Here is a 72,089-nt window from a genome sequence, read left to right as displayed (position 1 = left end):
TCTGTTTCATCAGCTGTCCGGGTGGCTGGTCTCAGACGATCCCGCAGGTGAAAAAGCCGGAGGTGGAGGTCCTGGTCTGGCGTGGTTACATGTGGTCTGTGGTTGTGAGGCCGGTCGGACGTACTGCCAAATTCTCTAAAACGACGTTGGAGGCGGTTTATGGTAGAGAGATTCACATTAAATTATCTGGCAACAGCTCTGGTGGACAGTCCTGCAGTCAGCATGCCAATTGCATGCTCCTTCAAAACTTGAGACATCTGTGGCATTGTGTTGTGTGACAAAACTGCACATTTTAGAGTGGCCTTTTATTGTCCCCAGCACAAGATGCACTTGTGTAATGATCATGCTGTTTAATCAGCTTCTTGATATGCCACACCTGTCAGATAGATGGATTATCTTGGCAAAGGATAAATGCTCAGTAACAGGGATGTAAACAAATTTGTGCACAAAAACTGAGCTAAATAAGCTTTTTGTGCGTATGGAAAATTTCTGGGATCTTTTATTTCAGCTCATGAAACATGGGACAAACACTTTACACTACCGTTCAAAAGTTAGAAATGTCCTTGTTTTCCATGAAAACATACATGACATGAGATTGAATAGGAAATATAGCAAAATGAATAAGAAATGTAGTCATTGACAAGGTTAGAAATAATGATTTTTTATTGAAATAATAACTGTGTCCTTCAAACTTTGCTTCCGTCAACGAATGTGCAGCAATTACAGCCTTGCAGACCTTTGGCATTCTAGTTGTCAATTTGTTGAGGTAATCTGAAGAGATTTCACCCCATGCTTCCTGAAGCACCTCCCACAAATTGGATTGGCTTGATGGGCACTTCTTACGTAACTTACGGTCAAGCTGCTCCCACAACAGCTCAATAGGGTTGAGATCCGGTGACTGTGCTGGCCACTCCATTATAGACAGAATACCAGCTGACTGCTTCTTCCCTAAATAGTTCTTGCATAGTTTGGAGCTGTGCTTTGGGACATTGTCCTGTTGTAGAAGGAAATTGGCTCCAATCAAGCGCCGTCCACAGGGTATGGCATGGCGTTGCAAAATCGAGTGATAGTCCATTAAAATAACATCAAATTGATCAGAAATACAGTGTAGACATTGTTAATGTTGTAAATGGCTATTGTAGCTGGAAACGGCTGATTTTTTATGGAATATCTACATACAGTGGCTTGCAAAAATATTCAACCCCGTTGGCATTTTTCCTATTTTGTTGCCTTACAACCTGGAATTAAAATGGATTTTTTTTTGGGGGGGGGGTTGTATCATTTGATTTACACAACATGCCTACCACTTTGAAGATGCAAAATAAAAAACAGAAAACTTGAGCGTGCATAACTATTCACCCCCCCCCCCAAAGTCAATACTTTGTAGAGCCACCTTTAAGCAATCTTTAAGTCATACCACAGATTCTCAATTGGATTGAGGTCTGGGCTTTGACTAGGCCATTCCAAGACATTTAAATGTTTCCCTTAAACCACTCGAGTGCTGCTTTAGCAGTATGCTTAGGGTCATTGTCCTTAGGGTCATTGTCCTGTTGCAACTCTGCCTAGAAGGTTAGTATCCCGGAGTCGCCTCTTTACTGTTGACATTGAGACTGGTGTTTTGCGGGTACTATTTAATGAAGCTGCCAGTTGAGGACCTGTGAGGCGTCTGTTTCTCAAACTAGACACTAATGTATTTGTCCTCTTGCTCAGTTGTGCATCGGGGCCTCCCACTCCTCTTTCTATTCTGGTTAGAGACAGTTTGCGCTGTTCTGTGAAGGGAGTAGTACACAGCGTTGTACGAGATCTTCAGTTTCTTGGCAATTTCTCACATGGAATAGCCTTCATTTCTCAGAACAAGAATAGACTGACGAGTTTCAGATGAAAGTTATTTGTTTCAGGCCATTTTGATTCTGTAATCGAACCCACAATTGCTGATGCTCCAGATACTCAACTACTCTCAAGAAGGCCAGTTTTATTGCTTCTTTAATCAGCACAACAGTTTTCAGCTGTGCTAACATAATTGCAAAAGGGTTTTCTAATGATAAATTAGCCTTTTAAAATGATACACTTGGATTAGCAAACACAACCACAGGACTGATGGTTGCTGATAATGGGCCTCTGTACACCTACAGTGCCTTGCAAAAATATTCATCCCCCTTGGCGTTTTTCCTATTTTGTTGCACAACAACCTGTCATTAAAATTGATTTTTATTTGGATTTCATGTAATGGACATACACAAAATAGTCCAAATTGGTGTAGTGAAATTAAGATAATCTAAAAAATAAATAACGGAAAAGTGACTTGTGCATATGTATTCACCCCCTTTGCTATGAAGCCCCTGAATAAGATCTGGTGCAAGCAATTACCTTCAGAAGTCACATTATTAGTTAAAATAAAGTCCACCTGTGTGCAATCTAAGTGTCAAATTATCTGTCACATGATCTCAGTATTTATACACCTGTTCTGAAAGGCCCCAGAGTCTGCAACACCACTAAGCAAGGGGCAACACCAAGCAAGCAGCACCAGGAAGACCAAGGAGCTCTCCAAACAGGTCAGGGACAAAGTTGTGGAGAAGTACAGATCATGGTTGGGTTATAAAAAAATATCAGAAACTTTGAACATCCCACGGAGCACCATTAAATCCATTATTAAAAAATGGAAAGAATATGGCACCACAACAAACCTGCCAAGAGAGGGCCGCCCACCAAAACTCACGGACCAGGCAAGGAGGGCATTAATCAGAGAGGCAACAAAGAGACCAAAGATAACCCTGAAGGAGCTGCAAAGCTCCACAGCGGAGATTGGAGTATCTGTCCATAGGACCACTTTAAGCCGTACACTCTACAGAGCTGGGCTTTACGGAAGAGTGGCCAGAAAAAAGCCATTGCTTAAAGAAAAAAATAAGCAAACACGTTTGGTGTTCGCCAAAAGGCATGTGGGAGACTCCCCAAACATATGGACGAAGGTACTCTGGTCAGATGAAACTAAAATTGAGCTTTTTGGCCATCAAGGAAAACACAATGTCTGGCGCAAACCCAACATCTCTCATCACCCCGAGAACACCATCCCCACAGTGAAGCATGGTGGTGGCAGCATCATGCTGTGTGGATGTTTTTCATCGGCAGGGACTGGGAAATTGGTCAGAATTGAAGAAATGCTGGATGGCGCTAAATACAGGGAAATTCTTGAGGGAAACCTGTTTCTGTCTTCCAGAGATTTGAGACTGGGACGGCGGTTCACCTTCCAGCAGGACAATGACCCTAAGCATACTGCTAAAGCAGCACTCGAGTGGTTTAAGGGAAACACTTAAATGTCTTGGAATGGCCTAGTCAAAGCCCAGACCTCAATCCAATTGAGAATCTGTGGTATGACTTAAAGATTGCTTAAAGGTGGCTCTACAAAGTATTGACTTTGGGGGGGGGTGAATAGTTATGCACGCTCAAGTTTTCTGTTTTTTATTTTGCATCTTCAAAGTGGTAGGCATGTTGTGTAAATCAAATGATACAACCCCCCCCCCCAAAAAAAATCCATTTTAATTCCAGGTTGTAAGGCAACAAAATAGGAAAAATGCCAACGGGGTTGAATATTTTTGCAAGCCACTGTATGTAGATATTCCATAAAAAATCAGCCGTTTCCAGCTACAATAGCCATTTACAACATTAACAATGTCTACACTGTATTTCTGATCAATTTGATGTTATTTAAATGGCCAAGAAAATTGCTTTTCTTTTGAAAACAAGGACATTTCTAAGTGACCCCAAACTTTTGAACGGTAGTGTACATGTTGCGTTTATATTTTTGTTCAGTATATATTTTAATACCGTAAGCATCTCAGCTGCGGGAGGATCTCCTCCTGAAATTTTGCACCATTCTGCTACATTCACTTTCAAATCAAATGTATTTATAAAAGCTATTTTTATATCAGCAGATGTCACAAAGTGCTTGTACAGAAACCCAGCCTAAAACCCGAAACAGCAACCAATGCAGATGTAGAAGCACGGTGGCTAGGAAAAACTCCCTAGAAAGGCAGGAACCTAGGAAGAAACTTAGAGAGGAACCAGGCCCTGAGGGGTGGCCAGTCCTCTTCTGGCTGTGCCGGGTGGAGATTATAAGAGTACATGGCCAACAAGATCATTCTTCAAGATGTTCAAATGTTCATAGATGACCAACAGGGTCAAATAATAATCACAGTGGTTGTAGAGGGTGCAACAGGTCAGCACCTCAGGAGTAAGTGTCAGTTGGCTTTTCAGAGCCGAGCATGTCCTCCTTCTCCAGTGGTTGGCCTGCTAGCTAGAAGTGTAATTTGATTAGGGTTTGCGTCCCAGCCCGGTCAGCCATACAGGGCTGGAATTCATACATTACATGGCTATTTTGCAGCCCATGGAAAAGTGACCACTGTGGTCAGTCTCCAGGGTATTTTTCTCTTGCCTCCACTACCCATGCTCTACCCTTTTGGTTACAATGGATGTGAGATTATTTATAGCATGCATGCCCAATGCAGACATTGTCACGATCGTTGAGAGACGGGTCAGACCAAGGTGCAGCGTGAAAAGCGTACATGTTTATCAACTAAATAAACATACAACAAAACAAGAAACAACGTAACGTGAAGTCCTCCGGCTATACACATACACGCCTAACAGGAACAAGATCCCACAACTAAGGTAGGCAACCAGGCTACTTAAGTATGATCCCCAATCAGAGACAACGAGCGACAGCTGCCTCTGATTGGGAATCACACCCGGCCAAACATAGAAAGATCAACCTAGATCTGCAATATAGAACTAGACTAACATAGATCTCAAATAGACATTCACACGCTGACTCAACAAACAAGCGTTCCATAGGTCAGGGCATGACAGTACCCCCCCCCCCAAAGGTGCGGACTCCGGCCGCACAAACCTGACCTAACAGGGGAGGGTCCGGGAGGGCTTTCAGCCTCGGAGGCGTGGTGTGGGAGACCCCGAACCTGGAGAGGGACTGACGTCTGGGCCTGGATCGGCAATCCCCCCACGATGTACCAAGCCCTGTCTGGACCCTGGTGTGGGAGGCCCCGACCCTGGAGAGGGGCTGAGTCCAGCACCGGGGTCCAGTCCAGCTCCGGTCAGCTGCTCCACTCCGGCGCCAGAGCAGTCCGCTCCACCGGTGCCTAGTCCAGCTCCGGTCAGCGGCTCCACTCCGGAGCCAGAGCAGTCCGCTCCACCGGTGCCCAGTCCAGCTCCGGTCAGCGGCTCCACTCCGGAGCCAGAGCATTCCGCTCCACCGGGGTCCAGTCCAGCTCCGGTCAGCGAATCCATTCCGGAGCCAGAGCAGTCCGTTCCACCGGTTTCCAGTCCAGCTCCGGTCAGCGGATCCATTCCAGAGCCAGAGCTGTCCGCTCCACCGGTGCCCAGCCCAGCTCCGGTCAGCGGTTCTCCAGGGTCGGGGCCTCCCACACCAGGGTCCAGACAGGGCTTGGTGCATCGTGGGGGGATTGCCGATCCAGGCCCAGACGTCAGCCCCTCTCCAGGTTCGGGGTCTCCCACACCAGGGTCCAGACAGGGCTTGGTGCATCGTGGGAGGAAGGAGAGGGGAAGCATCGCGCCGAGGTCCAGACCAGACCAGGGGCGCCCGGAGCCGGATCCGCCTCCGAGGCTGAATGCCCACCCGGACCCTCCCTTAATGAGTCAGGTTGATGCGGCCGGAGTACGCACCTTTGGGGGGTACTGTCACGCCCTGGCCTTGAGAGGCCGGTTGTCTTTAGTTGGTTTGGTCAGGGCGTGAGTATCTATGTTGTATATTCTATGTTTATGTTCTAGTTATTCTATTTCTATGTCTGGCCGGGTATGATTCCCAATCAGAGGCAGCTGTCGCTCAATGTCTTTGATTGGGGATCATACTTAGGTAGCCTATTGCCTACTGTGTATTGTGGGATCTTGTTCCGTTTAGGCTTGTATGTGTATAGCCTGAGGACTTTACGTTACGTTGTTTCTTGTTTTGTTGCATGTTTATTTAGTTAATAAACGTACGCTTTTCACGCTGCACCTTGGTCTGACCCGTCTCTCAACGATCGTGACAATCTGGTAACAACAAGTCAATGTGTGTATATACAGTTGAAGTTGGAAGTTTACATACACTTAGGTTGGAATCACTAAAACTCGTTTTTCAACCACTCCACAAATGTTTTGTTAACAAACTATAGTTTTGGCAAGTCGGTTAGGACATCTACTTTGTGCATGACACAAGTCATTTTCCCAACAATTGTTTACAGACAGATTATTTCACTTATAATTCACTGTATCACAATTCCAGTGGGTCAGAAGTTTACATACACTAAGTTGACTGTGCCTTTAAATAGCTTGGCAAATTCCAGAAAATGATGTCATGGCTTTAGAAGCTTCAGATAGGCTAATTGACATCATTTGAGTCAATTGGAGGTGTACCTGTGGATGTATTTCAAGGCCTACCTTCAAACTCAGTGCCTCTTTGCTTGACATCATGGGAAAATCAAAAGAAATCAGCCAAGACCTCAGAAAAATAATTGTAGACCACCACAAGTCTGGTTCATCCTTGGGAGCAATTTCCAAATGCCTAAAGGCACCACATTCATCTGTACAAACAATAGTATGCAAGTATAAACACCATGGGACCATGCAGCCGTCATACCGCTCAGGAAGGAGACGCGTTCTGTCTCCTAGAGATTAACGTACTTTGGTGCGAAAAGTGCAAATCAATCCCTGAACAACAGCAAAGGACCTTGTCAAGATGCTGGAGGAAACAAGTGCTGGAAGTACAAAATTATCTATATCCACAGTAAAACGAGTCCTATATTGACATAACCTGAAAGGCCGCTCAGCAAGGAAGAAGCCACTGCTCCAAAACCGCCATAAAAAAGCCAGACTACGGTTTGCAACTGCACATGGGGACAAAGATCGTACTTTTTGGAGAAATGTCCTCTGGTCTGATGAAACAAAAATAGAACTGTTTGCCCATAATGACCATCGTTATGTTTGAGGAAAAAGGGGGACGCTTGCAAGCCGAAGAACACCATCCCAACCGTGAAGCACAGGGGTGGCAGCATCATGCTGTGGGGGTGCTTTGCTGCAGGAGGGGCTGGTGCACTTCACAAAATAGATGGCATCCTGAGGAAGGAAAATTTAAGCAACATCTCAAGACATCAGTCAGGAAGTTAAAGCTTGGTCGCAAATGGGCCTTCCAAATGGACAACGACCCAAAGCATACTTCCAAAGTTGTAGCAAAATGGCTTAAGGACAACAAAGTCAAGGTATTGGAGTGGCCATCACAAAGCCCTGACCTCAATCCCATAGAAAATGTGTGAGCAAAACTGAAAAAGAGTGTGCGAGCAAGGAGGCCTACAAACCTGACTCAGTTATACCAGCTCTGTCAGGAGGAACGGGCCAAAATTCACCCAACTTATTGTGGGAAGCTTGTGGAAGGCTACCCGAAATGTTTCACCCAAGTTAAACAATTTAAAGGCAATGCTACCAAATGCTAATTGAGTGTATGTAAACTTCTGACCCACTGGGAATGTGATGAAAGAAATAAAAGCTTAAATAAATCATTCTCTCTACTATTATTCTGACATTTCACATTCTTAAAATAAAGAGGTGATCCTAACTGACCTAAGAAAATGAATTTTTACAAGGATTAAATGTCAGGAATTGTGAAAAACTGAGTTTAAATGTTTTTGGCTAAGGTGTATGTAAACTTCCGACTTCAGCTGTAACTTGTTGGATCAAGAAATTCAAACTTGTCATTTTGTGCTAGCTAACCAACTAACTAAGTAGCTAGCCAGCAATTATGGCATCCTGCAGCGCCAGATGTTTACTGGGGAACCTCTTGGTTGCGCATGCATGTAGAACGTTTATGGTTTTGACAATTGAAAAGGTCTATAATGGGAAAATGACCAAAAACCAGGTTCCTTTTGTAATGGTAGGACTTGTATGGAAAGCCAAGTTGAAGCCAGCATTAGATATTGTTGTCCTTATACTAACCTTATGTGGTTTAACTGTTGCTCAACAACCTTCAATTGAAGTGGCGGGAAACAAACAAAAGTGGCCACATCTCTCACAAAAACGAACCAAAAATGAAATCACAGATAATTACAAGGGAGCTTATAAATTGGCTACAATAATTACAAGGACTTTTCAAGCTCCAAATTGAGGATTTTGAAGGTAGGCCTATTCCAGTACCTATTCCAGTTCTGAGCTCCAAATTCAAGTTAAAGTCCCTTGTATTGTTTAACATTGCAGGTGTAACATGGAAACCTAAATGTATTTGTCATGTTATTTCATTACCAGATCATCCACTAGGCTATGTAATTGTCATTATATCCAGAATAATTGCAATAGTCTATCCTACGCAATTGCGCACAGTCGACTCGGTGTCCAATCCGAGGCACAAAAACGCATGAAAACATGAACTCATTACCTTGATGCTTTCTCTGTTAAATGTAACTAGACCCTGCTGTAAATCAAGCAGACTACAATAGATGATAGGGCCCTCCTGTAGCTCAGTTGGTAGAGCATGGCGCTTGCAACGCCAGGGTTGTGGGTTTGTTTCCCATGGGGGGCCAGTGTGAAAAATGTATGCACTCACTAACTGTAAGTCACTCTGGATAAGAGCGTCTGCTAAATGACTAAAATGTAAAATGTAATGATCAACATAAATTCGCTAGATCCAGGCACAACTGTCTTCACCGGCGTAACGAATGAGACAACAAAATATTCTGGACATTCCTCATGAACACCTTTTTTCCAGCACTTGTGCTATCTCAACAGCTGTTCATCACATCACAGAAAATTCCTTCCTGGATCAGATGATGTGGTAAAATATCACGGTGTAATTAAACAGCTCAACACCAAATGCTCATCCAAGACGTATTATGCATAATTATTTAAGAACCACGTTAATGACAGTATTGATTTAGGTTTTAAGTATCAGGGTAAGGTGACTTTCAGTTAGAAATATTCGATTTTGCAATCGCATACATTTAGGGGATTTGTTTGCCCATGAAAACTGTTTTCACCCCGTAACAGGAGACAGGAAATGTTACGTAGTTACACGTCATTTCTGAGATCTCTACACAAAAAACCTTTTGACAGCTAGATCTAGGATTCTTACAGGGTTCAAGTTCAATGTCAAATGTAACTGTTTAATGCCTAATATATGATATAACGACAACTTACACTGCCATAAATGCAAGGACAGAAAAGGAATGTGTTCTTGACATTTTAGTCATTTAGCAGACACTCCAGAGCGACGTACAGTAGTGAGTGCATACATTTACATATTTGTTCGTACTGGTCCCCCTGTGGGAATCAAACCCACAACCCTGGCATTGCAAGTGCCATGCTCTACCAACTGAGCTACACAGGACCTTATGTCACACAATTTTGTACATCCGTCAAGACACCAACCATGAGAAAGGGTTAAACAGGTTTTAAATCAACTCGTGAATTTTATTGAATATAGCTATGTTCCCCCTTATATCTTAATGTAATGACATTTAAAAAATCGTAGATTATAATGAATGACTTATCAACAGCTGTAACAAGTTGTCCAGTGTAGGAAATCCTCACTGGTACCCTAGTTTATAGAAAGACCCACTTGAATAACCGGTGCCAGGTACCCTAATCCATATTCTACTCTAAACAAAAACACTTATCATGTCTCTGTATTACATTGTAGAATGATTAACCCATGTTTATAAGAATAAAATCTACCCAATCTTGAATCTATCCCTTTGACGTTGTCCAATAGCCAACACAGCTAATAACATTTTGTAAGACACCTTTCTCTGGAGCTAGCAACTCGCTGGCTGGCTAACAAGCTAGCTAACGTTAGCTTGTGCAGTCGGATAGTTCGCAACACGAGGTAAAGAAGGCTGTTCAAGCACTGCAGGCTTTTCAGAAGACGAAGTCTACCCCAGACTCTCTGCTCCTGGACGAGAGTCAACACATATCCCTCCTCTTTACGCTATGGAAGATTCCAAAGCAGGCCCAGACCATCCGCATGTGAGTCCCTCTGCCAACACTGTTACATAATACATGCATAGCTATGGAAAAGTAAGTTGAATGTGTGGACCAAGCAACCCCCTGTCCTGGAGTATAGGTGGTAAAACTGTCTGATAATAACCACAAGTCTTCTGTTTCTCCCTCAGCCCCTTGCCTCAAACAAAGTCAACACAGTAGCCATTGCTAGCTAGCCAACACGACCAGCTAACTGTACTGCAGTAGCTAAATACAATATATTTGTGCTAGCTAGCCAACGTTAAATTTTTGCTGCGTTATGAAAGGAACTAGACACGGACACGAATTATCTGTTTAGTGTGTTAACACACTATTGGTGGTTTGTTGTAACCAAGTATTGGTGCTAAACTGTGTGTTATTGGATGCTAGCATGCTAGTTAGCTATGGCGTCATAGTTAGGCATCGTGGGCTGTTGTGGGTAGTTATTGTAGGTTAGCATTGTTTTCGGCGGTGCCGGGTGTAGCACGAGCTAGCTAGCTAGCCGTTTTTCAAACAAAGTCAACACAGTAGCCATTGCTAGCTAGCCAACACGACCAGCTAACTGTACTGTAGTAGCTAAATACAATATACTTGTGCTAGCTAGCCAACGTTTAATTATTGCTGCGTTATGAAAGGAACTAGACACGGACACGAATTATCTGTTTAGTGTGTTAACACACTATTGGTAGTTTGTTGTAACCAAGTATTGGTGCTAAACTGTGTGTTATTGGATGCTAGCATGCTAGTTAGCTATGGTGTCATAGTTAGGCATCGTGGGCTGTTGTGGGTAGTTATTGTAGGTTAGCATTGTTTTCGGGCGGTGCCGGTGTAGCACGAAGCTAGCTAGCTAGCCGTTTTCGAACAGAGTCAACACAGTAGCCATTGTGTGCTGTACTGTGGCAGCTAAATACAATTTATTTGTGCTAGCTAGCCAACGTTTAATTATTGCTGCGTTATGAAAGGAACTAGACACGGACACGAATTATCTGTTTAGTGTGTTAACACACTATTGGTGGTTTGTTGTGACCAAGTGTTGGTGCTAAACTGTGTGTTATTGGATGCTAGCATGCTAGTTAGCTATGGTGTCATAGTTAGCTAGCTGAATAAAGTGGGTTGAGTCTATTCCTTGAAACATTGAACCGCTGTGGTTCACAACAATTCTGATTTCTAAAGGTGGAAGTTGGGAGAGTTTTTGTTCGGGTGGTTCAGTGAAACAATTATAGTTTCTGAGGTGGAAGTTTTGGTGAGGGAGGCCCTGCTCTCTCCTCTCCCAGATGTTTAGTTCATTTCATTCCGATCTCCTCTGCATTATTGTAGCCATTTGCTACAGCCTGTCAACTATGCCTCTGCCTATCCCTGTTCTCTCCTCTCTGCACAGGCTACACAAACGCCTCACACCGCGTGGCTGCTGCCTCTCTAACCTGGTGGTCCCTGCACGCACCCCACACCTGGAGTTCCAGGTCTCAGGCAGCCTCTGGAACTGCCGTTCTGCTGCCAACAAAGCTGACTTCATCCCAGCCTATGCTAACCTCCAGTCCCTCGACTTCCTGGCGCTGACGGAAACATGGATTACCACTGAAAACACTGCTACTCCTACTGCTCTCTCCTCATCTGACCATGTGTTCTCGCATACCCCGAGAGCATCTGGTCAGAGGGGTGGTGGCACAGGAATCCTCATCTCTCCCAAGTGGACATTCTCAATTTTTCCCCTAACCCATCTGTCTATCTCCTCATTTGAATTCCATGCTGTCACAGTCACTAGCCCATTTAAGCTTAATATCCTTGTCATCTATCGCCCTCCAGGTTCCCTTGGAGAGTTCATCAATGAGCTTGACGCCTTGATAAGTTCCTTTCCTGAGGATGGCTCACCCCTCACAGTTTTGGGGGATTTCAACCTCCCTACGTCCACATTTGACTCATTTCTCTCTGCCTCCTTCTTTCCACTCCTCTCCTCTTTTGACCTCACCCTCTCACCGTCCCCCTACTCACAAGGCAGGCAATACGCTTGACCTCATCTTTACTAGATGCTGCTCTTCTACTAATCTCACTGCAACTCCCCTCCATGTCTCCGACCACTACTTTGTTTCCTTTTCTCTCTCGCTCTCCTCCAACACTACTCACTCTGCCCCTACACAGATGGTAATGCGCCGCCGCAACCTTCGCTCTCTCTCTCCACTACTCTCTCCTCTTCCATCCTATCATCTCTTCCCTCTGCTCAATCCTTCTCCCTCCAATCTCCTGATTCTGCCTCCTCAACCCTCCTCTCCTCCCTTTCTGCATCCTTTGACTCTCTGTGTCCCCTATCCTCCCGGCCGGCTCGGTCCTCCCCTCCAGCTCCGTGGCTTGATGACTCATTGCGAGCTCACAGAACAGAGCTCCGGGCAGCGGAGCGGAAATGGAAGAAAACTAAACTCCCTGCCGACCTGGCATCTTTTCCTCCCTCCTCTCTACATTTTCTTCATCTGTTTCTGCTGCTAAGGCCACTTTCTACCACTCTAAATTCCAAGCATCTGCCTCTAACCCTAGGAAGCTCTTTGCCACATTCTCCTCCCTGCTGAATCCCCCCCCCCCTCCTCTCTCTCTGTGGATGACTTCGTCAACCACTTTGAAAAGAAGGTTGACGACATCCGATCCTCGTTTGTTAAGTCTAATGACACTGCTGGTCCTACTCACACTGCCCTACCCTATGCTTTGACTTCTTTCTCCCTTCTCTCTCCAGATAAAATCCTGCGACTTGTGACTGCAGGCCGCCCAACAACCTGCCCGCTTGACCCCATCCCTCCTCTCTTCTCCAGACCATCTCCGGTGACCTTCTCCCCTACCTCACCTCGCTGATCAACTCATCCTTGACCGCTGGCCATGTCCCTTCCGTCTTCAAGAGAGCGAGAGTTGCACCCCTTCTCAAAAAACCAACACTCGATCCCACTGATGTCAACAACTACAGACCAGTATCCCTTCTTTCTTTTCTTTCCAAAACTATTGAGCGTGCCGTCTTTAGCCAACTCTCTTGCTATCTCTCTCAGAATGACCTTCTTGATCCAAACCAGTCAGGTTTCAGGACTGGTCATTCAACTGAGACTGCTCTTCTCTGTGTCACGGAGGCTCTCCGCACTGCTAAAGCTAACTCTCTCTCCTCTGCTCTTGTCCTTCTAGACCTGTCTGCTGCCTTTGATACTGTGAACCATCAGATCCTCCTCTCCACCCTCTCCGAGCTGGGCATCTCCGGCGCGGCTCACTCCTGGATTGCGTCCTACCTGACCGGTCGCTCCTACCAAGTGGCGTGGCGAGAAGCTGTCTCCGCACCACGTGCTCTCACCACTGGTGTCCCCCAGGGCTCAGTTCTAGGCCCTCTCCTATTCTCCCTATACACCAAGTCACTTGGCTCTGTCATATCCTCACATGGCCTCTCCTATCATTGCTACGCTGACGATACACAACTAATCTTCTCCTTTCCCCCTTCTGATAACCAGGTGGCGAATCGCATCTCTGCATGTCTGGCAGACATATCAGTATGGATGACGGATCACCACCTCAAGCTGAACCCTGGCAAGACGGAGCTGCTCTTCCTCCCGGGGAAGGACTGCCCGTTCCATGATCTCGCCATCACGGTTGACAACTCCGTTGTGTCCTCCTCCCAGAGTGCGAAGAGCCTTGGCGTGACCCTGGACAACACCCTGTCGTTCTCCGCTAACATCAAGGCGGTGACCCGATCCTGCAGGTTCATGCTCTACAACATTCGGAGAGTACGACCCTGCCTTACACAGGAAGCGGCACAGGTCCTAATCCAGGCACTTGTCATCTCCCCGTCTGGATTACTGCAACTCGCTGTTGGCTGGCCTCCCTGCCTGTGCCATTAAACCCCTACAACTCATCCAGAATGCCGCAGCCCGTCTGGTGTTCAACCTTCCCAAGTTCTCTCACGTCACCCCCCTCCTCCGCACACTCCACTGGCTTCCAGTTGAAGCTCGCATCCGTTACAAGACCATGGTGCTTGCCTATGGAGCAGTGAGGGGAACGGCACCTCCGTACCTTTGGGCTCTGATCAGTCCCTACACCCAAACGAGGGCATTGCGTTCATCCACCTCTGGCCTGCTGGCTCCCTTCCTCTGCGGAAGCATAGTTCCCGCTCAGCCCAGTCAAAACTGTTCGCTGCTCTGGCACCCCAATGGTGGAACAAGCTCCCTCACGACGTCAGGACAGCGGAGTCACTCACCACCTTCCGGAGACATTTGAAACCCCACCTCTTTAAGGAATACCTGGGATAGGATAAAGTAATCCTTCTACCCCCCCAGAAAAAAAAAAAAAAAAGTGTAAATTGGTTTTCCCACTGGCTATAGGGTGAATGCACCAATTTGTAAGTCGCTCTGGATAAGAGCGTCTGCTAAATGACTAAAATGTAAAATGTTAAATGTAAATACAGTGCATTCGGAAAGTATTCAGATCGCTTGACTTTTTCCACATTTTGTTATGTTACAGCCTTATTCTAAAATGGATTAAATACATGTTTTTCCTCATCAATCTATACACAATACCCGATAATGACAAAGTGAAAACAGGTTTTTAGAAATTTGAGCAAATCTATGAAAAGTAAAAAACAGAAATACCCTATTTACATAAGTATTCAGACCCTTTGCTATGAGACTCGAAATTAAGTTCAGGTGCATCCTGTTTCCATTCACCATCCTTGAGATGTTTCTACAACTTGATTGGAGTCCACCTGTGGTAAATTCAATTGATTGGACATGATTTGGAAAGGCACAAACCTGTCAATATAAGGTCCCGCAGTTGACAGTGCATGTCAGAACAAAAACCAAGCCATGAGGTCGAAGGAATTGTCCGTAGAGCTCCGAGACAGGATTGTGTCGAGGCACAATTGAAGGTCCCCAAGAACAGAGTGGCCTCCATCATTCTTAAATGGAAGAAGTTTGGAACCACCAAGGCTCTTCCTAGAGCTGGCAGCCCGGCCAAACTGAGCAATCGGGAGAGAAGGGCCTTGGTCAGGGAGGTGACGAAGAACCCGATGGCCACTTTGACAGAGCTCCAGCGTTCCTCTGTGGAGATGGGAGAACCTTCCAGAATGACAACCATCTCTGCAGCACTCCAATCAAGCCTTTATGGTAGAGTGGCCAGACGGAAGCCACTCCTCAGTAAAAGGCACACGACAGCCCACTTGAACCCAATCGAACATCTCTGGAGAGACCTGAAAATAGCTGTGCAGTGACGCTCCCCATCCAACCTGACAGAGCTTGAGAGGATCTGCAGAGAAGGGTATTGTGTGCAGATTGATGAGGGGGAAAAAACTATTTAATCCATTGTAGAATAAAGCTGTAACATAACAAAATGTGGAAAACTTCAAGGGGTCTGAATACTTTCCGAATGCACTGTAGGTCTAATGCTAGACAAAGTACTGTGTACACAAAGCAGCGAGCGAGCGGCAGGTAGCTTAGTGGTTAAGAGCGTTGTGCCAGTAACCGAAAGGTCGCTGGTTCTAATCCCCGATCCGACTATGTGAAAAATCTGTCAATGTGCCCTTGAGCAAGGTACTTAACCCTAATTGCTCCTGTAAGTCGCTCTGGATAAGAGCGTCTGCTAAATGATAAAACATTGAAATGTCTCAGCGAGGTAGTATGTACTGTATTTCTGTATTTCATTCACACACAGGCTATGTTCCGATTTCCGCACCAACCGAGTCCTGCTCAATATCAGTATCTACTCTCAATTCAACCTCATGGATTGTGACAGACAGGGTTCACTGTGTTGAACAAAAATGAGTTCAGAGATGTTGCTACAGTATATGAGGTTGGGATGTTATAGCCCAGGGTTCTTCAATTCCGGTCCTGGAGGGCCGAAACACTTCTGTTTTTTATTTCTACCTGGTAGTTAATTGCACTCACCTGGTGTCCCAGGTCTGAATTAGCCCGATTAGAAGGAGAGGATGAAAAACAGAGGTGTTTCGGCCCTCCAGGACCGGAATTGAAGAACCCTGTATACAGCCTCTTGGTGCAGCAGAAGCACAGTACTCCTCCTCCTGGCAGTGGAAAAGTCAATATTTCGCTCTCTCTCTCACTTCTCCTCTCTCTCTCTCTCCCCTCCCCACTCCCTCTCACTCCTATCTCGCTCCCCCCCCAGGGACATTCGCTAGTGCAGCTCGTTGGCAGAGTGTTTTTCAATGGCACCGAACGCTTAGCCCAGTGCTAGGTTTTCTACCCAGGGACCACATGCCAAGTCTCAACACAGATAATATTTTAAACATCATATTTCAACAAGACTACACTCTAATCCTGCTGCAGTGGCTTCACTGGTGTGTAATTGGTTAATCTGTTCAGTTCTCTTTCTCTCTGTGTGTGTGTATGTGTGTGCGTGCGTGTGTGCATTTGCTCATTTATGCGTGCGCGTGTGTCTTTGGCACAAGGCTCCAAGCCTGATGATCATTGTGTGTTGGTGGCGGCAGCATTTCACACAAGAGGCCATCCACAGATATAAGCTCAGCATGCTCTATATTAGCTGTAATGGGCCCAGGCTGGTAGAACATGGGGGAACAGTGGGATGGTAAAAGGGATTAACCAGTCGCATACCACCACTGATTGGATATACTTATGTTCTTATAGACCTAGCATATTTGACAAATTCATAGCTCTGAGTAGCTCCGAGTTGTCAGCGTTCTCTCTTCTTCAAGTCCGTTTCGATTTACCAGGTATGTTTTTCTATGTATATACAGACAGTGTCATTTTCCATTTGTATTCAACATCTTTCTTTTGCGTTTAATCTTCCCGTTTACATTTTGACTTTATTAGAGGTAATGAAAGCGTGTCTTTTGTAAAGTCGCAGTTTAAAGAGCCATACATTGAAGGCTCTTTTCAAAGGTTCCTGACAAATGGGGATGTAGCTCAGTTGGTAGAGCATGGTGTTTGCAACGCCAGGGTTGTGGGTTCGATTCCCACGGGGGGCCAGTATGAAAAATAAAAATGTATACACTCACTAACTGTAAGTCGCTCTGGATAAGAGCGTCTGCTAAATGACGTAAATGTAAATGTAAAACAAACCTGCAGACCTATTCAAACATAAGATGTACTAAGCCTATACATTTGGAATCTCCCCAGCAAATCTTCTTCTCAAATCAACTTCAGAAAGGCTATCACACATAAAGGTAACAGTGTGTACAGTATATTGGATGGGTATTGTTCAAAACAGACGTAATCATCCACTTACTGCAAGACAGTAACATGCTTTTTTTTCCAATGAGGGCCAAGGCTAGGGCAAATGCCTAGAGTCTCCACACTTTAGCTCAAACTCAAACCATTCCCTTCCTTTTTTCTCTCCTTCCCTCCATTGTTTCTTTCTCTCCTTTATATTCAAGGATGGGATTAATCCCTTAGCTCAGCTGTAGAGTTGCACAGCTCTGAAATCCCGGAGGGAGGGAGGGAGGGAGAATGTAACAGTGAATGCTTTGATCTTCCACGACAACAGCTAAATAGACCCTGTGAAGAGTGGCTTATGGCCCCTTTGCTTTTCTCCTTTTCTATACCCGCTATCTCCATCCCTCTCTCGCACGCTGGATTCAATGTGTCTTTGCGTGTGTCATGTTGGTGTGTGTCTATCTATCTTTGTGTGTACGAGAGAGCATTTCTAAGGCGCCTGACAAAACAGCCCATTGATATAAAGAGCCTGACACAGCCTGCCCGGGTAAAGCCTGAACGCCCCTCATCTCACTCCCTGTCTCAGGCTTCTCCTCTCCATGAAACCTGAGTTTATTCTGCAGTCATCCTCGATCCCCCTCTTTTAGTGAAAGGAGGAAAGGAGAACCCGCCACGGTGCCTGCAAACTGCCGCCCCCCACCCCCCACCTCTGAGAGAGAGATCTGAGGGCTGAGTGACAGTCCAGTGCCGCAGCTGCCATCTGCTGCTACACACTGTGGATGTTTGCTTACACATATGTGACTCGTTTCAGGAAACTAGGAGTATGTCGCGCATCACTACTTCACAGGAGCGCCTTTCAAGGACAACTTTTTTTTTAATCAAATGTTGTTTTTTTGGCAGAAATGCCTTCTGGAACATGTGAACTTTCATGTGCCTAAATAACAAACTTGTATGCCATCTGTAAATACTAATAAAATTGTTAAAATATGAGCCTAGTTGGTTTAGCCATGGAAAAAGACAGCAACCTTCCCGCTAGCCATGATTGGCTGAGATAATGAGTGGGCTGGACATGCCGAGAGATGAGTTCAGATTGGTCTGCCATGTATCACGCTTCTGTCTATAATATGAGCTTGTCAGTATGTGCAGGTAATCCTTTCTAACATGTCTTTTTTGAAAGATATCACGTAGTATAACTGCATAAGAGTTGCTCTCCACTTTCTGGAGGACCGAGTTTTGAAATCAGTGGAGTATGATATCTAAGGAGATGGAGAAAATTCTGGCATTTGATTGCAAACACACAGAAGGCTGTTGAATAAAACACCTGTCTCTGGATTACATCTTCAAACTAAGGGCAACCTTGGCATCCGTGACAGAGAGGGAGAAGCGTCCATCCATGTATAAGGGTAAGAGAGTCTAGCTAGCTAAATTTTCAGCTAGCTAACGTTAGCTGGCTGGCTAGCTAGCTAGCTAACGTTACATGTATGATCTGTGTAGTAATATTATTCGTGTCTCAGATCATTTGCATAGCTAGTTATAGCCTAATGTTAGCTAGCTAACATTGAACCTGGTTGGTTAGCTACCTGCAGATTCATGCAGGGTAGTAATGTTATGAGTTGGGATTATGGTTAATTGTTTAGCTAGCTAGCTACATGCCTAAATAAACGACTCCACTATGCAAGTAACTATTTCAATAGAATGTTTATGATGTCACTGCAACAACAGTCGATAGACATAGCTGGTAAATTCGCTCTGGCTATCTACTCCGATTTCAGAGCACTCTCGTTTGAGTGTGACAGAGCGCAGAATAACTGAAGAATTTACGAACGCTCAACACCCATTGAATATGGCCGGTGTCAGTAAACGTTGGCAAAAAAGCGTAATTAAATTGTTGCCAGCAGCACAGTTGCAGTCCCCAACGCTCTGGATAACATTAAAACAGCCTAAACAGCTCTGCTAGGGCGAGTAAAATGGTCAGAGTGAGCTGTTCTCTCATTTGTGTCTGGAAGTAGCTATCCAGCATTAGCCAGTTAGCTTGGGTGCTTGACTGCTGTTGTTAGGTCAGAACGCTCGGATCAACCCTATTTTTTGGCCAGAGCGTCCAGTGTGCACTCTGAACGCTCCGAGAGCGAAACGCTCTGAATTTACGAACGGCCAATCTGACAATGCTCTGAGTTTACAAACGCCCAGAGCACACTCTGGAACTCCAGATAAAATTTACGAACACACCCGTAGTATAAACCAGCCTTTAGTCTTGAAATCTTTGGTTGTTTAGTACATAGCCTCACATGTGAATCCTTAAAGAGATGGGTGGGGCTAAAGCTTAAAAAGGTGTGAACGATGCTGAATGGGTGTAGACAAATACTTTCCCATTGTTCCTCAACTGTAGTGTATGATATACCATTTTCTAGCTCTGAGTCTCTACTTTTATCCCATGTAAAAAACACAATTTCAAATTTTGCTACATAAGACCGAATCGAGCCGGTCAGTCACATATTACAACCTCTGTTAGCTTTAGTGGAGGCTAGCCCGCTCTGTTAGGCCTATGTATTAAACATCTGTGGAGGCGGAATGTCTTTGAAGAACGACTGCCCCTAAAAAGCAACTTCTCGTTTTGAAAATGGCCTGTGTGGCATCGATATGAGTCAGAAACATGTATTCTAGTGTCAAAACTGACTACAATAGGACAATGTAAATAGGCCAATTTTATTCATAAAGTCAGTCTCGTCCAAAACAGAGATTTGCGAGATAGGAAAAAATTGTATTTCACTGAATTAAGGGTACCGTAACAGTTTTCCGTGGGTTGGGTTTATTTTAATGCCCACAGCTGGCAGCACCCAAGGAATCATCAATTCAGAGTGCAGCTGTATGTGACCCGATCGTAATGCTCATGGTCAATTTGGTTTGACATTCGATACCCCTATGGGGCTAGTTATGAACCATCAGTAAATAAAAAAATTGGACAATATTTCAAAAGGTCATTAGCAAAAAAAAATTAAAAAGAGCTATAAATTGTAGAAATTCATATATAAATATTGAAATAATGTACATATTGTACCATTTACATTACAATTTATTGACGGTCCCTAACTATCACCCAAGATAGGCTATCCAAAGTCAAACCAACTTTGCCATGGTCGCACACCAGCCTGCTGAAGTTAATTGGCAAAATAATTTGGCTAACTCTTCCCACCTGCGAACACACACAATAAACACCCACATCAAACCACTCCCCAAACCAACTCACGTTTGAATTCAGTCATGGCCGCTAGCATTTCTTAATCCAAGCTTATGGTCATGTTGCAGCAGAGGGAGATTCCTAGATGTGAGAAGTGTGCAGGAGGGCATGAGATTAAGGAATGTGTAGTATCGGTGGAGAAGGTTGTGTGTGTTAGCTGTGGGGGTGCCCATGGGGCTGGAGATCGGAGGTGTCCGGTGAGAGAAAGGCAGGCTGAGGTTGCCAGGGTCAAAGTAGTACAGAAGGTGTTGTATGCTGAAGCAGTGAAGAGAGTGGTAGAGGAAGATGGGTACAGGCTAAGGGATCCTGAGAGGATTCCTGTGAATAGGCAGAGACCAATAGAGAGGATGGGAATAATATGTGCTTTAGTAAGGTGTGTTTCTTAGCATTCATAGCCATCGTTGTCAACTCTACTGCAGAAATGGAACATAACTCTAATCATCCTTCTGGAAATCAGACTTTTAAAATCTAGACAAGGGCAAGTCTGAGACTATTTTAAACCATGTCTGAGAAGCATAATTTCAGTTAGTCCAGTTTAAAAGTGCAATTTAGTCTAGGATTAGGCTTAATCTGTGTCCGCGAAACCGCCCCTTTAAATTCATCAATAACAGTGAACATGGCAGCACTCCAAAAAAAGCATACTGGTTGAGCTGGTTTCCTCGGACTCAGATTAAGCCTTGTCCTAGACTACTCAATGTCGGTGAATATGAGTCCTAGTCAATTTGTAAAATCTCCATTGAAATTGCTTTTGAATCCAGGTCAAGGCTTGATCTGTGTCAGAGAAACTGCCCCCCTAACGTTTAACACTCCCTTTAACTCAGCAGTGTGGTAGTGTGACTTTATCCACTTTATCCAAGCCTTACTGTTGTTCTATAGTCTAATTGTGATAACCATAACTCCAATTACAACAGCAAGGTGAGCTGGAGAGACAGGTTATCCATCACAGTCAGAGCTGAGGGGGCCTGAGTTGGCAGCTGTCTCTCCCAGGGTAGAGCAGACTGAAGAGGTTCATTGGGTTTTCACTCTGGTGCAAGACAGAGCTTGTTGACAATTAAACCCACAATCAGAGGGAGCTGGCAGTGTAGTCCGATGATTAGAACACTTGGACTGTTAAAAAGCAATGTGGACCTCCCCAAACATCGAAATCAAATATTGAGGAAGAATACAGCATATGTGGGCTTGCAAGAGCCTTTCTCCAAGGTTGTGTTCAGTAGGGAGGAAACGTTTAGAAACGGTGTAAAACGGGGAGGTACTACCTGAACCTCTCCAATGAGAACACTGTTTTTTGTTGGTTGCTAAACGTTTTGTTACGTTATGTTCTACTGAACATGGCCCTGGATGAAATCATAGGAGAGAAGTGAATCACTGGTGTTCAAATACAGCAAAGAGCCATGTCACAACATGGTGCCAAGCAGTCTCTATATCCTTCAGAATAACCTAAAGTATTCGTCTGTGAGATGCAAGGACAAGTGATTTAGCATCATAAGGTTATGTCAATAAGACACTGGTGGGAACACACTCAGTAATCCTACAGTCATAAAAAAAAACTCCAATCCACACGCACGCGTACACACACAGTTGCCTCATGTGACCCGTGATTCTTTGGCTGTACCATCTGCAGTTGCTGCATGAACGTGCTAATAGTGAACTAGCATGGTTCAGTCACCTCTTCCACCTTATTTCCAACCTAATGACTTCACTGTCATCCCAACACGGAAAAACAGAGAATTCAGGGCCCATCAAAGCCTTTCTTTTTGCTTCCAATCAGCAGAGCAGAGTGGTCAAGTTCTGTCTTTCATCACCGATTTTTGGCAAACAACGTTTCTGTTTGCTTTGTGCCCAGGGTTGTGTAGGTTACTTTCTAAATGTAATCCGTCACAGTTACCAGTTACCTGTCCAAAATTGTAATCAATAACGTAACTTCTGGAGTACCCAAACTCGACTTTTAGAATACCTTATTTTTTTGAAACATTAGAAGAAGACAAAAATGAATATTACCAATTGAACAACATCTATTGGAGGATAAATCAATGCTAGAGTTTACATAGCTGGCCAAAAATGGAAGTTGCATTTTACTTTATGGGTTATGTAGGCTTCTTCTAACCCATTGCATTCTACTTCAATACAGATAATAATATCATTAGACTATATCTTTACATTAAAACCAAAGTCTGTCAGATTTCCAGTCATTCCAATTAATTTAATAGCCCTTGATCTTCAAGAATATGTCTTGGAAATATAGATTAGCCAAATTGTTTTACCTGAGTATAACCCAAAAACAGAGGACTTATTAGCCGCTGTAGTTTATGATTTTGTTGTCATGGAAGCATGAGCAGAACCATGTAAACACAAGTATGCCTGCCTCTCATGCATTTATTTTGATCTTGTGCACATGCTTCAGGTAATAGAAATCTGAACGCACTACCAGCGCTTTGAAAAGTTTATGCAATTATACTTTCTTGTGGATAAATTGTCTCACATTCCTACCCCCAAAAGGACAAACCGCACGGACAACCGGTAAAGTACGTTAAAATATAATATGATTCAACATTCTGGCCGTGAGAGGAAACTTTGCTGATTCAAACACTAATTTCTGCCTGACGTATAATTCAATGCAAGTCAATGTTGGGTTTCCAGGCAAGGATATGCACTATGCAGCTGTTGCAAGAGCACATTTTTCAATGGCTGTCAAATGGTCGCAAAAACTATGATTGATAGGCAGCTTAAATTTCCTCAATTCAACCATTATTGGGTTAAAATACAAATATCCATTTGTGAACAGCCATCCACAATCCATAAGGTGCACACAGTTAAATGAGAGAGCAGCAGTGTGATTAACATCATTGCGCTATGTAGATAGGCTATCAATAATAAGTGATATCTGTATCGCCCGTAGGCTAGCCCACTGCGGTTGTCCTTACCTCCAAGCGTTTATTCAAATTGGATGTATAATCTTTGGATGCCGACAGCAGTCGCACCATTGGAAGACATAGCTTGGACTATACATTTACATTTGACATTTAAGTCATTTAGCAGACACTCTTATCCAGAGTGACTTACAGGTAGTGCATTCATCTTAAAATAGCTAGGTGGGACAACCACATTTCACAGTCATAGTAAGTACATTTGTCCTCAATAAAGTAGCTATCAGCAAAGTCAGAGCTAGTAAGAGGGGGAGGGAGGGAGGGGGGGAGTAACGTGTGAGTGTTAGTTCACAAACGGCTTTTTGTGGTGAGTGAAGAGGTGAGAAGGGGGGTGCTGTGGGATCATTTAAGGTTTCAGATGTTTTCATAAGAAAATAGAAAAGACAGAGAAAACCTTGGACTGGGCTGAGCGGGAGCTGCCCTCCCGTAGGGGTGGGAGGGCCAAGAGACCAGAGGTGGCATAACGTAGTGCTCAGGTTGGGGTGTAGGGTTTTAGCATAGCCTCATGGTAGGGAGGGGCAGTTCCTCTTGCTGCTCCTTAGGCAAGTACCATGGTCTTGTACTGGATGCGAGCTTCAACTGGAAGCCAGTGGAGTGTGCGGAGGAGAGGGGTGACATGGGAAAAGTTGCACACCAAGCGGGCTGCAGCATTCTGGATAAGTTGCAGGGGTTTGATAGCACAAGCGTGGAACCCATCCAACAGCCAGTTGCAGTAGTCCAGACGGGAGATGACAAGTGCCTGGATTAGGACCTGCGCCTCTTCCTGTGTGATGTAGGTTCGTACTCTACGGATGTTGTAGAGCATGAACCTGCAGGAACTAGTCACTTCTTTGATGTTTACATACACATATATATATACAATATACATTAACATTCAATAATCAATTCATTTTCAAAAGTATCTGTAATCTGATTACAATATTTTAGCTGATAACGTAATGGATTACAGATAACATGTTTTATCAGTTACATGTTTCTGGAAGTACAGGCTTTGTTTGAACTACTCTTTATTGACTCGAGAGTCATGATTTGTTTTGCTGAGTGACTCGCTTATTTTAGTATTTCGTTTCACCTGCTGGCCGCAATGAAATCTACAGCAGGACTCCGGCCAACAACTGCATGTCATATATGTGTGCAAGCAAAATATATCATGCAGCAGGCAGAATAGAGAAGAAAAAGACAAGTTTAGAACTGATAATTGATCGCATGGTGCAAGAAGGAATTAAATGAATTGATTATTGAATGTTATGATGGACACAGCTTTGTAGAAACAAAACATACACAGCCTCTGCTCAACAAACTCGAAAACGATTGTTTTGGGTGCTGCAGTTTGCAAACGATATTGTGCTTATCACCCTCACGGCAGTCAAGCAATGCATTCCGCCAAGAGTCGTTCACAATCTAGTCCAGTTGCGGCCACAACTAGACCTCACTTCAAATAGAGTACCCCTGTATGAGTCATAATACCCATAAAACCTAGCGGTCAAACAGGGAAATGGTTCCAAAAGTTTTTCCACCAGTCATTTTTCCCATAATAAGGGCTGTGTTTTGTGTAGGCTTACCCTGGATTGACGTTTTGATAACCATGTAAATCTCTCTCGGACAAGGTGAATTTTATCAATATATTCGCCTGTATTTACCTCCCAAAAATGTAATGCTAATTAGCTGCTAATTATGACACCTCCACTGTGGGGCTCCATGTACCAATAAATAATTGTATTTGTATGCCTAGCAATCAACAATTGTCAACAAAGTCTCAGTCACTAATGACAGCTCCAATAAGCCCCCTATGGTGAATGACATGAACGAGAGGCTTGTAGAATCATGATTCGTTCGAGTTTTCAGTTCATCGTTCGCCGGTAGGGGGTCCTGCGTGCTCTGGGCATTACTGACTCAAATGAACTAAATGAGTCTAAATATTTTTTATTTTGACTGAACGAGTCGAAAAGATCAGAGTCAGTAAAAAGAGCCGAACTTCCCATCACTGCTTTGGAGATGGCCTACTTTCTTTTTGTTTTTTCTACTGCCTTTTTTGGAGAGGCCAGACGGGGAGCTGATTCTCTGAAAAACATTAGAGAATCCTCAGGGACAAACTCCGCCTTCCCCACTTGGGCTTCACCAAATCACAACATATCGAGAACTATATCGGAACGCTAAAGTGAGGGGCACATTGTGAAAATGTAAAATAGCGTTAATTCACTTACATATATAGGCCTACTTAACATTGGATTCAGTTCTGTCCTACATTTCCTATGCATACTCCCATGACTCCCGCAATGCATGGCACAGTTAAGTCTGGAAGTTCTTGCAAACCGGATGGACATCATGAAAATGATCGGAGAGGTTGAGAGTAGAAGAAGTTCAGGAGAAAAAACAAACAAAATATAATTATTGTAAAATTGACTGTGTCCATAAAATGTAGATAGTAAGTATAAGCTGGAAGTAGAGGCCTAAGCATTGTTGTTCACTAGTTTACTCCAAGTAGGGAAAGGGTGAAAAGGTGGCGGGGTTGGAAAGTAATAAAGGGGAATATAGATATATTTTTAAAGGATATGTATGTGTATGTATGTGGGTATGTATGTGTGTGTGTATATGTGTATGTATATGTGTGTATATATATATATATATATACAGTGGGGAGAACAAGTATTGGATACACTGCCGATTTTGCAGGTTTTCCTACTTACAAAGCATGTAGAGGACTGTAATTTTTATCATAGGTACACTTCAACTGTGAGAGACGGAATCTAAAACAAAAATCCAGAAAATCACATTGTATGATTTTTAAGTAATTCATTTTCATTTTATTGCATGACATAAGTATTTGATCACCTACCAACCAGTAAGAATTCCGGCTCTCACAGACCTGTTAGTTTTTCTTTAAGAAGCCCTCCTGTTCTCCACTCATTACCTGTATTAACTGCACCTGTTTGAACTCGTTACCTGTATAAAAGACACCTGTCCACACACTCAATCAAACAGACTCCAACCTCTCCACAATGGCCAAGACCAGAGAGCTGTGTAAGGACATCAGGGATAAAATTGTAGACCTGCACAAGGCTGGGATGGGCTACAGGACAATAGGCAAGCAGCTTGGTGAGAAGGCAACAACTGTTGGCGCAATTATTAGAAAATGGAAGAAGTTCAAGATGACGGTCAATCTCCCTCGATCTGGGGCTCCATGCAAGATCTCACCTCGTGGGGCATCAATGATCATGAGGAAGGTGAGGGATCAGCCCTGAACTACACGGCAGGACCTGGTCAATGACCTGAAGAGAGCTGGGACCACAGTCTCAAAGGAAACCATTAGTAACACACTACGCCGTCATGGATTAAAATCCTGCAGCGCACGCAAGGTCCCCCTGCTCAAGCCAGCGCATGTCCAGGCCCGTCTGAAGTTTGCCAATGACCATCTGGATGATCCAGAGGAGGAATGAGAGAAGGTCATGTGGTCTGATGAGACAAAAATTGAGCTTTTTGGTCTAAACTCCACTCGCCGTGTTTGGAAGAAGAAGAAGGATGAGTACAACCCCAAGAACACCATCCCAACCGTGAAGCATGGAGGTGGAAACATCATTCTTTGGGGATGCTTTTCTGCAAAGGGGACAGGACGACTGCACCGTATTGAGGGGAGGATGGATGGGGCCATGTGTCGCGAGATCTTGGCCAACAACCTCCTTCCCTCAGTAAGAGCATTGAAGATGGGTCGTGGCTGGGTCTTTCAGCATGACAACAACCCGAAACACACAGCCAGGGCAACTAAGGAGTGGCTCTGTAAGAAGCATCTCAAGGTCCTGGAGTGGCCTAGCCAGTCTCCAGACCTGAACCCAATAGAAAATCTTTGGAGGGAGCTGAAAGTCCGTATTGCCCAGTGACACCCCCGAAACCTGAAGGATCTGGAGAAGGTATGGAGGATTGGGCCAAAATCCCTGCTGCAGTGTGTGCAAACCTGGTCAAGACCTACAGGAAACGTATGATCTCTGTAATTGCAAACAAAGGTTTCTGTACCAAATATTAAGTTCTGCTTTTCTGATGTATCAAATACTTATGTCATGCAATAAAATGCAAATGAATTACATAAAAATCATACAATGTGATTTTCTGGATTTTTGTTTTAGATTCCGTCTCTCACAGTTGAAGTGTACCAATGATAAAAATGACAGACCTCTACATGCTTTGTAAGTAGGAAAACCTGCAAAATTGGCAGTGTATCAAATACTTGTTCTCCCCACTGTGTATATATATATATATTTTACATTGTAGTCATTTAGCAGATGCTCTTATCCAGAGCGACTTACAGGAGCAATTAGGGTTAAGTGCCTTGCTCAAGGGCACATCGACAGACTTTTCACCTAGTCGGCTCGGGGATTAGAACCAGCGACCTTTCGGCTACTGGCACAACGCTCTTAACCACTAAGCTACCTGCCGCCCCATATATATGTATGTATGTATGTATGTATGTATGTATGTATGTATGTATGTATGTATGTATGTATGTATGTATGTATGTATGTATGTATGTATGTATGTATGTATGTATGTATGTATGTATGTATGTATGTATGTATGTATGTATGTATGTATGTATGTATGTATGTATGTATGTATGTATGTATGTATAAACACATGGGGGATTGGAAGTGATGCAGACAATTACATTGATGGAAGTTACAATCTATCTGCAATATTAAGCTTAAATTCCAACCCAACTTACTTTTTGATTATGAAACAACATACTGGAGCAATCACCCTGTCTTCACTAGTAGTTGGCCTGGCTTCTGACAGATGTGCTTTAAAGTGCTAATGTTCAGAGTGGACCGAGTCAGTGCATAAGGGATATCAGCTAGAGTCAGCACATCCTCTCTCTGATAACAAGCTTAGCTCAAGGTCAGTTATCAGTCAATCAACATTATTTAGGGAACTTTCTTAACTCTGATGTTGAGGACACCATTATAGTAAAAAGAACACCATATCGCTATGAAAATATTGGTATCCTTCACAGACACCTCATGGTATAGGCACCGAGAGGCCGAGCACTCTGCTAAATGATGAGGTACATTTATGAAATCTTCATAAAAAACAGTAAATAACTGTCTCCGAGTGTTGACAGGGAGTCTCAAGTGAGGCTGGAGAAAGGCAAAATCCTGCAAATTTTCAAAGGAGTACAAAAGGAAAAGGGGAAGTCTTTGGAGGCCTCCGAACATAAAAGAAGGCTCCCGCTCAAAGCGCCAACCTTTTCCAGACACCCTTGAGAGCCCGCCTCACACACCTCTCCAAGCATTTACATCACCCACCAGTATTTACACAAAACTTCCCCCCCCTCCCTCTTTTTCGCTCTCTCCATCACAGAAGTCTATCCAAGCCAATCACAGGCTAAGCCACCAAACGAGGCTATTTAGAGGGCATTCAGTTTAGCACTGCAACCCTGTGACCAAAACTATATTGATTTATAGCCCAGGAAAACTCATCCTCCTAAGTAAATGATTGCTAAAAGTAAAAGAAGTGAGTGGGAATCAGGTATCTGGCTACAGTTGTGTGTGTCCCAGTGGATCTATACGCTGATGACCTCCAAATGACCCGTTTACCCCTGAGTGCATGCTTATCCTGGGAACTACTTCCTCTAATTTGGATCCATCTCCATACAGAGGCGGCAGTGCGGCGGCCCACAAAAACACTCTCCTTGATATCTCAATCTGTCACAGAGGCCGCCACCATGTATCAGCAGAAAGGCATCATGGTTAATTAAGTCTGGTGACAGGAGAGCACCTTTTGGGGTGGAGCTAACAGACTGTGGCACACTGTATTACCCTGATCAATCACATGGTCACATGGCTTCTTGTGTACAGTAAGTGGTCAATGTAATAATATAGAGACAAAGTGATCTATGTGTGTATGAGTATGTGTGTGTGTGGGGAGGGGTGAGGGGGGTGTAAATAGGTGTACTTTAGTTTTGTCAAATGCAGTTTTTCCAGAATATATGTTTGTGTACGCATGTGTATATCTCTTGTATATTGTGGAATGTTTGTCGGTAGCACAGCTGAGCATGTGAATGTAAAATTGTGTGTGTGTGTGTGTGATATTGATTGTGTGAGAAGCTGTGGTAACTCAATGACCCAGATCTTTGCTTTGGTGCTACAGGTGACAGAACTGGATTGGTTCTCCAAGAGGTCAGGGGGAAACAGTAACAATGTAACAACACCATAACCAACAGAGACACCAAGGCCACATTCTGTAGGCAAACGTTGAAGAATGTTGCAGATAGAAATTACTTAAATGACATGCTTCCTTATGTTTGAGAGGCATGTTTGTTCTACATAATACACTGATATATTGAAGTGCCTTTGAACGGGGTATGTTAGTAGGTGCCAGGCGCACCAGTTTAAGTGTGTCAAGAACTGCAACGCTGCTGGGTTTTTCACGCTCAACAGTTTCCCATGTGTATCAAGAATGGTCCACCACCCAAAGGACATCCAGTCAACTTGACACAACTGTGGGAAGCATTGGAGTCAAAATGGGCCAGCATCCCTGTGGAATGCTTTCAACATCGTGTAGAGTCCATGCCCCGACGAATTGAGGCTGTTCTGAGGGTATAGGAAGGTGTTTCTAATGTTTTATACACTCAGTCTATGTTATCATTATAATATAATATATGCCATGTAGCAGATGATTTTATCCAAAGTGACTTATTTTAAGTATGGGTGGTCACGGAAATCGAACCCATCATCCTGGCGTTGCAAGCACCATTCTCTACCAACTGAGCTATTATTATAATAGTATTATGTAATTATACTATTAAATATTTATATCTGAACGTTCCACAACATTGTGCCCTGCTGTATGTAATCCCACTGACACGTACCACTAATCTTGATACTAATATGACTGTCCATACTATACATAATAACAAAAATGCTAATTGTAACACTTACTGTATACCTATTGCATTACACATGTGAGCCCTAATGGCAAAGATATGTGAGCCCTAATGGCAACAACAGGGATTCTATGTGACAGCCTCTGAGCAATGACTGTCATTCTCTGTCCCTTGTGATGGTTGCATTGATAAAGGTGCAGTGTGTAGAAATCACTCCGCCATTACCTGGTTTCTAAACCTTTTGCCTAATTTTTGTTTGTGACAAAACAAGCAATGTATAGCGTAGAGAATCATTGTACTATCTAAATCGCTGTGAAATGTATTTTCAATAACCCAAAATATAGTATTTTTTAGCTGTTTGAAGCTGGTGAACAAAACTGAAAGTAAAAAGAGGCAGAAACAAGAATATATTTTAGGATTTTTTTTATTTTAATCACCATCTAAGTTTGAAATGACTGTAGAGAAATTCTTGTCGAGAAATCAATGACAGGATGAGTCAATTCTGACTCTTTTCAAAATAAGAATATACTGATAGCCTATGTGTAGGAAAGTAAAAATATTTTATTTAAAGCTGCGATATGTAACTTTTTGGGCGACCCGACCAAATTAACAGAAAGATGAGTTATAGATCTGTCATTCTCATTGAAAGCAAGTCTAAGTAGCGGTAGATCTGTTTTATGTGCGCTATTTCTATGCTCCGCGTTCTTAAGTTTGGTTTTTGTGTCATTTACTTTCGTTTTTGGACACCAGCTTCAAACAGCTGAAAATACAATATTTTTGGTTATGGACCAAATATTTCACAGCGGTTTCGATGGTACAGTGATTCTCTACAGTATACTTTCTTATTTTGTCACAAACTGAAATTAGGCGAACTATTAGAATTTTTGCAAACAGGAAATGGCGGAGCCATTTCTGCATAGTGCACCTTTAAGACTTAGATAGACAAAAGTAAAAGATAGTCATGGGACTGGGTGATAGGCTATGAATTGAGTTTTTGCTCACTTCTCGCAAGAAAGTGTGGTAGGGCTCATTTGGTCGGATGGGGTCAGTGATTGTCAGTTTCTGGAGTAGAGGCAGGATAAAGGTGGCACACTTCTCCGCATGAGACAACATGTCCTTGTGCTCTACATGAAGCAGGCCTTCAGAAACATAATTCTGTAGAAGCTTCCTCAAAGGTGTCTCAGGACAATGTCTTGCAGTTGTGACTGGTAAAGTCACTATAAAGCAGCAGGTAGCTTAGTGGTTAAGAGCGTTGTGCCAGTAACCGAAAGGTCGCTGGTTTTAATCCCTGAGCCGACTAGGTGAAAAATCTGTCAATGTGCCCTTGAGCAAGGCTGGCTCTAATCCCCGAGCCGACTAGGTGAAAAATCTGTCAATGTGCCCTTGAGCAAGGCGCTTAACCCTAATTGCTCCTGTAAGTCGCTCTGGATAAGAGTGTCTGCTAAATGACTAAAATGTAAAGTAAATGTCAAGAAATAAGATGAGTGAAAAACTAAATGTACATTTGATACTTTCAGATATCCAAGTAAAGGCAGGACAACAATTCTCACTGTCACCCAAACAATAAATGACCGGTCAGCAGTATCATACACGAATGGGGACCTAGTACATTTGGGAATTAGTTAGCACGCTAACATAAATGTTTTATGTTGTTTTAGAGATCGATGTCCACAACGGCGCAGAAAGTCCATATATGTGCCGCACGTTTTTATAAATTAAAGTCTGTGTAATTTAGCTAGAGACGCGCCGTTTAGCATTGGGTGCGTCTCAATCGACTGAGTCCGCCAATGTTGGCCATTAGCCTGTGTGATGGCTGGGAGCTGCGGTAGAGTGGTTTTTGTGAGACAAATGAGGATCTTCCAAGCGCTTTCTCTCACGAAAAACATCTGTAAAGCTTGAACGGTTTGTGCTACAAACTATTCATGGGTTACAACTCCGTCACTTGTTCGCATCATGCTGTTGTTATGAGCGTTCCTAAAACGCCTCCCCCATATTGGTGACCTAAAGGCGACTGGTGCCCAGTCATTCTGGCCCACCCGACTAGAATCACTACTCTCGACGGGTCTGACCTAGAGTATGTGGACAACTACAAATACCTAGGTGTCTGGTTAGACTGTAAACTCTCCTTCCAGACTCACATTAAGCATCTCCAATCCAAAGTTAAATCTAGAATCGGCTTCCTATTTTGCAACAAAGCCTCCTTCACTCATGCTGCCAAACATGCCCTCGTAAAACTGACTATCCTACCGATCCTTGACTTCGGCGATGTCATTTACAAAATAGCCTCCAACACTCTACTCAGCTAATTGGATGTAGTCTATCACAGTGCCATCCGTTTTGTCACCAAAGCCCCATATACTACCCACCACTGTGACCTGTACGCTCTTGTTGGCTGGACCTCACTACATATTCGTCGCCAAACCCACTGGCTCCAGGCCATCTATAAATCACTGCTAGGCAAATCTCCGCCTTATCTTAGCTCATTGGTCACCATAGCAACACCCACCCGTAGTATGCGCTCCAGCAGGTATATCTCACTGGTCATCCCCAAAGCCAACACCTCCTTTGGCCGCCATTCCTTCCAGTTCTCTGCTGCCAATGACTGGAACGAGCTGCAAAAATCTCTGAAGCTGGAGACTCTTATCTCCCTCTCTAACTTTAAGCATCAGTTGTCAGAGCACCTTACCGATCACTGCACCTGTACACAGCCCTTCTGAAATTAGCCCACTCAACTACCTCATCCCCATATTGTTATTTTTTTTGCTCATTTGCACCCCAGTATCTCTATTTGCACATCATATCTTGCACATCTATCATTCCAGTGTTAATACTAATTGTAATTATTTTGCACTATGGCCTACTTATTGCCTTACCCCCATAACTTGCTACATTTGCACACACTGTATATATATTTTCTGTGGTATTTTTGACTTTATGTTTTGTTTTACCCCATATGTAACTCTGTGTTGTTGTTTTTATCGCACTGCTTTGCTTTATCTTGGCCAGGTCGCAGTTGTAAATGAGAACTTGTTCTCAACTGGCTTATCTGGTTAAATAAAGGTGAAAAAAAAAAAAAAAAAAACACATCTTTTAACCCAGTCCCAACATTTTCCCAACACCCCCTTCCCCACCACGTCGTCTTGAACTGAGAATACGATTGATGGGTTGGTCCATGAAACATTTCAGAAAGAGTAATATGTATCCCGCTTGGTGCTACTGGTCTTCCAGTGGTAGTATTATACCACAACCCCTCAATGTCTACTTGGCACCCATGTTCTAACCACTCCCACATTTCTTTCTTGTTAGTTTGCTGCTGTAAATCTTTTAGACTTAGAATCCCAGCCTTGGTATTCACAATATTTACATGCGGTTAACACCTTCTCTTACTAAGGCTGCTCAGAGATTCCCTATGGCTATTTCATCTGTACAACTAGTATGAGCTTCACATTTCACCATTGCTAATTTACTGGGTAACTGACATGCTTCAAATAATGTCTCTACCTTGTGTCAATTTTTTATTGGTGTTCCTGTCACCATTAACATGCCCGTTGTGACCACAATGTACCGAAATCATGAACTACCCGAAATGCATATCGAGAATCAGTGTATATTGTAACATTCTCCACTTCCGACAACCTACAGGCCTCGGCTAATGCATATAACTCCGCCCCCTGGGCTGACACAGAGGCTGGCAGTGGGTCAGCCTTTACTACACCGTCATCACACACAGCGTACCCCGTTACTCTCTTCCCTTCTATGGCCATGTAGCTAGAGCCGTCTGTATACAATACTTGTCCCGATTCCAATGCAAATCGGGCCGAGGCTTTGGAGTAATTTGATCTGGGTCACATACAGTTGAAGTCGGAAGTTTACATACACTTAGGTTGGAGTCATTAAAACTTGTTTTTCAACCACTCCACACATTTCTTGTTAACAAACTATAGTTTTGGCAAGTCGGTTAGGACATCTACTTTGTGCATGATACAAGTAATTTTTCCAACAATTGTTTACAGACAGATTATTTCACTTATAATTCACTGTATCACAATTCCAGTGGGTCAGAAATTTACATACACTAAGTTGACTGTGCCTTTAAACAGCTTGGAAAATTCCAGAAAATGATGTCATGGCTTTAGAAGCTTCTGATAGGCTAACTGACATCATTTGAGTCAATTGGAAGTGTACCTGTGGATGTATTTCAAGGCTTACCTTCAAACTCCGTGCCTCTTTGCTTGACATCATGGGAAAATCAAAAGAAATCAGCCAAGACCTCCGAAAAAAAAATTGTAGCCCTCCACAAGTCTGGTTCATCAATGGGAGCAATTTCCAAATGCCTGAAGGTACCACGTTCATCTGGACAAACAATAGTACGCAAGTATAAACACCATGGGACCACGCATCCGTCATACCGCTCAGGAAGGAGACGCGTTCTGTCTCCTAGAGATGAACGAACTTTGGTGTGAAAAGTGCAAATCAATCCCAGAACAACAGCAAATGACCTGGATGCTGGGGAAACAGGTACAAAAATATCTATAGCCACAGTAAAACGAGTCGTATATCGACATAACCTGAAAGGCCGCTCAGCAAGGAAGAAGCCACTGCTCCAAAACCGTCATAAAAAAGCCAGACTACGGTTTGCAACTGCACATGGGGACAAAGATCGTACTTTTTGGAGAAATGTCCTTTGGTCTGATGAAACAAAAATATAACTGTTTGGACATAATGACCATCGTTATGTTTGGAGGAAAAAGGGTGATGCTTGCAAGCCGAAGAACATCATCCCAACCGTGAAGCACGGGGGTGGCAGCATCATGCTGTGGGGGTGCTTTGCTGCAGGTGGGACTGGTGCACTTCACAAAATAGATGGCATCATGAGGAAGGACAATTATGTGGATATATTGAAGCAACATCTCAAGACATCAGTCAGGAAGTTAAAGCTTGGTCGCCAATGGGTCTTCCAAATGGACAATGATCCCAAGCATACTTCCAAAGTTGTGGCAAAATTGCTTAAGGACAACAAAGTCAAGGTATTCGAGTGCGAGCAAGGAGGCCTACAAACCTGACTCAGTTACACCAGCTCTGTCAGGAGGAATAGGCCAAAATTCACCCAACTTATTGTGGGAAGCTTGTGGAAGGCTACCCGAAACGTTTGACCCAAGTTAAACAATTTAAAGGCAATGCTACCAAATACTAATTGAGTGTATGTAAACTTCTGACCCACTGGGAATGTGATGTAATAAATAAAAGCTTAAATAAATCATTCTCTCTACTATTATTCTGACATTTCAAATTCTTAAAATAAAGTAGGGATCCTAACTGACAGGGAATTTCTACTAGGATTAAATGTCAGAAATTGTGAAAAACTGAGTTTAAATGTATTTGGCTAAGGTGTATGTAAACTGACTTCAACTATTGGTGCACAGGTCGAGAGAAATTTAAGTAATCAATGTGACATACATTGACACATTCAATACCGCCTTGCAAACTCTTGCCTGCATCTAGCTGATCAAGGTTGTAATCGTTAGTCCAACAGTTGCAAACAAGAGTTCAGGTATGTTTATCCTTATTTCGTTGTATGTAAACTTCCGACTTCAACTGTATGTGCGATTCACCCTCCCCAGGCAACAGCGTTAACGACGCAGGATTCAAAGCACCAATCTTATGGAATTGTAGATTTTCCCCATTTAACATTAACTCCCATTCTGTCCATCTCGCACTAGTAACATGTTGTGCTTTCGTGCTGTTAACTATGGTGTCTACAGCGTGTGGAACATACAGATCCACTTTTTGACCCATTGTAATCGAAGCAGTGCTATGCAACACCATCTCTGTCGCTTGTACTGCCCTCATTCTTCTTGCCACAGAGTCTAATGATTTACTCCAGTACATTACTGGTCTCTCTTTTCCCCCATGCTTTTGGATAACTACCACACCACAGTGTCCTTCATGTTCATTAACAAAAATGTTAAAAGGTAATTTTAGGTTTGACAACCCCATTGCTGGCGCTTGACACAATTGCTTCTTTAGCAAAGCAGATGTACACTCTTGACTCCACTCTATTCTTTCATGGGGATCCTTCCCCCCTTTCGTCAATTCTGTAAGTGGCTCAGCAATTTCAGAAAACGATGGAATAAAAAACACCTAGGGTTTTTCTGAGTGTGCAAGGAGTGTTTGGTCGTGCCAGAGAACGCATTGTTCCTACTCGATCACGGGTAAAGTGCTTTGTCCCTTTTGAAATTGAAAACCCCAAATATGTTACCTCTTGTTTTGCTAGTTGTGCTTTCTCATATGATGCTTTGTGACCCTGCTCTGCCAAATAGTTTACTAATGTGGTGAGGTCTCGCATATGAGTTTCTTCGTCTCTTGACGCCAATAGCAAATCATCTACATACTGTATCAACACAGAACCCTCAAATGTACACCCTTTTAGCGATTGTTTCATTGCAGCGTGATACAAAGTTGTACTATTTGTAAATCCCGTATACTGCTCCCCCTGGCAACAAAACCCAAACCAGTGTCGTGACTCTTCAGCCACTGGCACTGACCAAAAACAATTTTTAATGTCAAGCACACTGTACCTTTCTGAGTCTGAGGGAATAGATGCCAAAAGGTCTGCCAAATCCGCTACCACTGGTGTGATTTTCACTGCATATTTGTTTATGCCACGAATATCCACTGTAATACCCCATTTTTGTCCCGTTTTCACTGGAAAAACGTACCACTATGCCTCGTTCAAGTAATATTAGAAGATCCTCAACCACCAGTGGCGGCGGCTCTTCCTCCACCACAACAGGGTTGCAACCTTTAATCAGACCACAATCTAATGCGTCATTTGCCCATAGTGGATGACCCTGAAACAACAATTGCTCGGCTTTCGCCGTTCGTACTGCCAATTTTTATTTGTTACCTTTTAGAATCCACTCTCCTGGCATCACGCAAAGATGATCCAACCCCAAAATCGGCTCCACTCCCGTTGCCATGTAAAATGATCCGGGTATTGTTACTGGGCCTATGTTCAAAGACATAGGTAGTAGTTGTATCGCTTTTGATTCCGAACGTTACCCCCCTAAATGTGATACTTTTTGCTGTTGCAAATTTAGCCAATTTCTCATCGTAAGGAATCAGTGATATTTGAGCGCCAGTAACTATTAGAAAGTTGTGTGAGACGTGGCCTCCTACGTCCCCCTCCACATAGAAACCGTAATCTCTACGATCCACGATCAATCAGACCGAGGCCAGACACTGGTATATAAAGTTTTCCTGCCCCGCTGCTTTCAAGAGTGTTTGCTGCTGTTCTTTTGTCAAAGATGCAAATGCTTGCATCGCAGACCAGTACTCTACACTCATTCTTCCAATGACCGACAGCCCCACATCTAAAACAGGGAGCTGACCTCCTGTGCCTTAGCACAGATTCACTACCCTTTCCTCTCTGTTTCTTTGTCTTACCTTGGCCATTGAAACCACTGTTAGTGACTTTCACTGTGACTGTATTAACCACACGCACGGCTGCGAAGTGAGCGGAATTAGATTCCACTCTCAAGGCCGCCTGTACTATATAATCCCAGTTAGAATGTTGGTCCACTACCCACGCAATAGCGTTTTGATAATAGGTTTCAATTCTGCCATCAAAGCAGATGTACAAATTCCTGCAATTTGATCGTATCTATCCGCCATTGTCAGATTAGTACGTAACGCATCATCCATCCGATCCACATAATTGTGCATTCCTTTTTTCGGACCCTGAGTACAGTTACTAATTTTACTCACATCCGATCGAAACAATATATTCCCAACTGTAGTTAAGAATCCCTCAATTTCGTGGCTGATGGTGATGCTGAATTTGGATCCGTACTTGGGGATGCATGTCATCGGGAATAAGGTTGTCCTCCCCTGATACTATTTGTCCCGGATAATATGTAACCGGGGTTGCGTGTGTTCGTACTGGGCGCACATCTCTATGATTACCTGGATCATGCTGATCCACTATCCAGTCCGGGACTACTATATCCGGACTCGTAATTTGCCTGTCCTCTGCCTCTCGCAACCCATATCGCTCTTTTACCATATCGCTATTTTTCCTCTTTAAAATAGGGGTATAATGGTGGTTCACCAGATGTGACCTGTTTCACCTTATAGTATTGGGTCTATGGCGGTGTAGTGCAACCATGAGTTGTTTTATTTGTTTTTGTCTATGTTCAAGGGCTCCCTCTAATTCCTGGTTTAGGTTTTGACTATTTTCTAGCGCAATAGCCAATTCCTGCTTCTGTTCATCTAATCTATGCGCACGCCCTTCGGATATGCCTAGTTTTTTATTTGTCGCCTCGTTCTTGTCTGCTGCCTGCTCCATTTTACCTCGCAGGTCTCTATTTTCTATTTTTCCATCTTTATCGGCTGCTGATTAAATGCCGCGGTTAGGATGCCTGCGTATTGTGGTCTGGACCATTCTCTGATTTCAGTATTCCACACTACGATTGCATCCATACACTCTTGGCTGGTTTTAAACTTTCCATCTACAGAATAATGTGTACCAATTTTGTTCAATTTGGCAAATCTTTCCCACCATTTATTTGGTTCTTGGTGCTGGTCATTTTTTAGTGCTTCTAATGCTTTGGTAACATTTTCCCCTTCTACCCCTCCCACTCCGGGAGTCTCCTGGCCTCTAGAAGCCATATCAGTTATTATTGACTCGGTATCACCCCCCAACGGCGTTAAGTAGTAACAGCTTAGGCTATCAATAATTTGGTCACTCCGTACACTTTTGGTGCTGGACGACACTGTTGTGTCTGTCAATTCACCACAGGCAATTGTGGACGACTAATGGGTAGCATGGGAAGGGGTTTTAGTCCAATTTCTCGACATAAAATACCACTGTTCCCAACAATCCTCATTACTAAAATTACTTGCAGTTGTCCTCCTATTTCCACCTAATCTGTCACGGTTCTCTGCCCCAATAGGGCATGGACCAACCTCTCTCTTTATTGCTACTGTTACTACAGACAAATCATGTTCAAACATTCATACACACACACCCACACCCTACGGCCTCATGGCCACCGCGGCTGGGCTTTCACCCCCCTGGTACGGGTCTAGCAGGGAACCAACCCCACCAGGGATTTACCCCCTAGGATTTACCCTCCGCATGGACTACCCTGCTCGGGCTTACCTTCCGGGACTTACCATATACCATATACCATAAATATACGACCAGTCGTTATACAATGGGACTACTGAATAAGCTCAGGCTTTCTAGGTCCGTATACTATTATTGTTCAGCCTATGACTCTCATCTCCCCAAGATGTCAGAATGGTAACAGGTGTAGGAACTGTGCCTACCTTGTTTTTTTGTGGCAGCTCCTGCTCCACTGATTCAGACTTTCCAGTTCGACTAAAAATCGTGGTGAATCCTGTCGACAACGCCAACTGTTAGGTTCTGACAAACAGAGTGGAAAACTAACAGACAACTAGTCAAAGCTCAAACAAAATATATTCATCCACTGGGTCAAACAGCTGAATAGACAAAGACATTTTTCCACCAGCACAAGTATTTATACCCTCCTATTAGGCAGAGTTTCCTCTTTGCACATCTAGACAGCCAATACATCTTTGTTGCTAGTCAGGAAGTTAAGTGATGTGTGTAATAAAACTGTTCCTTCTCACTTCATCTGACCTGACCTGACCTGACCTCGGTCCACATTCCTCACTAACCCACAGCTATCCAACCTTATCAGTGACCGCAACCAAGTGATTGCCTTTCCTCTCACTTACAACTTTCCAGGCCCCTACTTCTTATCCAACCGTTTTCTCTCAGACGCGTTTCAGACACTTCAAAACATATTTCCTTTTGATTTATTTTTGGCCTATCGTTTTTCCAATGTATGTGTGTTCTTTAATGTGTTTCTATGGGCTAATAGCAGTAAGGTCAAATTCAATATTTCATCAAATTAATCTTTACATTAATTGTTTTTATACCTACAGAGGCCCTATAATACAAAATCAAACAGCTAGATGGTCAATTTAATTAATATCCTAAAACAATTCCATATTTTAGGTTAGTAGATATCACAGAAAAAGGGCTTAGATCTACAAGATGTTTTAAGAAACTCGCACAAGATCAGTCTTAAATACTGTACTTATCTTCTAGTGTCCAGAATCCCTTGTGGGTGTCATGAGCCCTCTCACTCCACCGGGTTACCACCTTAATGTGTTTCCACTATCTTCCACTCTGCTCATCTCTCTCTCTCTACTCAGCCTAACGAGCTCCACCTGTCCCTGCTCTGCTCGGCTCTAATTACTCTGCCAGCTGCGCTGCATTACCCACTAACCTCTCCCAGTATTTAAAGTCCCGTCTCTCAGCTCTCCTTTGTCAGATCGTCTGCAAAGCTCACACCCGGAACCTGTGTGCTCGCGCTTCTGGCTCACCCTTGTTTTGTGACCCCGGACCTGCCTGATTCTTGGATACTCTTCTGCCCCAGGAAGACCAGACCTGCTTTCTGCCATTACGACTCCTGACTACTCTTCGACCCCGGTAACTCTGACCAGCCTTCTGCCTTGCTACAACGTATTTGGATTTCCCTTGAACTGTACTTCTGCCTTGTTTCATCCGCCCCGTTGTGTCTGTGTTTCCTCCCCCAGGACTTCTGGACCACCAACCACCGGCGTCATCGGACGCACCGCTGCCACTGGGGGCACAGACCCAGCACATTGGACGGGATAACCCCTGGAGCCTTCACTCACTCCCTACTTCCCTTCTCCCTTAAGTTTTAATAAACTTTCTGGTGTGACGCAATTGTGGTCCTCTTGTCGTCTGTCTGAACCGTGACAGTACGATCTGACCATCATGGACTCAGCGCACACTTCCCCGTCATGGAAACCGAAGAACCTGAGCAACCCACCGCCATGCTACGCCTGGAACACACTGAGAGAGAGCTAGGCCGCATGAGCGGCGACATCACCTCTCTGCTTCAGGTCGGCCACCAACAGCATCAGCAGTTCCAGCAGCACCAGCAGCAGTCCCAGCAGCAGCAACAACAACTCGCCAGGATCATTCAACTCCTCACCAACCTTACCCCAGCCAGTCTGCCCACCAGCCCTGCCTCCGAGTCACCTGCCCCGGTCATTTCAGCCGCTGCCCCGGAACCCAAGATTGGAAACCCCGAGCGGTTCAACGGCGATTCTACCCAGGTCCGGCCATTCCTGACTAGCTGCCGACTTCAGTTCTCCTTGCAGCCAAGGACCTTCGCCACGGAGGGGGCTAGGGTCGGGTATGCCATCACTCACCTGACGGGCCGAGCTCGACTCTGGGGAACAGCAGAGTTCGAACGTCAAACCCCCGCATGTGCAACCTTCGACCTGTTTGCTGAGGAGATGCTGAAGGTGTTTGACCTGGATTCACCAACCGCAGAGGCGTCTCGTGAACTGTTCAGTATTCGACAAGGCAGACGTACAGTCGCAGACCATTCCATCGACTTCCGAACCCTGGCAAGACGAAGTTCTTGGAACACACCATCGTTGGTGGACGCGTTCTTCCATAGCTTGGCTGACTATATCAAGGACGCAGTTGGTCTCCCATGAACTGCCTTCCACTCTTGATGAAGCCATCGCACTGACTGTCCGGATCGACAGAAGGATACAGACCCGTCGTCGTGAGAGGGGGCGCCAAGGTCCACCAACTACCGGCATTCGGAGAGATCCGACTGGGCTCCTGTCAGCTACTGCCACTCACCCAAGTCAGCTTGATCAGTCTGAGCCTATGGAGATTGGGCGAGCCTCTCTCACTCCTGCAGAGCGCCAGCGCCGCTTCACCTCAAACCTCTGCCTCTATTGTGGAGGTGATGGACATCGTGTGGTAACCTGCCCTTTAAAAGCCGAAGCTCACCGGGCATAGGGGAGTCCGGTTGAGCTCAATGACCATCCAGTCCTCCGACCGCAAACCCTTGCTGCAAGTTCACCTCCGCCTCTCTGACTCTACTCACACCCTGGCTGCTCTGGTGGATTCTGGCGCCGAAGCCAACATAATGGACATCAAGCTGGCACGCCAACTGGGACTGGAGAACCTCCGTTTGACACCTCCTATTCCTGCCCGGGCACTGGACGGACACTTACTCGGATCGGTCACTCATGTCACGGCCCCGGTCTTGATGGGTCTGTCCGGGAAACCATCAAGAAACTATCCAGTTTCACCTGCTCCCCTCTCCAGGCCAACCCCTCATCCTGGGTTACCCATGGCTCCGCCCGGCACAACCCTCAGCTCGACTGGGTGACCGGGGTGATCAGGGAGTGGGGAGAGGACTGCCACCGAACCTGCCTGCTTGCTGCCGCACTACCCCCTCGGCCAGTACCTACTAACTCCGCCCCTGACCTCTCCCATGTCCCAGAATGCTACCATGGTCTCAGAGAAGTGTTTAACAAAGCAAGAGCCACATCTCTGCCCCCTCACCGACCGTACGACTGTGCCATCGACCTCCTCCCTGGAACAGCCCCTCCAAGGGGCCGTCTTTATTCGTTGTCTGCTCCTGAAAGAAGGTCCATGGAGGACTACATCAATGACTCTCTGTCCACAGGATTGATCCGTTCATCTTCATCTCCGGCTGGTGCTGGCTTCTTCTTTGTGGGGGAAGAGGGACGGATCTCTTCGCCCTGCATCGACTACAGGGGACTCAACGACATCACAGTGAAAAACCGTTACCCTCTCCCTCTGCTCACCTCTGCTTTTGAGTTGCTCCAGGGAGCCACTGTTTTACCAAGTTGGATCTCAGAAACGCTTACCACCTAGTGCGGATCCGGGAGGGAGATGAATGGAAGACCGCATTCAATACACCAACAGGCCACTACGAGTATCTGGTTATGCCTTTTGGCCTCACCAATGCTCCTGCTGTGTTCCAGGCTCTAGTGAATGATGTACTGCGGGACATGTTAAACAAGTTTGTCTTCGTTTACCTGGATGACATCTTAATCTACTCCAGAAACCTGTCTGAACACACCCGCCATGTCCAGCAAGTCCTTCATCGTCTTCTGGAGAATTCCCTCTACGCCAAGGCAGAGAAGTGTGAGTTTCACGTCAAGACAGTGGCCTTCCTGGGGTACATAGTGGCAGAGGGAAGTATCCAAATGGATCCTGCCAAAGTATCAGCAGTCACGTCATGGCCAGTTCCGGAGAACAGAAAGAAGCTGCAACAGTTTCTGGGGTTTGCTAACTTCTATAGAAAGTTTATCCGGAACTACAGTACCGTTGCTGCCCCTCTCACTGCTCTAACCAGCACCAAGCAACCCCTTCACCTGGACCCCAGCAGCCGACAAGGCCTTCAGTACCCTCAAGGTAAGGTTCACCTCCGCTCCCATCCTCCAGATGCCTGACGTGGACCGGCAATTCATTGTGGAGGTGGACGCCTCGGATGTGGGAGTTGGTGCTGTGATTTCTCAGTGGGCTGCGGAGGATAGGAAGCTCCATCCCTGTGCCTTTTTCTCACGTCGGTTGTCCCCCTCTGAGTGCAATTACGACATAGGGAACCGAGAGCTGCTGGCTGTGAAGCTTGCCTTGGAGGAGTGGCGTCACTGGCTGGAGGGGTCCACCATTCCATTTCTCGTTTGGACCGATCATAAGAACTTGGAGTACATCCGCACGGCCAAACGGTTGAACTCCAGGCAGTCCCGCTGGGCCCTGTTCTTCACCAGGTTTAATTTCACTCTGTCATACCGGCCTGGATCACGCAACACCAAGCCAGACGCCCTCTCCCGTCAATTCCAGAAGGATGACAACCCCCTCCAAGGATCCTGTGTCGATTCTGCCCAGTCCCTGCATCGTAGCAGCTCTGACCTGGGCTGTTGAGGAACAGGTGCTGGAAAGCTCTCCGTAACCAGCCCGGTCCCAGCACTTGCCCAGCTGACCGCCTTTTTGTCCCCGAAACCCTAAGGTCCCAGGTCGTTCAGTGGGGACATGACTCCCGCCTAGCTTGTCACCCTGGCTCCACCCGCACTTACAACCTGCTCGCCCAGAGGTTCTGGTGGCCCGCTCTGAGAAAGGATGTACGGGAATTCGTCCAAGCCTGCCCCATCTGCAACCAACACAAGTCGTCCTGCCAGCCCCCAGCCGGATTGCTGCAGCCCCTGCCTGTGCCCAGACGTCCCTGGTCTCACATCGCCCTTGACTTTGTCACGGGGCTGCCCCCCTTCAAGGGGCAAGACCGTCATTCTCACCATAGTTGACCGATTCAGCAAGATGGCACACTTCATTCCCCTCCCCAAGCTCCCAACCGCCAAGGAGACCGCCCAGGTGGTCCTGGAACACGTCTTCCGGATCCACGGACTGCCAAAGGATGTAGTTTCTGACCGTGGTCCACAATTCTCCTCCGCTTTTTGGAAGGAGTTCTGTCACCTGCTGGGAGCCACAGTCAGTCTGACTTCCGGATTCCATCCCCAATCCAATGGGCAGTCAGAGCGGGCAAATCAGGAGCTCGAGAAGGCACTGCGATGCATGACTTCACGCAACCCCCACTCCTGGTCGCAGCAATTGACATGGGTGGAGTACGCACACAATTCTCTGACCTGCTCTGCCATCGGTATGTCCCCTTTCCAATGTGTTTATGGATACCAGCCTCCTCTATTTGCCAGTCAGGAAGGGGAGGTTACTTGCCCATCTGCACTTGCGTTTGCCCGTCGATGTCGCCGCACCTGGTCACAGGCCCGAGCCACACTTCTCAGATCCGTTGCCAGCTACACTACCGGGGCCAACCGTCGGAGAATCCCTGCTCCCACCTACCATGTTGGTCAAAGGGTGTGGTTGTCGTCAAGGAACCTGCCACTCAGGGTGGAGTCGCAGAAGTTGGCACCTCGGTTCATTGGCCCATTCCCTATCATAAGAGTGATTAGCCCAACTGCTGTCCGGCTCCAACTGCCTAATTCCATGAGGGTGCACCCCACTTTCCATGTGTCTAAAGATTAAGCCCATTCATGAGAGTCCGCTGGTCCCTGCTGCGCCTTGTCCTCCTCCTCCACGGCTCGTCGATGGTGGTCTGGTTTACACCGTCCGCCGCCTGCTTCGGTCCAGACGGAGGGGTAGGGGTCTCCAGTACCTCATTGACTGGGAGGGCTATGGACCTGAGGAAAGGACCTGGGTGCCAGCTAGTCGGATTGTGGATAGGACTCTCATCACCGCCTTCCACCAACGGCATCCTGATCAACCTGCAATCCGTAGGGGCCGCCCCAGAGGGATCCCTAACCGTCCTGCCCGCTCGGCTTCCTGTCCTGTGCCTGATCCTGTCTCGGGACCTGTCCCATCTCCCGACCACGGCCCTCCGGCTTCCTCCGAGGATGAGGGCGTTCGCTCGGACCGTTCGGGAGGAGTTCTAGCCCTCCTCCGGCTCCCTCCTCCCGCCCGGCGTGGTGTTGCTCTTGGGACTTCTGGGGCCGTCCCTTGGGGGGGTTCTGTCATGAGCCCTCTCACTCCACCGGGTTACCACCTTAATGTGTTTCCACTATCTTCCACTCTGCTCATCTCTCTCTCTCTACTCAGCCCAACGAGCTCCACCTGTCCCTGCTCTGCTCGGGCTCTAATTACTCTGCCAGCTGCGCTGCATTACCCACTAACCTCTCCCAGTATTTAAAGTCCCGTCTCTCAGCTCTCCTTTGTCAGATCGTCTGCAAAGCTCACACCCGGAACCTGTGTGCTCGCGCTTCTGGCTCACCCTTGTTTTGTGACCCCGGACCTGCCTGATTCTTGGATACTCTTCTGCCCCAGGAAGACCAGACCTGCTTTCTGCCATTACGACTCCTGACTACTCTTCGACCCCGGTAACTCTGACCAGCCTTCTGCCTTGCTACAACGTATTTGGATTTCCCTTGAACTGTACTTCTGCCTTGTTTCATCCGCCCCGTTGTGTCTGTGTTTCCTCCCCCCCCAGGACTTCTGGACCACCAACCACCGGCGTCATCGGACGCACCGCTGCCACTGGGGGGGGGCACAGACCCAGCACATTGGACGGGATAACCCCTGGAGCCTTCACTCACTCCCTACTTCCCTTCTCCCTTAAGTTTTAATAAACTTTCTGGTGTGACGCAATTGTGGTCCTCTTGTCGTCTGTCTGAACCGTGACAGTGGGGCTGCCATAGGTCTCTCTTTTTTAGGGCGTATTGTTGCTGGTAGTCCAAAAAGATGCTATCCATAACCACCTCACTGTAGATAATGGACATGTATTACATCCTGTAAAACCCCAACCCAGTTTTTACCATTGTGTGCTTAGTGTACGTTGGCCTGGTTTCTGGAGTCATTCAGACACGTAACTCTGAACCCATCTTCCCTGAGAAAAGAGCAGAAATATGAAACGGGTCATCTGCGGACACAAATGACACAGGCTAATTAGCTGCTAATTAGCCCAAACAGACAAGGCTGAAAATGTTAACAGGATATTTAACCACATTAGACCGCCGTTCAGAGCAACAACAAAAAACTGCAGGAAACCACACAGAATAGGAGCATTACAGCAACAACAAAAAAAACTCAAAATACCTGACTTTGGTTTCAACTCGAGGTTTCTTATTCCTCTTCCCTTTTGGGAAGAACCCCATCCCACACCTATACCCTCACCATTCTCCACTGCAGCTGAAAGTAATGTCAGCCTAGGTTTATGACAAAGGGTTATGAATGATGTGTATGTATTAATCATTCATGGTGGCATAGTCCAGATTCATAGGCTTCTCAGTCGCCTGAAAATCGCACGCTCACCTCGGCTGTAAATTATCAGATTCCAGTTCCCATCCCAGCCTTAACACCCCTAAGGAGGTTTTAATTTTCATGGCGGACACTGTTTATGATAACGCTCCTGACTAATGATGGCCAGACATTAAATGCAGCGGTAGCATTGATCTTTTTTATGGTGATGTGTCATTTTGTAGTCCCCCTATGTAAACAAAGGGGAGGGAGAAATGCACGTTATTCTGAAGAGAGAAAGACAACATGAAAAGAGCAGAAGCGGCATTCTATCTTTCCCTGGCTGCCCTCGATCTGACTGACTGGGGGAGACAAGCGGTGTGGTTTGGGTGTGTGTGTGTGTAGGGGGCAGAGGGGTGGAGAGAAGGAAAAGCAAATGCAAGGGAGGAAGGAAGTGGATGAGCACACACACAAATACTCTAGGTCACACACATCATTCCAATTCCAATTCTCCTGCAAGAACCACATACTTTATGTAACATAAACACACTCAAACGTCATCTGCCCTCACATACATAAGTATATGACCATAATCACATACCAGACCACGTGTAGATTAGTAGAATGTGTAGCTATGGCTATACTTCAATCACATGAAACCTGACACAATGTTTTTATGGGGTCATTTGATTAACCACATGATGCTATAAATCACATCTGAAAGGTTCAGGGTAAGGGGGGTTAAACGGAGAGAATGAGAAAATAGAAATGGAGAGCAAAATGACAAAGGTACAGAGAAACGCACAATGAGAGAGAGAACAAAAGACCAGCGACCGATATTAAATAAAACGATAAAGGTTATAGGAAGAGAAGAAAGACTGAGAAAACAAGTATGAGAAAGGGATAGAATAATTGATTGCCATATTGTAACAACCAAACCATTACAATTCAACGTGTATGAGTAATCTATGTGGGACAAAGAGAGTTGTCAAAAGGATGAGACAGGACTTGAAGGCTGTGTTGGCTGAAACTCTGCACACCGCGAAACACGGTATATAACCCCTATTGGTCCCTTTGATGCTCCCAGAGCCTTACACAGTAATTAGTTTCACCATAGCTGTGTGCTTAAGACCGATAAGCATTGGCTGTGGCTGAGGAGCAGCCGCCACCGAATGGATGTAGCAACTTGTTATCTGCAAACCGCAGAAGAAGAAAAAATTGAGCAGCGGCAGGGACAGAGGCTTCGGTAATGACCATGTGTGTGAGAAGTGCAAGAGTCACTGGCCGCGTTCCAGAAACAAAAACGTCAAGGCAATAAAATAACTGACCAGGTGCACCGTTTTCAAGAGTCCCACATAGGTATTGCAGGCCTGTGAAGACTGAAGAGACAGTTTTAACTTGGTGCGTCTTTAGTATCTTAAGAGGTTTGCTTACTGAAGGGTGAGCAGCTCTGCTGGGACAGCTTTGAAAACAGTTCTGTTCGTTTAGCAGCAGGCCGCTTTCCTCATCTGGGACCACAACAACAAGAACAAAATCAACAACGGATCAGCCAGAACAAGAGCAAGAGTAATGGCAGGCATTTTCCTACACAGGTTTCGAATCAGGAAGATACGTTGGAAACCAGTACAACGAGCTGTGTGAGCATGTCAGCGGCCGTGGCAAAAGTTACGAGATCAAGGAGAGTAGTGCCAATTCCATCAGGCAACATCCACTTTACGAACTGCAAGACCCAGAAAACTGGTGACAGTATGATCGCTCACAATAACTGAAGAACTCTAATTTACCATTGTACAGTATATTGTCCAATATAAGGGTGCCAACGAAGGAAACAAACTAAAAGACAATCTCAGTTGGCTGGATACTGCTCTAAGTGTTTCCCCCCCAAAAATAATCCATCCATCTACACACATTACCGCATAATGACAAAGTGAAAACAGAAAATATTCACACCCCTGAGTCAATGCTTTGCACCTTAGACGACGATTACAGCTTTGAGACGTCTTGGGTATGACTTTATAAGCTTTACACGTCTGGATTTGGGGATTTTCTCCCATTCTTCCATGCAGATTTTCTCAAGCTCTGTTAAGTTTGAGGTGGAGCTGCGGTGAACAGCAATCTTCAAGTCTTTTCGATGTGACTCTAGTCTGGGCTTTGGCTGGGCCACTCAAGGACTTTCACGTTCTTGTTCTGAAGCCATTCCAGCATTGCTTTAGCTGTATTCTTAGGGTCATTGTCCTGTTGGAATGTAAATCTTCGCCCCAGTCTAAGGTTGTTTGCACTCTGAAGCAGGTTCTCATTAAGGATTTGCCTGTATTTGGCTCCATTCATTGTTCCCTCTATCCTTACCAGTCTCACAGTCCCTGCCGCTGAAAAGCATCCCCATAGCATGATGCTGCGTGTGATGAGCTGTGCCTGGTTTTCTCCAGACATAGCGCTTTACATTTAGGCCAAAGAGTTCAATTTTTGTCTCATCAGACCATATAACCTTTTGCCTTAGCCCCTTTCACGTGCATTTTAGCAAATTCCAGGAGTGCTGTCATGCTCAGGAGTGGCTGAGAATTTTTTGTCAAGGGGGGGTGCTACAGATGGCTATATTGGTCTGCTAATACAGGACTAGTAAAGGCCCAGTGCACTACTTTGTACATAGGTTAAGAAATAGCTATTGGCGGGAGGGGCAAGCACTTTCCAACCAGAGGGGCTGATTTGACTAACTCGGTTCCCATAAGTATATATGTTGACCCACCATTAACCTTTGGGAATAAAAAATGAGATATTTGCGTTGCAGCGATGCCACACAAGAAGAGAAGCCGTGCCTATGGCCATCATAAAAAGTCACAGGCGGTGAGTTTTACATCTAAATATTTATTACATGTTAGGCTACTTTTACAGTCAAATAAAAAAATTCAGAAACCTAGATCTAGAGCTGGCCATAACTGTGCCAGTCAACAAAGCAACGGTCCAACTCATGAATGGGTTTGGATGCGAGTTTTGCCTCAATTGGCATCATCTAGCTCGTAGCCAGGTAGATGTCTTCATTATTACAATAACTAACTTTGAGAAATTATTTGCTGATATTCTTATGAAAAAAAGGAATAGGTTATATTACAATAATTGGGCTTTGTTTGAGGCTTTTGTAAAAACTTGCTTTTGCATTAGGCATGAATATTATTTTTTCCCTGCACTACAGACGGCTAAATCGGTCCACTAATACAGGACTAGTAAAGGCCCAGTGCACTACGTTTGTGAAAGAAAAAATACATATATATATTAATACAGCACCCTCAGCACCCCTACTTCCCGTGGCTATGGACAGGTGTGTTTCTTTCTAAATCATTTCCAAACAATTGAATTGACCACAGGTGGACTCCAATTCAGTTGTAGTGACATCTCAAGGATGTCATAGCAAAGTGTTTTGAATACTTATGTAAATTAGATATTTATGTTTTTCTTGATCAATACATTTGCAAAATAATCTAAAAACGTGTTTTCACTTTGTCATTATGGGGTATTGTGTGTAGATGGGCGAGAAAAACATTATTTAATCCATTTTGAATTCAGGCTGTAACACAACAAAATGTGGAATAAGTCAAGGGGTATGAATACTTTCTGAAGGCACTGTAGCTGGTTGTACACAATAGATGGCGTGAGACGTGGACTCATCTCAACAATAGACCCCTTTTGAGGTCTGTCAACATCTGACAAAAAAATGTTTTTGGGTGAACTATCCCTAAGGAATGTGCTTGGAGAAGATACCGTTATGAGGCGGTGAAAACACTGTGTGACCGTGTGGACTGCTTTCTGGCTCTGCTATGTTCCACTACCCCACAGCTCACAGATTGGACTGAATAAAGCTTCAATGCGCTTCCCATTATTTCCACCCCCGCATTCTTCTCTCTCTCTCTTTCTACCTGGAGACAGCCCCCCCCCCTCCCTTCTTGGCAACAACACCTCCTCTACACTGACTCTTAACACAGGGGCCACCCAGGGTTGTGTCCTCAGTCCTCTGCTGTACTCCCTGTTCACCCACAACTGCGTGACTTTGCATGACACCAACTCCATCAAGTTTGCTGATGACACCAATGTTGTAGGCCTGACAACCAACAACGACGAGTCAGCCTATAGGGAGGAGGTAAGTGAACTGGCATTGAGGTGTCATGACAACAACCTCTCCCTCAACGTCAGCAAAACAAACAAGTTGATTGTTGACTTCAGGAAGCAGAGGAGGGAACATGACCCGATCCACATCAATGGGACTGCAGTAGAGAGAGTTTTAAGTTCCTCGGTGTCCACATCAGCATGCACTCACTCATGCACACACACATCACAACTGCTGCTACCAGACTCTTATTATACTGCTCAGTTTAGACACTGCCTCCCATCCCCCCTTCTCAAATACATTTGTAAATATTGGACTATAAATTGTGCCTTCCTCTATTATTATGCTAAAATGTTTATTCTATTCTACTGAGCCATTTACTTTATGTTCATATTCTTATCTTGTATTATTTCTTATTGTTGTTGCATTGTCCAGAAGGAACATGCAAGTAAGCATTTATTGGACGATGTATACCATGCGTACATACAAATAATACAACTTGAAACTTCTTCCCCTCATTCTCTGACCTCCCTAGATTAAAAAAAGAGTAAAATAGGCACCAGATCTCAAATCTATTTTCTTCCATAGCTAAAATGTAGGCCACCAGTCCTTGGTCCTTCGAGGCCGCGGACACAGGGCGAATGTTTTTGATTTGAATATTTTCTTAAGTTATGATTTTGTCGAGGCTGATATTTTCACAGATGAAGAGGCGTAAGAGTGGAAAGGGCGGTCACCAGGTGTCTCCATGGCAACAAGGGAAGCAGAAAATGCAATTCACTGTTTAAAAAAAACGTATTTTTCCGTAGGAGTCACTACATGCTACCTTGTGGATATTTAGTCTTTGTAACATTTGAATGTATTGAATGTATATTAGCTAACCTTTCTAACCGCAATGGCTCTTGAGCAACACAACATAATATCTATGTTGCTCTTCTACTTTATAGTTACATATTACGGATTCCTCTAGCATTATTAATCTGCAAGTTTCGGGCAAGTATATGGGCCAAATGTCCCCTCCCGGAAAAAAATTATCTGAGTACTGGAACAAAGTTCCTCTGTATTCGGCGCATCCCACAATCTGTTGACAGACGCTACGATACCATTTATGTTACATGGGTCTGTCCACGAGAGATTACTCATGCATTGACGCACTCACTGTCAGTAAACTATAACATTTTAAAGAGACGGGAGCTCTGAATACTACATTGTGCATTCTGTAAACCATGTGTCCCACACAGTTTACCTACATTTCAATTAAGCCTTCTCACTGACATTGACAAGTCTAAACCAAAATTGTCTAGACCTAAAGTCTAATCCTAAATTGTCTAAACCTATAGTCTAAACCTATAATCTAATCCTAAATTGTCTAAACCTATAGTCTAAACCTATATTGCGCAAATTGTAATTTCACTCATCCCCTCTGAGAAATGTGACAGTTAATTTGCTCACTCTTATGGAAAAAACATGAATTTCACATGTGATCTTACGTGAAGTTAATGGCTGGGTTCCTTTGCTTAGTCGGTGGATTGCACAGTCGCAGTTGCACTTCCTCGTATGCCTGCCTCACCTGGGACAACTTTAGAGATTCCTGTTTTTCTACTGTCAAAAGACTACAATAGCCACAAGTCTGTTGACAACCAAAGCAGCCATGACCGCAGTTATTTATAGAAGTCAACCTATTTCCTATAGTTTCAAAATGATTCAACTTTTTGTTTCTTGTAATAAAGGTTATTTTCGATTTCTACTTCAAATGGAGCAGACTTTGTTAATAACATGTATTAAATGTATGTATGGGTGGTCCTCTGTAGCTCAGCTGGTAGAGCACGGTGCTTGTAACGCCAAGGTAGTGGGTTCGATCCCCGGGACCACCCATACACAAAAAAAATGTATGCACGCATGACTGTAAGTCGCTTTGGATAAAAGCGTCTGCTAAATGGCATATTATTTTATTATTTAAATAACATGAAAAATGTCATCCAAATAAATTGACTCATCCACATAAGTATACCTGGATGCACATGTATCAACTTTGAAACTTGGTTTTCTTTGTTTGGGCTAATGGCACATGTGAAAATACAAATTAGTTTTTCACATGTGAAACTGCAAATTCCACATGTGAATCTGCAATTCTTCTTACATGTGAAAAGGTGGTGTTAACATGTGAACTCTATATTGAATATACAGTGGGGGAAAAAAGTATTTAGTCAGCCACCAATTGTGCAAGTTCTCCCACTTATAAAGATGAGAGAGGCCTGTAATTTTCATCATAGGTACACGTCAACTATGACAGACAAAATGAGAAAAAAAAAATCCAGAAAATCACATTGTAGGATTTTTAATGAATTTATTGGCATATGATGGTGGAAAATAAGTTTTTGGTCAATAACAAAAGTTTCTCAATACTTTGTTATATACCCTTTGTTGGCAATGACACAGGTCAAACGTTTTCTGTAAGTCTTCACAAGGTTTTCACACACTGTTGCTGGTATTTTGGCCCATTCCTCCATGCAGATCTCCTCTAGAGCAGTGATGTTTTGGGGCTGTCGCTGGGCAACACAGACTTTCAACTCCCTCCAAAGATTTTCTATGGGGTTGAGATCTGGAGACTGGCTAGGCCACTCCAGGACCTTGAAATGCTTCTTACGAAGCCACTCCTTCGTTGCCCGGGCGGTGTGTTTGGGATCATTGTCATGCTGAAAGACCCAGCCACGTTTCATCTTCAATGCCCTTGCTGATGGAAGGAGGGTTTCACTCAAAATCTCACGATACATGGCCCCATTCATTCTTTCCTTTACACGGATCAGTCGTCCTGGTCCCTTTGCAGAAAAACAGCCCCAAAGCATGATGTTTCCAACCCCATGCTTCACAGTAGGTATGGTGTTCTTTGGATGCAACTCAGCATTCTTTGTCCTCCAAACATGACGAGTTGAGTTTTTACCAAAAAGTTATATTTTGGTTTCATCTGACCATATGACATTCTCCCAATCCTCTTCTGGATCATCCAAATGCACTTCAGACGGGCCTGGACATGTACTGGCCTAAGCAGGGGGACACGTCTCGCACTGCAGGATTTGAGTCCCTGGCGGCGTAGTGTGTTACTGATGGTTGGCTTTGTTACTTTGGTCCCAGCTCTCTGCAGGTCATTCACTAGGTCCCCCCGTGTGGTTCTGGGATTTTTGCTCACCGTTCTTGTGATCATTTTGACCCCACGGGGTGAGATCTTGCATGGAGCCCCAGATCGAGGGAGATTATCAGTGGTCTTGTATGTCTTCCATTTCCTAATAATTGCTCCCACAGTTGATTTCTTCAAACCAAGCTGCTTACCTATTGCAGATTCAGTCTTCCCAGCCTGGTGCAGGTCTACAATTTTGTTTTTGGTGTCCTTTGACAGCTCTTTGGTCTTGGCCATTGTGAAGTTTGGAGTGTGACTGTTTGAGGTTGTGGACAGGTGTATTTTATACTGATAACAAGTTCAAACCGGTGCCATTAATACAGGTAACGAGTGGAGGACAGAGGAGCCTCTGAAAGAAGAAGTTACAGGTCTGTGAGAGCCAGAAATCTTGCTTGTTTGTAGGTGACCAAATACTTATTTTCCACCATAATTTGCAAATAAATTCATTAAAAATCCTACAATGGGATTTTCTGGATTTTTTTTCCTCAATTTGTCTGTCATAGTTGACGTGTACCTATGATGAAAATTACAGGCCTCTCTCATCTTTTTAAGTGGGAGAACTTGCACAATTGGTGGCTGACTAAATACTTTTTTTCCCCACTGTATGTGACCTCATGTCTCTTTTGTTTTCACATGTGAACATTTTATCTCAACATGTGATTTCATATGTGAAAATGAATATGTGAAACTGCACATTTCAAAAACAAATTGTAAGGAAAGTCATGTAATGGTATGGTACGCTGTTCAGCTAAAATAGTGCAAAAATCTTTCATCAATGACAATATGATTACATTTGACATGATCACTTAGTACTGACTTTTCAATATGAATATGGATTTTGGGTACTTTTCCTGCTGCTCCACAAAGTCTGAATCATTCTTAGAAGTCTCTTACATATTCATTACCTATAATACATCTCTGCACTTAGCAAAAGAGTGCCATCTGCACTGCTATTTTAGTTAATCTGGCTATTCTCTTATCATTGATTTCATTTACTTATTTCAGCAATTTGAGGGTTTTCTGTGTAGTTGTCTAATGTTGGTGGGGCATATTATTCTGTTTTAATGTTACTCCTGAATAGTCTTTCTTGAGTGTATTATACAAATCTGAGATTTACTTCGAAGTCCAAAGTGTAGGAATACACGTGAAATCAGTAATTGACACAGACATGGTGGCGTAGTAGGAAGATCAGAATGCCGTGAACCACAAGGTTGTGAGTTCAAATCCCAGGTGAGGACATGTTGAATAATAATTACTGTATAAACATACACAATGTAATTATGTATGTCAAATATGTAAGTTGAAAACACTGCGGCTATTTCGTGACGTTCAGGGGACATCCTAAGGACTCATTTTTGTTTGCAATGCATCATGTGAAAATTTGAATCCACATGTGAAAGGTAATGTGATCATTTGTGAAAATCTATATGTGAATCTTCATATGAAATATGATCACATGTGAAGTGTTCCAAAACCCTGTTTCACATGTGCAAAACATATGAGAATTTCACATGTGAAATCATGTGGTTTTTCCGTAAGGGCACACCGCATGTGTCATTGCAACAAGAAAATGTGGCACAGTAACTATTAGGTTGGGAACCATACTTACTCCACAGTACATTCTAACTGCAGATAAGCTACAGTAAATGAGGCAATTACATAACACAATGGATTGTAATGAAAAGAGACAGGCCAAACTCTACATGTAATTACACAAATAAATTAACTAATTGGACTATTATATTATTTAATGTAACTACATATCTGTTCAGCTTTATGTAAAGCATTGCCTAAAAGTGGTTTTCACACTCCCGAACCGAACCTAGCCAAACCAAGCTATACTGAGTCGACCTGGATATGCCTCCACTATAATTACTGGAACAGGGCTGAAAAGGACAATGTGAAAACTAAATATCCCAGCCATCACAGTTCGGTTCAGGTCGGCATGATGGTGTGAAAAGGGCAAGAGTGTGTGCTAGCTAGATCGCACATGAAGAAGGCATTTCTGTAACGTTGATACAACGTCACAGTCTAGCTAATGTGATTTGACCTGACAGTGACAGATGCCCTTGACTTGACCTGACCTCACTACCACCAACACCCATATATAGAACCAGTCCATACATTGTAAGTCATTTGGGTAACACCCTCCTATTTTAAATGTCCATGTTGTGCATTGTAATATATTATGCATGTCTCATAAGGCATTATAAGTGGGCTTCTAATTAATTATAAAGAGGGTATTTAAAGGAAGTGTTACAGTCATTAGTTCTCTCAATGCTTTGGTAATATTAGGCAAAGTTCATAGAATGGTACGTACCACTCCCCCTTTCCTTCCCTCTCGCAAGTAGACACATTGTAGCACACAGTCGCGCGCTTACACGCACGCACGCACTCACTCACACACACATACCGAGCTGCAGCAGCCTCAAAGGCCCCACAAATTAAAATGTTCCCTGTTTGTTGTTTTCCAAGCTCCGGTGCTGGCTGCTGCCGAGTGAACGGAACATGCTCCGAACATTCCCTTCTGCTCTCCAGGGTTTTCTCTTGTTCCATCTCCACCGTCTCCCTCCTTTTATTACCCACACCCACACGGCCTCGCTCTCTCTCTCACCCACCTACACACACACGGCCTCGCTCTCTCTCACACATACCCACACACCCACAGGGCCTCGCTCTCTCTCTCACCCACCTACACACACACGGCCTCGCTCTGTCTCACACATACCTACACACACACACGGCCTCGCTCTCTCTCACACATACCTACACACCCACACGGCCTCGCTCTCTCTCACACATACCCACACACCCACAGGGCCTCGCTCTCTCTCACACATATCCACACACCCACACGGCCTCGCTCTCTCTCACACATACCTACACACCCACACGGCCTCGCTCTCTCTCACACATACCCACACACCCACACGGCCTCGCTCTCTCTCACACATACCCACACACCCACAGGGCCTCGCTCTCTCTCACACATATCCATACACCCACACGGCCTCGCTCTCTCTCACACATACCTACACACCCACACGGCCTCGGCTCTCTCACACATACCACACACCCACAGGGCCTCGCTCTCTCTCACACATATCCACACACCCACACGGCCTCGCTCTCTCTCACACATACCTACACACCCACACGGCCTCGCTCTCTCTCAAACATACCTACACACCCACACGGCCTCGTTCTCTCTCACACATACCCACACACCCACACGGCCTCGTTCTCTCTCACACATACCCACACACCCACACGGCCTCGTTCTCTCTCACACATACCCACACACCCACACGGCCTCGTTCTATCTCACACATACCCACAAACCACACGGCCTCGCTCTCTCTCACACATACCTACACACCCACACGGCCTCGCTCTCTCTCATACATACCTACACACCCACACGGCCTCGCTCTCTCTCACACATACGTACCTACACACACACACGGCCTCGCTCTCTCTCACACATACGTACCTACACACACACACGGCCTCGCTCTCTCTCACACACACGTACCTACACACACACACACCCACACGGCTTCGCTCTTTCTCACACATACCCACACACCCACACGGCCTCGCTCTCTCTCACACATACCCACACACCCACACAGCCTCGCTCTCTCTCACACATACCCACACCCACACGGCCTCGCTCTTCTCACACATACCCACACACCCACACGGCCTCGCTCTCTCTCACACATACCCACACACCCACTCGCTCTCGCTCACACATACCCACACACCCACATGGCCTCGCTCTCTCTCACACATACCCACACACCCACACAGCCTCGCTCTCTCTAATACATACCTACACACACCCACACGGCCTCGCTCTCTCTCATACATACCTACACACACCCACACGGCCTCGCTCTCTCTCATACATACCTACACATACCCACACGGCCACGCTCTCTCTCATACATACCTACACACACCCACACGGCCTCGCTCTCTCTCATACATACCTACACACACACACACGGCCTCGCTCTCTCACACATACCTACACACACCCACACGAAGCTCTCGTCTCACACATACCTACACACACCCACACGGCCTCGCTCTCTCTCACACATACCTACACACACCCACACGGCCTCGCTCTCTCTACACATACCTACACACACCCACACGTCTCGCTCTCTCTCACACATACCTACACACACCCACACGGCTCGCTCTCTCTCACACATACCTACACACACCCACACGGCCTCGCTCTCTCTCACACATACCTACACACACCCACAAGGCCTCGCTCTCTCTCACACATACCTACACACACCCACACGGCCTCGCTCTCTCTCACACATACCTACACACACCCACACGGCCTCGCTCTCTCTCACACACACACACCCACACCCACACGGACTCGCTCTCTCTCACACATACGTACCTACACACACACGGCCTCACTCTCTCTCACACATACATACCTACACATACACGGCGTCGCTCTCTCTCACACACACACACACCCACACGGCCTCGATCTCTCTCACACATACCCACACACCCACACGGCCTCGCTCTCTCTCACACATACCCACACACCCACTCGCTCTCTCTCACACATACCCACACACCCACACAGCCTCGCTCTCTCTAATACATACCTACACACACCCACACGGCTCGCTCTCTCTCATACATACCTACACACACCCACACGGCCTCGCTCTCTCTGTACATACCTACACACACCCACACGGCCTCGCTCTCTCTCACACATACGTACCTACACACACACACGGCCTCGCTCTCTCTCAAACATACGTACCTACACACACACACGGCCTCGCTCTCTCTCACACACACGTACCTACACACACACACACCCACACGGCTTCGCTCTTTCTCACACATACCCACACACCCACACGGCCTCGCTCTCTCTCACACATACCTACACACACCCACACGGCCTCGCTCTCTCTCATACATACCTACACACACCCACACGGCCTCGCTCTCTCTCATACATACCTACACACACCCACACGGCCTCGCTCTCTCTCATACAAACCTACACACACACACACGGCCTCGCTCTCTCTCACACATACCTACACACACCCACACGGCTTCACTCTCTCTCATACATACCTACACACACCCACACGGCCTCGCTCTCTCTCACACATACCTACACACACCCACACGGCCTCGCTCTCTCTCACACATACCTACACACACCCACACGGCCTCGCTCTCTCTCACACATACCTACACACACCCACAAGGCCTCGCTCTCTCTCACACATACCTACACACACCCACACGGCCTCGCTCTCTCTCACACATACCTACACACACCCACACGGCCTCGCTCTCTCTCACACACACACACACCCACACCCACACGGCCTCGCTCTCTCTCACACATACGTACCTACACACACACGGCCTCACTCTCTCTCACACATACGTACCTACACTCACACGGCGTCGCTCTCTCTCACACACACACACCACACGGCCTCACTCTCTCTCACACACACACACGGCCTCACTCTCTCTCACACACACAAACACCCACATGGCCTCGCTCTCTCTCACACATACCCACACACCCACACAGCCTCGCTCTCTCTCATACATACCTACACACACCCACACGGCCTCGCTCTCTCTCATAAATACCTACACACACCCACACGGCCTCGCTCTCTCTCATACATACCTACACACACCCACACGGCCTCGCTCTCTCTCATACATACCTACACACACCCAAACGGCCTCGCTCTCTCTCATACAAACCTACACACACACACACGGCTTCACCTCTCTCATACATACCTACACACACCCACACGGCCATCTCTCTCATACATACCTACACACACCCACACGGCCTGGCTCTCTCTCACACATACCTACACACACCCACACGGCCTCGCTCTCTCTCACACATACCTACACACACCCACACGGCCTCGCTCTCTCTCACACATACATACACACACACACACCGGCCTCGATCTCTCACACATACCTACACACACCCCATGGCCCTCGCTCTCTCTCATACATACCTACACACACACACACGGCCTCGCTCTCTCTCACACATACCTACACACACCCACATGGCCTCGCTCTCTCTCATACATACCTACACACACCCACACGGCCTCGCTCTCTCTCACACATACCTACACACACCCACACGGCCTCGCTCTCTCTCACACATACCTACACACACCCACACGGCCTCTCTCTCTCTCACACACACACACCCACACCCACACGGCCTCGCTCTCTCTCACACATACGTACCTACAAACACACGGCCTCACTCTCTCTCACACATACCTACACACACCCACACGGCCTCTCTCTCTCTCACACACACACACACCCACACCCACACGGCCTCGCTCTCTCTCACACATACGTACCTACAAACACACGGCCTCACTCTCTCTCACACATACGTTCCTACACACACACAGCGTCGCTCTCTCTCACACACACACACACCCACACGGCCTCACTCTCTCTCACACACACACACACCCACACGGCCTCGCTCTCTCTCACACATACCCACACACCCACAGGGCCTCGCTCTCTCTCACACATATCCACACACCCACACGGCCTCACTCTCTCTCACACACACACACACCCACACGGCCTCACTCTCTCTCACACATACCCACACACACACGGCCTCGCTCTCTCTCACACATACCCAAACCCACACGGCCTCGCTCTCTCTCACACATACCCACACCCACACGGCCTCGCTCTCTCTCACACATACCCACACACCCACAGGGCCTCGCTCTCTCTCACACATATCCACACACCCACACGGCCTCACGCTCTCTCACACACACACACACCCACACGGCCTCACTCTCTCTCACACATACCCACACACACACGGCCTCGCTCTCTCTCACACATACCCACACCCACACGGCCTCGCTCTCTCTCACACATACCCACACCCACACGGCCTCGCTCTCTCTCACACATACGTACCTACACACACACACGGCCTCGCTCTCTCTCACACATACCTACACACCCACACTGCCTCGCTCTCTCTCACACATACGTACCTACACACCCACACGGCCTCGCTCTCTCTCACACATACGTACCTACACACCCACACGGCCTCGCTCTCTCTCACACATACCTACACACCCACACGGCCTCGCTCTCTCACTCATACGTACCTACACACCCACACGGCCTCGCTCTCTCACACATACCTACACACCCACACGGCCTCGCTCTCTCTCACACATACCTACACACCCACACAGCCTCGCTCTCTCTCTCTCATACGTACCTACACACCCACACGGCCTCGCTCTCTCTCACACATACCTACACACCCACACGGCCTCGCTCTCTCTCACACATACCTACACACCCACACGGCCTCGCTCTCTCTCACACATACCTACACACCCACGCGGCCTCGCTCTCTCTCACACATACCTACACACCCACGCGGCCTCGCTCTCTCTCACACATACCCACACACCCACAGGGCCTCGCTCTCTCTCACACATACCCACACACCCACAGGGCCTCGCTCTCTCTCACACATACCCACACACCCACACGGCCTCGCTCTCTCTCACACATACCTACACACACCCACACGGTCTCGCTCTCTCTCACACATACCTACACACACCCACACGGCCTCGTTCTCTCTCATACATAACTAAACACACACACACGGGCTCGCTCTCTTTCACACATACCTACACACACCCACACGGCCTCGCTCTCTCTCATACATACCTACACACACCCACACGGCCTCACTCTCTCTCACACATACCTACACACACCCACACGGCCTCGCTCTCTCTCACACACACACACACCCACACCCACACGGCCTCGCTCTCTCTCACACATACGTACCTACAAACACACGGCCTCACTCTCTCTCACACATACGTACCTACACACACACGGCGTCGCTCTCTCTCACACACACACACACCCACACGGCCTCACTCTCTCTCACACACACACACCCACACGGCCTCGCTCTCTCTCACACATACCCACACACCCACAGGGCCTCGCTCTCTCACACATATCCACACACCCACACGGCCTCACTCTCTCTCACACACACACACCCACACGGCCTCACTCTCTCTCACACATACCCACACACACACGGCCTCGCTCTCTCTCACACATACCCAAACCCACACGGCCTCGCTCTCTCTCACACATACCCACACCCACACGGCCTCGCTCTCTCACACATACCCACACACCCACAGGGCCTCGCTCTCTCTCACACATATCCACACACCCACACGGCTCACTCTCTCTCACACACACACACACCCACACGGCTCACTCTCTCTCACATACCCCACACACACACGGCCTCGCTCTCTCTCACACATACCCACACCCACACGGCCTCGCTCTCTCTCACACATACCCACACCCACAAGGCCTCGCTCTCTCTCACACATACGTACCTACACACACACCACGGCCTCGCTCTCTCTCACACATACCTACACACCCACACTGCCTCGCTCTCTCTCACACATACGTACCTACACACCCACACGGCCTCGCTCTCTCTCACACATACGTACCTACACACCCACACGGCTCGCTCTCTCTCACACATACCTACACACCCACACGGCCTCGCCTCTCACTCATACGTACCTACACACCCACACGGCCTCGCTCTCTCACACATACCTACACACCCACACGGCCTCGCTCTCTCTCACACATACCTACACACCCACACAGCCTCGCTCTCTCTCTCTCATACGTACCTACACACCCACACGGCCTCGCTCTCTCTCACATACCTACACACCCACACGGCCTCGCTCTCTCTCACACATACCTACACACCCACGCGGCCTCGCTCTCTCTCACACATACCTACACACCCACGCGGCCTCGCTCTCTCTCACACATACCCACACACCCACAGGGCCTCGCTCTCTCTCACACATACCCACACACCCACAGGGCCTCGCTCTCTCTCACACATACCCACACACCCACACGGCCTCGCTCTCTCTCACACATACCTACACACACCCACACGGTCTCGCTCTCTCTCACACATACCTACACACACCCACACGGCCTCGTTCTCTCTCATACATAACTACACACACACACACGGGCTCGCTCTCTTTCACACATACCTACACACACCCACACGGCCTCGCTCTCTCTCATACATACCTACACACACCCACACGGCCTCGCTCTCTCTCACACATACCTACACACACCCACACGGCCCTCGCTCTCTCTCATACATACCTACACACACCCACACGGCCTCGCTCTCTCTCACACATACCTACACACACCCACACGGCCTCGCTCTCTCTCACACATACCTACACACACCCACACGGCCTCGCTCTCTCTCACACATACCTACACACACTCACACGGCCTCGCTCTCTCTCACACACACACACACACCCACACCCACACGGCCTCGCTCTCTCTCAAACATACGTACCTACACACACAAGGCCTCACTCTCTCTCACACATACTGACCTACACACACACGGCGTCGCTCTCTCTCACACACACACACACGGCCTCACTCTCTCTCACACACACACACACCCACACGGCCTCACTCTCTCTCACACACACACACACCCACACGGCCTCACTCTCTCTCACACACACACCCACACGGCCTCACTCTCTCTCACACATACCCACACACACACGTCCTCACTCTCTCTCACACATACCCACACACCCACACAGCCTCGCTCTCTCTCACACATACCCACACCCACACGGCCTCGCCCTCTCTCACACATACGTACCCACACCCACACAGCCTCGCTCTCTCTCACTCATCGTACCTACACACCCACACGGCTCTCGCTCTCTCACACATACCTACACACCACACGGCCTCGCTCTCTCTCACAATACCTACACACCCACACAGCCCTCGCTCTCTCTCTCTCATACGTACCTACACACCCACACGGCCTGCTTCTCTCACACATACCTACACACCCACCGGCCTTGCTCTCTCACACATACCTACACACCCACACGGCCTCGCTCTCTCTCACACATACCTACACACCCACACGGCCTCGCTCGCTCTCTCTCACACAACCTACACACACCCACACGGCCTCGCTCTCTCTCACACACACACACACCCACACCCACACGGCCTCGCTCTCTCTCACACATACGTACCTACACACACACGGCGTCGCTCTCTCTCACACACAAACACACGGCCTCACTCTCTCTCACACACACACACACCCACACGGCCTCACTCTCTCTCACACACACACACACCCACACGGCCTCACTCTCTCTCACACACACACACACCCACACGGCCTCACTCTCTCTCACACATACCCACACCCACACGGCCTCGCTCTCTCTCACACATACCTACACACCCACACAGCCTCGCTCTCTCTCTCACACATACCTACACACCCACACGGCCTCGCTCTCTCTCACACATACCTACACACCCTCACACCTCTCTCTCTTTCTCATACGTACCTACACACCCTGCACCTCGCTCTCTCACACATACCTACACACCCACACGGCCTCGCTCTCTCTTACACATACCTACACACCCACACGGCCTCGCTCTCTCTCACACATACCTACACACCCACGCGGCCTCGCTCTCTCTCACACATACCTACACACCCACGCGGCCTCGCTCTCTCTCACACATACCCACACACCCACAGGGCCTCGCTCTCTCTCACACATGCCCACACACCCACAGGGCCTCGGCTCTCTCTCACACACCACACACCCACACGGCCTCGCTCTCTCTCACACATACCTACACACACCCCTACACGGTCTCGCTCTCTCTCACACATACCTACACACACCCACACGGCCTGTTCTCTCTCATACATAATTTCTACACACACACACAGGCTCGCTCTCTTTCACACATACCTACACACACCCACACGGCCTCGCTCTCTCTCATACATACCTACACACACCCACACGGCCTCGCTCTCTCTCACACATACCTACACACACCCACACGGCCTCGCTCTCTCTCATACATACCTACACACACCCACACGGCTCGCTCTCTCTCACACATACCTACACACACCCACACGTCCTCGCTCTCTCTCACACATACCTACACACACCCACACGGCCTCGCTCTCTCTCACACATACCTACACACACTCACACGGCCTCGCTCTCTCTCACACACACACACACCCACACCCACACGGCCTCGCTCTCTCTCACACATACGTACCTACACACACAAGGCCTCACTCTCTCTCACACATACTGACCTACACACACACGGCGTCGCTCTCTCTCACACACACACACGGCTCACTCTCTCTCACACACACACACACCCACACGGCCTCACTCTCTCTCACACACACACACCCACATGGCCTTACTCTCTCTCACACACACACACACACCCACACGGCCTCACTCTCTCACACATACCCACACACACACGGCCTCACTTCTCTCTACACACACACACCACACGGCCTCACTCTCTCTCACACATACCCACACACACACGTCCTCACTCTCTCACATACCCACACACCCACACAGTTCTCGCTCTCTCTCACACATGCCCACACCCACACGGCTCAGCCCCTCTCACACATACGTATACCACACCCACACAGCCTCGCTCTCTCTCACTCATACGTACCTACACACCCACACGGCCTCGCTTCTCACACATACCTACACACCCACACGGCCTCGCTCTCTCTCACACATACCTACACACCCACACGCCTCGCTCTCTCTCTCATACGCATTTACCTACACACCCACACGGCCTCGCTCTCTCTCACATACCTACACACCCACACGGGCCTTGCTCTCTCTCACATACCTACACACCCACACGGCTTTCGCTCTCTCTCACACATACCTACTACACCCACATGCCTCGCCGCTCTCTCTCCACAACCTACACACACCCACATGCCTCGCTCTCTCTCACACACACACACCCACACCCACACGGCTCGCTCTCTCTCACATACGTGCCTACACACACAGGCGGCTTCTCACACACAAACACACGGCCTCACTCTCTCTCACACACACACACCCACACGGCCTCACTCTCTCTCACACACACACCCACACGGCCTCACTCTCTCTCACACACACACACACCCACACGGCCTCACTCTCTCTCACATACCCACACCCACACGGCCTCGGCTCTCTCTCACATACCTACACACCCACACAGCCTCGCTCTCTCTCTTCACACATACCTACACCCACACTGCTCGCTCTCTCTCACACATACCTACACACCCACACAGCCTCGCTCTCTCTCTCATACGTACCTACACACCCACACGGCCTCGCTCTCTCTCACATATACCTACACACCCACACGGCTCGCTCTCTACATATACCTACCACCCACACGGCCTCGCTCTCTCTCACACATACCTACACACTCCACGCGGCCTCGCTTTCTCACACATACCTACACACCCACGCGGCCTCGCTCTCTCTCACACATACCCACACACCCACAGGGCCTCGCCTCTCTCACACATACCCACACACCCACAGGGCCTCGCTCTCTCTCACACATACCCACACACCCACATGGCTCGCTCTCTCTCACACATACTCTACACACACCCACACGGTCTTGCTCTCTCTCACACATACCTACACACACCCACACGGCCTCGTTCTCTCTCATACATAACTACACACACACACACGGGGCTCGCTCTCTTTCTCACACATACCTACACACACCCACACGGCCTCGCTCTCTCTATACATACCTACACACACCCACACGGCCTCGCTCTCTCTCACACATACCTATACACACACACGGCTCGCTCTCTCTCATACATACCTACACACACCCACACGGCCTCGCTCTCTCTCACACATACCTACACACACCCACACGGCCTCGTCTCTCACACATACCTACACACACCCACACGGCTCGCTCTCTCCACATACCTACACACACTCACACGGCCTCGCCTCTCTCTACACACACCCACACCCACACGGCCTCGCTCTCTCTCACATACGTGCCTACACACACAAGGCCTCACTTTCTCTACATACTGACCTACACACACGCGGCGCGCTCTCTCTCACACACACCTTTACCCCACGCTCACTCTCACACACACACACACACACACGGCCTCACTCTCTCTCACACATACCCACACACCCACACAGCCTCGCTCTCTCTCACACATACCACACCCTCACGGCCTCCGGCCTCTCTCAACATACGTACCCCACCCACACAGCCTCGCTCTCTCACTCATACGTGCCTACACACCCACACGGCCTCGCTCTCTCACATACCTACACACCCACACGTCTCGCTCTCTCACACATACCTACACACCCACACAGCCTCGCTCTCCTCTCTCTATACGTACCTACACACCCACACGGCTGCTCTCTCACACATACCTACACACCCACACGGTTGCTCTCTCTCCACACATACCTACACACCCACACGGCCTCGCTCTCTCTCACACATACCTACACACCCACACGGCCTCGCTCGCTCTCTCTCACACAACCTACACACACCCACACGGCCTCGCTCTCTCTCACACACACACACACACCACACGGCCTCGCTCTCTCTCACTACGTACCTACACACACAGGGCGTCGCTTCTCTCACACACACACACGGCCTCACTCTCTCTCACACACACACACACCCACACGGCCTCACTCTCTCTCACACACACACACACCCACACGGCCTCACTCTCTCTCACACACACACACACCCACACGGCCTCACTCTCTCTCACACATACCCACACCCACACGGCCTCGCTCTCTCTCACACATACCTACACACCCACACAGCCTCGCTCTCTCTCTCTCACACATACCTACACACCCACACGGCCTCGCTCTCTCTCACACATACCTACACACCCACACAGCCTCGCTCTCTCTCTCTCATACGTACCTACACACCCACACGGCCTCGCTCTCTCTCACACATACCTACACACCCACACGGCCTCGCTCTCTCTCACATACCCACACACCCACAGGGCCTCGCTCTCTCTCACACATACCCACACACCCACACGGCCTCGCTCTCTCTCACATACCCACACACACACACGGCCTCGCTCTCTCTCACATATACCCACACACACACACGGCAACGCTCTCTCTCACACATACGTACCTACACACACACGGCGTCGCTCTCTCTCAAACACACACACACGGCCTCACTCTCTCTCACACACACACACACCCACACGGCCTCACTCTCTCTCACACACACACACACCCACACGGCATCACTCTCTCTCACACACACACACACCCACACGGCCTCACTCTCTCTCACACATACCCACACCCACACGGCCTCGCTTCTCTCTCACACATACCTACACACCCACACGGCCTCGCTCTCTCTCTCTCACACATACCTACACACCCACACGGCCGCTTTCTCACATACCTACACACCCACACAGCCTCGCTCTCTCTCTCTCATACGTACCTACACACCCACACGGCCTCGCTCTCTCTCACACATACCTACACACCCACACGGCCTCGCTCTCTCTCACACATACCCACACACCCACAGGGCCTCGCTCTCTCTCACACATACCCACACACCCACAGGGCCTCGCTCTCTCTCACACATACCCACACACACACACTGCCTCGCTCTCTCTCACATATACCCACACACACACACGGCCTCGCTCTCTCTCACACATACGTACCTACACACACACGGCCTCGCTTTCTCTCACACATACGTACCTACACACACACACGGCAACGCTCTCTCTCACACATACGTGCCTACACACACACCACGTCTCGCTTCTCTCTCACACATATGTACCTACACACACACACACGGCTCGCTCTCTCTCTCACATACGTGCCTACACACACACACCACACACGGCTCGCTTCTCACACATACGTACCTACACCCACACACACACGGCCTCGCTCTCTCTCACACATACGTACCTACACACACACGGCCTCGCTCTTTCTCACACATACGTACCTACATACACACGGCCTCGCTCTCTCTCACACATACGTACCTACACACACACACACATGGCCTCGCTCTCTCTCACACATACGTACCCACACCCACACAGCCTCGCTCTCTCTCACACATACGTACCTACACACACACACACAAGCCTCGCTCTCTCTCACACATACGTACCTACACAAACACGGCCTCGCTCTCTCTCACACATACGTACCCCACACACACACGGCCTCGCTCTCTCTCACATACGCTACACACACACACACCGGCCTCGCTCCTCTCACACATACGCATTGCCTACACACACACACGGTCTCGGCTCTCTCACACATACCTACACACCCACACGGCCTCGTCTCTCTCACACATACCTACACACCCACACTGCTGCGCTCTCTCTCTCATACGTACCTACACACCCACACGGCCTCGCTCTCTCACACTTACCTACACACCCACACGCTCGCTCTCTCTCATACTACCACACACCCACACGGCTCGCTCTCTCACACATACCTACACACCCACACGGCCTCGCTCTCTCTCACATACCTACACACCCACACGGCCTCGATCTCTCACACATACCCACACACCCACAGGGCCTCGCTCTCTCTCACATACCCACACACCCACACGGCCTCGCCTCTCTCCCACATACCCACACACCCACAGGGCCTCGCTTTCTCTCACATACCCACACACCCACAGGTCCTCGCTCTCTCACACATATCCACACACACACACGGCCTCGCTCTCTCTCACACATACCTACACACCCACACGGCCTCGCTCTCTCTCACACATACCTACACACACACACGGCCTCGCTCTCTCTCACACATACGTACCTACACACACACGGCCTTGCTCTCTCTCACACATACCCACACACACACACGGCCTCGCTCTCTCTCATACATACCCACACACCCACACGGCCTCGCTCTCTCTCACACATACGTACCTACACACACACAGCCTCGCTCTCTCTCACACATACGTACCCACACACCCACACGGCCTCGCTCTCTCTCACACATACCCACACACACACAGCCTCGCTCTCTCTCACACATACCCACACACACACACGGCCTCGCTCTCTCTCACACATACGTACCTCACACACACGGCCTCGCTTCTCTCACACATACGTACCTACACACACACACGGCCTCGCTCTCTCACATACGTGACCTACACACACACACACACACGGCTTCGCCTCTCTCACACATACGTATCTACACACACACACACACAGCCTCGTTATCTCTCACACATACGTACACTACCACACACACGGCCTCGCTTCTTCTCACACATACGTACCTACACACACACGGCCTCGCTCCTCTCTCTCATACTGCCTTACACACCCACACGGCCTCGCTCTCTCTCACACATACCTACACACCCACACGCCTCTCTCACATACCTACACACCCACAGGGCTCGCTCTCTCTCACACATACCTACACACCCACATGGCCTCGCTCTCTCTCACATACCTACACACCCACACGGCCTCGGTCTCTCTCCACATACCCACACACCCACAGGGCCTCGCCTCTCTCACACATACCCACACACCCACAGGGCCTCGCTCTCTCTCACACATACCCACACACACACACGGCTCGCTCTCTCTCACATACCTACACACCCACACGGGCTCGGCTCTCTCACATACCTACACACCTACACGGCTCACTTTTCTCTCACACATACCTACACACAAACACGCGCTTTCTCACACATACGTACCTACACACACAGCCTCGTCTTCTCTCACATACCCTACACACACACGGCCCTCGCTCTCTCTCATACATACCACACACCCCACACGGCTCGTCTCTCTCATACGCTACCTACACACACAGCCTCGCTCTCTCTCACACATACGTACCCACACACCCACACGCCCTCGCTCTCTCTCACACATACCCACACACACACACGGCCTCGCTCTCTCTCACACATACCCACACACACACACGGCCTCGCTCTCTCTCACACATACGTACCTACACACACACGGCCTCGCTTTCTCTCACACATACGTACCTACACACACACACGGCCTCGCTCTCTCTCACACATACGTACCTACACACACACACACACGGCCTCGCTCTCTCTCACACATACGTACCTACACACACACACACGGCCTCGCTCTCTCTCACACATACATACCTACACACACACACACACGGCCTCGCTCTCTCTCACACATACGTACCTACACCCACACACACACGGCCTCACTGTCTCTCACACATACCCACACACCCACACAGCCTCGCTCTCTCTCACACATACCCACACCCACACGGCCTCGCCTCTCTCACACATACGTACCCACACCCACACAGCCTCGCTCTCTCTCACTCATACGTACCTACACACCCACACGGCCTCGCTCTCTCACACATACCTACACACCCACACGGCCTCGCTCTCTCTCACACATACCTACACACCCACACAGCCTCGCTCTCTCTCTCTCATACGTACCTACACACCCACACGGCCTCGCTCTCTCTCACACATACCTACACACCCACACGGCCTTGCTCTCTCTCACACATACCTACACACCCACACGGCCTCGCTCTCTCTCACACATACCTACACACCCACATGGCCTCGCTCGCTCTCTCTCACACAACCTACACACACCCACACGGCCTCGCTCTCTCTCACACACACCCACACCCACACGGCCTCGCTCTCTCTCACACATACGTACCTACACACACACGGCCTCACTCTCTCTCACACATACGTACCTACACACACACGGCCTCGCTCTCTCTCACACATACCTACACACC

The sequence above is a fragment of the Coregonus clupeaformis genome, chromosome 13 (genome assembly GCF_020615455.1).
Source record: "Coregonus clupeaformis isolate EN_2021a chromosome 13, ASM2061545v1, whole genome shotgun sequence".
NCBI lineage: Eukaryota > Metazoa > Chordata > Actinopteri > Salmoniformes > Salmonidae > Coregonus > Coregonus clupeaformis.
The sequence above is the reverse complement of the archived record's forward strand: the minus strand, read 5'-3'. Positions refer to the sequence as shown.